At 42.4% G+C, this 72,089-nt stretch overlaps 3 protein-coding genes across 7 annotated transcripts; 2 read left to right on the forward strand and 1 right to left on the reverse strand.

Annotated features, from left to right (window-relative positions):
* The first annotated feature begins 2,751 nt into the window (after positions 1–2,751).
* On the forward strand, positions 2,752–7,057 carry LOC133884783 (DEAD-box ATP-dependent RNA helicase 17). 2 transcript variants are annotated; one of them, XM_062324333.1, is made up of 11 exons: positions 2,752–2,964; positions 3,045–3,200; positions 3,671–3,743; positions 3,834–3,943; positions 4,280–4,423; positions 4,515–4,623; positions 4,718–5,076; positions 5,169–5,242; positions 5,381–5,685; positions 6,031–6,277; positions 6,446–7,057. In XM_062324333.1, exons 2-11 carry the CDS (start codon positions 3,089–3,091, stop codon positions 6,692–6,694), a joined length of 1,782 nt encoding a protein of 593 aa, XP_062180317.1. In that variant the 5' UTR covers positions 2,752–2,964; positions 3,045–3,088; the 3' UTR covers positions 6,695–7,057. The 2 variants fall into 2 exon arrangements, with proteins under 2 accessions (XP_062180317.1, XP_062180320.1); XM_062324336.1 differs by having other exon boundaries at positions 2,752–2,923.
* Positions 7,058–13,502: 6,445 nt separating this feature from the next.
* LOC133885119 (protein trichome berefringence-like 7) lies at positions 13,503–19,228 on the forward strand. Of its 3 annotated transcripts, none has more exons than XR_009903193.1 (5): positions 13,503–14,740; positions 15,534–15,692; positions 16,570–16,847; positions 17,463–17,596; positions 18,901–19,228. XR_009903193.1 is itself a non-coding variant. In XM_062324770.1 (4 exons), exons 1-4 carry the CDS (start codon positions 13,896–13,898, stop codon positions 17,468–17,470), a joined length of 1,290 nt encoding a protein of 429 aa, XP_062180754.1. In that variant the 5' UTR covers positions 13,503–13,895; the 3' UTR covers positions 17,471–17,816. The 3 variants fall into 3 exon arrangements, 1 of the variants encoding a protein (XP_062180754.1); XR_009903192.1 differs by having other exon boundaries at positions 18,909–19,228; XM_062324770.1 differs by lacking the exon at positions 18,901–19,228 and having other exon boundaries at positions 17,463–17,816.
* Positions 19,229–19,431: 203 nt separating this feature from the next.
* LOC133885118 (putative UDP-glucuronate:xylan alpha-glucuronosyltransferase 3) lies at positions 19,432–24,504 on the reverse strand. Of its 2 annotated transcripts, XM_062324768.1 has the most exons (5): positions 24,314–24,495; positions 23,576–23,724; positions 21,739–21,936; positions 20,998–21,635; positions 19,433–20,720 (listed from the first exon to the last, which is right to left on the reverse strand). In XM_062324768.1, exons 2-5 carry the CDS (start codon positions 23,614–23,616, stop codon positions 19,690–19,692), a joined length of 1,908 nt encoding a protein of 635 aa, XP_062180752.1. In that variant the 5' UTR covers positions 23,617–23,724; positions 24,314–24,495; the 3' UTR covers positions 19,433–19,689. The 2 variants fall into 2 exon arrangements, with proteins under 2 accessions (XP_062180753.1, XP_062180752.1); XM_062324769.1 differs by lacking the exon at positions 23,576–23,724 and having other exon boundaries at positions 19,432–20,720; positions 24,314–24,504.
* Positions 24,505–72,089: the final 47,585 nt, after the last annotated feature.

Here is a 72,089-nt window from a genome sequence, read left to right on the forward strand (position 1 = left end):
CATGTGTTCATTCATGTGACCTAGGTAATATGTTCTTGTTATATCGATATGACTTAAGGACTTGATCACTTGCATATGCAGTCCTAGTAAGGCTATCCAAAGCCTTCAATATGAGGTTGACAACCTTTGGAGCATCAGGGTGGTCCAGGTCAATCACTTTCAGCAAACCAGAAAGAGATTGCACTATTCTGCCATCTATCATAGGTTTGGCAATATCAGGTGAGCAACCAAGAACAAGTAAGTTGCTCTGACTATTTCTAGACAATATTGAATTTACCAGCTCAGAGAAAGCTAAACTTTTTTATCAGGTATCAATGATCTTTTGGAGGTACTGCTTGCTGAATTAATGAAATAGCAAAAATACCTTTACAATTTCAGAAATAACCCTTCTACGACCTTCAGCAGATCTGCAACATAACGCTACCAAGAACCAAGAGGCTCTTTTAGACAACTTCCCCAACCAATCATCTGATCTATCGGCAGTTTTGCTAGAAGGAATGTTGTCGGAGGGTTAACTCCTGTCGCAGGGATCCTGAGGGACCCCTTTTTAGAGATTCGGCCAGGAGGATGATTCTGAATATATTTGCCGGAGAAATAAATGGATATGAATGCGATGGCTGACGGGGTGGAAGGATCTAGTGCGGAATGAAGTAAATGCACTGGGGTTTAGACAGGTTCGGGCCGCACGGAGGCGTAACACCCTACTCCTGTATGGATGCTATAAATGCCCTGAGAATGTCCCTCAAGGATGTTGCTGGTTACAAAAATGTCTGTCTATCCTAGAGCCTAGGGTTCCTTGTTCTTCGGTCTGTATGTATCTGTTGGCTTTGGGGGCTCTTGGACTTCTCGATCTTCTCTACTTCCTTAACTTCTTCAACCGTGCAGAGCTCGCCGAGCTTTGCAGAGTTCTCAGACTTGTTTCGCTTGTCGAGAGATATTAACTTGTCTTTGTCCGTGCTGCCGGCTGCTTTAAATACCCGCTGGTAGTAGCGTGCCCCGAATGGGAGGGCACGAGTTCCAAGGCACCATAAATGGAAAGGGAGTCATCATAGCCTCTGTGCGAAGTGACGGGGGTTGAAAATGCGCCCCGCGCCCGGTCTTCAGTCATCATGATGGCATTGGCAACGGGCGCCGTGGAGAGGGCCCACTGGGCAGCCGCAGAGCGGCCCGGCGTGCCCGCCCTATCTTGTTCTCCTGCCACAGCAGCGCAGCAGACGGAACGCCTCGGCCCTTGCGACGTTATCCCGAGGTGCGCCGGATGGCACGGAATGGGACCCGTGCATTTAATGTCCCCACGTCCTTCTGCCAGAATATGGCAGGAACTGACACCGAGCGTGGCGGGAGCAGTTGGAGGTGACAGGCCACGCGCGCTCTTAAATGCGGCCTCGAGCCTTTCACCAGCTGACCCCTCATCGCTGGACCCCTGTGAGGGCCACTGACAGAGAGGCTTCCTGGGTCGTCGGGGGACCGAGTGCTCGGGGGTCACTGTTCACCTCCCCGAGCACTCTCTCCCAAGAATGCCCTTCCTTGGTCCTCGGGGACCGCGGCTCGCAACCCAGAGCACTCTCTCCCGGAACTTCCTTCAGTGGGCCCTCGGGGTACTCGGGTGCCCGGGGGGCTACCGCTCGCAGCCCCGGGCACACCCCTCCCGGTACTTGGTTCTTCTGGTCGTCGGGGGACTTGGGTGCTTGGGGGTCACCGTTTACCTCCCCGAGCACTTTCTTCCCGTCACTTAGTCTTCGCAGATCGTCAAGGAACCAGGGTACTCGGGGACCACTGACTGTGGCCCCGAGCGCCCTCTCCCGGGACTTAGTCTTTTTTACCCTGCGGAGGTGACCCCGTGGGATGGCGTCACGTGACGGATTGCTGGCATGGCCTCGGGATTCGAGAACCTCTGGTTCCTGATTCACCGATAAACATATGCTAAAATGTTCAAAACAATAACTGTCTGAAAATTACCTGACTGTGAAATCATATGAACCCTTCAACTTCAAGAGGCCACAAATTCACCTGCAAGTGGAGATAAATGCGTTGAAATCATTCGAGAACTCAAGAGCAGCTAAATGATCTTTCTTTTTTCTTTATTGCAGAATTACCTGGCGTCGCTGTGCATTGGAGAGCTCTGTTTCTTGACCCTCCCCAATTATGGAGCACACATTTGACCGCAAGGTGAAGGGGTGGTGAAGGGCCGGAGGAGGAAGCAAAAAGGCAAGAAGGGAGCCTGCTACGTCTGCCTGTCGAGGTACGCTGGCCGGAACGGAAAAATGCTCAGCTCTGCGTCATGCTGCCGGATTTGCCGCGCCCCACAGCCTGGCCGCTAGCCGAAGCTGCCGCCCCACCAGCGAGCCCGCGAAGGAGGCGCGCACACCGCTGCCGAGCGCGGGATCGCCGATTTCGCCGATTGGGAGTGATTGGGGATAGCTACAACTTGCGAGCCGGTCGGTGTTTTTTTGGCTTCGCTAGTTTTTGAGAAGCAGTTTGAGTGTCTGTTGGAGCGTATTTTAGAGGAGGTTCCTAACATATAACTATTGGGATCGTTTTTGTCACCTGTTGGAGTTGCCCTTAAGCTCGAACTCGGGCAGGCTCGGTCGCAGACTTTGCCAGCCGAGCTAACATCTGTCTCAACTTTTCTTACTTCATCTGTCTTTAATGGAGATGTTAATCATGACCAAACCAAAACTTTTGGGCCGGACTCCTCCTTCCGAAATTGCCTCTGGAGAAGCCCAAAACTGGTCGAGACAAGCCCTAGCCTGGCTCAGTCTCCCTCGATAAACACCGAGCGCACCGCGGCGCCGCACCTCAGCCTAGCTCCGTAACCGCCGCGAACTGGAAGAAGAGCGGCAGCCGCCAGACTCTGGTGGTTCCACTGAAGAACGGCAGGCAGCCAGTCACACTTCCCCCGCCGACGCGTCGATTGGATTGGGTTAGTGATCCATCCAAATTTGGGGTTGTTTTTTTTCGTTGGTAAGTAACCCTAACTTGCTTGGATGCAATTTGTTCTGGGAGATGGACCTCTTACCTGCTTTGTGAGCTATCGAATCCAGATTTTCCAAAAAGGAAGAAGGATTGGGTGTTCAGCTGAACACCCATGCCCACCGCTAAGTCCGCCTCTGCGCAGGAGGAGGGGAGAGAGGGGTTGTTCGCGTCATGCTCCTTCTCCGACCTCGGCCTCCACCCTACCCTCTGCGCCCACCTCCAAGGTCGCACTCTCTCTTTCCTTCGTGCTCTCCCTCTCATCCTGTGTACGTTGTGATTTGGCAGCTCGGTTGTTCTTGCTCCAGAAAAGAAAAAGGAGAATTCGGTGATATATAAGGAGCTTTACTCCCTCGCAGTACAATAATTTCCCTTTTTTGGTCGAATTTGGCTTCGTTGTAACATCTTATTCGGTGAATACCTGGTCAAATTTGGCACACCAAATCACATCTTCCTGGTTGCTTAGGTTTTATATTGGGTTTGGGGTAAGAAGCCTAGCTTCGTGATTGCTGATCGAATTTAGGATTGTTTTTAGATGCTGTTGAACACATTTTGCATGGATATTGGTTGTTCCATGGCTATCCAGTCAATCTCGCATAACGAGTAGCACCGCATAGGCAGGTTGTGAGCAAAATTTGCAAAACGAACTGTATCTACTGCTCGCTAAACAAATATTTGTTTCATTTCTTTGGTATAGATAAGATGGGTTTCCAAGCACCAACCCGAATTCAAGCTCAGGCAATTCCGGTTGCCATGTCAGGACAGCACATGTATGCTCCTTTCGATTCTAACTTGTAACAACTCCTCAGTTGAAGTAATGCCTTTTTTCAAGCAACTTTGTCTTGCATTGCCAATTGCAGGCTAGTTAAGGCAGCAACTGGAACTGGGAAAACACTCGCATACCTTGCACCCATTGTTCAACATCTCCAGATGAGAGAGCCTCGTGTCGAGAGAACTCATGGAACTTTTGGTGATTACTTGTTATCCCTTTTTTTTGTGTTTCACATGCTGCATTTCATGAATAAATCCTATTTGGCCCCTAGAATATGGCCATCTTTTTAGCTCAATGTGGTTAGTCACCAATTTTCCATGTGCAGCAAAGCCATTCTCATTGCTTTACTTTTACCTGATGTATAACCATATAACAATCACTGGTTTGTTTATCATTTGACACACACTATCAATTGATAATTAATTATGACTCTTCTAGTAAACCTGTTTCTTGTTGTATAATGGGGGAAAACCCTCAATTGACCTTCTGTTCCCTCCTTGATACTGAATGATGTTATTAATCATATGATTGTAGCGTTGGTACTTGTGCCAACGCGAGAGCTATGCTTGCAGGTTTACGGGATTGCACAGCAGTTGGTTCATCGTTTTCACTGGATTGTCCCTGGGTATGTCATGGGTGGTGAGAACAGAGCAAAAGAGAAAGCAAGACTGCGGAAAGGTATATCTTGATCTGTAACAGAGTTGTTGCATTTTGTCATAAATGTGCCTCTATGCAATATTATACTTTGACTCTGGACATCTGTTTCTAGGAATATCTATTCTCATTGCTACTCCTGGGCGCCTTCTGGACCATTTACAGCATACTTCGTCATTTGTTTATTCAAATTTGCGCTGGATAGTTTTTGATGAAGCTGACAGGTCTGGTAGCCACACATTCATCATTTGGTTTCCAAATAAGATTTCTTATCCAATGGACACAACTTTTACCATGTTAGTGATTGTATTTATGCAGCATTCTTGAACTTGGTTTCGGAAAAGCAGTTGAGGATATACTGGAGCACTTGGGTTCAAGGAATGGCGCTCCCGATCAAAGTAAAAATAAAGCAGAACATATGCAAAGGCAGAACCTTCTCTTATCTGCTACTCTTAATGAAAAGGTGAACCGGTTAGCCAAAATTAGTTTGAAGAACCCAGTGATGATTGGCCTTGATGAGAAGCCTTCGGGGAAATCCAGTACGCTGGGGAACAGTCATACTTCTCTATTATCTGATGATGAAGAGGACGAAATACTGGAAAAGCAAAATGATTTAGTGGAACAAGCGGTTGATGATTTCAATCTTCCTGCACAATTGATCCAAAGATATGTTAAAGGTAGCAGCAAGTTGCTTGCTTTAAACTTTTTTAAGTTCATGCTTGTCATTTGTTGTGTTTAGGTGGTATAGTAAAGCTTTGCTTTTATTTAGTTTCATGTGGTTCAAGGCTTGCAGTTCTTCTTACGATTCTCAAATCTCTATTTGAAAGACAAGTCTCCCAGAAGGTGAGTTGCATATGTCAGGAAGCTGTATAAGTTTCACTGTACTATAATTTTTTTGACTTCAAGTTGTGCTTGCCACCAATAGGTCCTCGAAGTCATGAGACTTCAAGCTATTCTGAGTTAGCTTGCAACTTTTTGCAGGTTGTTGTTTTCTTGTCAACCTGTGTCTCGGTTGATTTCCACCATACAGTACTCAGCCAGCTTGAGTGGAGTCCTGGCCTGCAACTTGATACGGAGAAAAAGCAAAAGTTTCTTAGCTGTAAAGTGTTCCGTTTGCATGGTAACATGGACCAGGATGATCGCAAGAAGTCATTTTTGGGATTTGGTTCTGAAAAATCTGCAATTCTTGTATCTACCGATATTGCTGCTAGGGGCTTGGACTTTCCAAAAGTGAAGTGCATCATACAGTATGATTCTCCGGGGGAAGCTTCTGAATATGTTCACAGGTACCTGAAGCATCTCCCTGTCTGATGCACATGTAGGTTTTTGGTCTATTATCTCCTTTGTAATTGTTGTGTATTGGATCCGCTGAACAAAATATGTGCTTGCATCTGTTTGCTTATCACATAGTTCCATATTATGTTTCTTGGCAGTCTTGTTCACTGCATTGCTGTTATAGAACATATTTCTAGCTTACATGTGGTAATCCATCACTGTTTAATTCTTCGTTTTGAGTGCTATTAATCTCTTATGAAGATGCTAAGCATCCGATTTATAAGCAACAAAGACAATTTGCATTCTATTTTGCCATTGCTAGTTATGTTTTAGTAACACTATTCATTTCGCTGTAGGGTTGGAAGAACAGCAAGGATTGGTGAAAAGGGGGAGGCCCTCCTGTTTCTACAACCTGTTGAAATCGACTACTTGAAAGATCTAGAGCTACATGGTGCATCACTGACAGAATATCTCTTTCAAAAGGTTTTGGATAGTTTTCCTGTAAATGGACAGAAGCCTCACAAAAGAAAGCAAATATCTTTAGATATGCATCCTTGGATAATGTCTCTGCAGAGATCGCTAGAAAGTTTCGTCGCAGCGGAGGTAATGCATATTTACCACTTGCCCTCTAGTAACTGTTTTATGAACATCATATTTCACCGTTCAATAATGAGAAAACTAGTACACATAAATACTTTCCCTGATTGTTTGTTGTGAATATCATAAACTAAGCTTTAAGCAATGGATATCAATCATGACATGTTTATACAGGCTGAAACAAAGAAGCTTGCCAGGGATGCCTTCTGTTCCTGGGTTCGTGCCTACACTGCCCACCGAGGTGAACTCAAGAAGATTTTTATGGTGAAGAAGCTCCACCTGGGACATGTAGCAAGGAGCTTCGGTTTGAAGGAGCAGCCCTCGTTGGTTGGGAGGTCACACCAGGTGCAACTCAAGAAGAGGAAGAAAGAGCAGAAGCGTGAACGACCCGCCAAGAGGAGAAAGCTACCCTCTAAGAAGTGAATTTCCATAGCCGAAACAGTGTCGCTTGACTTGGATGGTGGATCACGATCCACTCCAGTTTTGGAACTAACTGCGGTGACCTGATGGTGAATGCTCAACAGGGACCTTGTGAGACTTGCACACTATGGCTAGGACTGGAGGGGGCCTAGACGAAAGCTAATTTACTGCGAGGTTACATGTTTGGATATTTGTTTGGAGTGTAGCAACTAGCAACAAATGCACAATATTTCTTCAGACGAGACTACGCATTACTGTAGTTGCCACCAGTGTTTTTCTTAATCATAATCCCAGGCCTGCCTTTCTCCCCATGCAAGCAATCTGTAAACGACCGATGTTTTAAAATGGTATGTTGAATTGATACAACTGGCCAACTGGGTACGCCTATTGTTTTGTTCATTTGATTCAAGATCCCACTAGCTGATTGTATGCGTCCAATGGATATACAAAACTAGTCAGGCTGTCAGCTTCACATTGCCATTGAGTCATTCATGACGCAACAAGCGCCCAATAGACAATCCCTGCAGTGCCAGTGTGTCACTGTCAGAGCAAACTAGTAGACACGAATCATTTGCAATGTTTGACTTTCACTACCTACTCTCTGTATTATATGCCTTTCATCTGTAGGTCTGTCCGTACTGGTACTTGATCACCTGCAGAATCTTCAGCAGAGAGAAGCAAAGGGGAAAAGTTAGTAGCAATGCTGTAATAAGGGACTAGGTCGCCTGGCTGTTCAAACAGCAATTCAGGCACGAACGGATCAAACACCAATCAGTTGATTTTCAGCAAAAATCCAAAAGTAAATAACATACGACACTGTATTTGCTAAAATAGACAATATATCGACGTATTTATAAATTTAGTATATGTATTCAGCACTTTAAATTTCAAAAACCGATTTTTGACACCTGAGACACATAAAAAGCACGAGTCTGACAGTATTCGGCACCTGAGATATCGAATATGACATTATGCACCATATTCGACACCTCAGTGCCAAAAACGACATGCCGAATACGATGAACAGTGCTGTACCGAATACAGCTGCCACCCAGTGCTATGCCGTCGTGATGAAAGAAGCTAGCAAGTTGTGTGTATGTGTGCGTTTAAGTTTTTTTATTTAACTCATGATTTTATTTAGGAGTATAAAAATAATCTAATTTTTTTAAATATTTTTATGAGCAAACTAGAGCTCACTAGCAACCTATTTTAATTGGTTTGATAAAAAAACCTAAGCCAATATTTAATTAAAATTCTCCAAATAAGCCTACTTTTATAAATTCTAGAAATTTTAATGCCTCAAATAAATTCCAAACAATCTAGAAAAAATCACTAATATTCTTCTCATATGATTTACTAATTTATAAAAACGTTTCCAATCCTACGTTATTTGCTGAAAAAGTGAGTTCCTTTATAATACTCTATTTATATACATTTTATCATTTCATATGATATTCTCTTTTTAATTCAATTTGAATAAAAAAGTATACATTCATATTGATACATAGAAAAAAAATATCAAAAATTCACTAATATTCTTCTCATGTAATACATGATAGGTTGATTACTACTACTAAGATGATAAAGTTAGACACTTAAAAAGCATAGAACCCAATAATTGCGAATATATATTTACATTCATCTTTTTAAAGCATGTAGTGATACAATAAATTTTAATATTTATCAATTAAATATGACAAATGATATATCCGAAATTTAAACAACCAGATAAATAGCATGTAGATAGGGATGTCATCTCTCAAAGCAGAAAGAGAATAAGGAAAAAAAATAAAGCACATGTGAGGAACCGTCCAAATAGTATTCTAATTAATCATCAGGAGGATCATTATTCATAATCACAACCTCGACGATTAACCAGAATACCATTCCGGTAGTCCCGGCACGTGTTTTGTGCCCAGGATCGGAACACATGCCTTCCAACTCAAATATCACAACACAGTTTAATAGAGAGCAAGTAATTAAACTGGATTACAATTATTAAACATGCAACTGCTTCCACAATTTACAACAAAAGAAGAACAGCAACAACTAAGCAGCGGAAGAAAAACCTATACAACAAAAGAGTATGGAGTCGTATGCCCTTAGGCTCCATACCAAAAGCGTCGGAGTTCGGAGTAGAATGTGCTACTCCTGCCCGCCACCCGGATCGGCAGGCAAAAAGTAGCCGAAAACTGCCTCTTCCTCGCCGACCTGTGAACCTGAAAACAACTTAAGGGCAGCACCCCTTAGTACGAAGGTACTAGCAAGTCTTACACAATATGAGTATATATATTCTCGACTCCAAGGATCATGCATTTAAAGCTGTAGCAAGGATTAAGACATGTTTAAGTTCATTAAGCGGTAAGCAACCTAGACTCTAGGTGTAAGCAACTGACTTAACCAACCACCGACTCAAACTCTGCCAACCAACTGACCACAACAGATATGTAAACAAGTGTATAAAAGTAAACCATTACCACCAAACCACCGACCACATACCGACCAAACCACCCCAATCCAACCATGCCACAACCCATATCGAAACTCTACGACCAAAATATGGTCGCTCGGTGGAGATAAGCGATAGCGATGCTCATGACCGAGAGCGCGGCAGTTCGAACTGATTATACACCCTGCAGGGGGATACTCCTGGACCCACACGACACAGGGACCATACGGCTTGTGCCACCCGCTAAGATGCGCACAAGGGGGTACCCGTGACAACCTTTCCCAACCAGGCCCAACCATGTGGATCAACCATAGCTCGGCGAGGCGGTATTAGAACTACTCCTCGAGCAAACTAATACCGCTAAAAGCCCGGACTCAAACCGGACTCACACCGTCTATGACGAGGCCCACATGACCACGTCTGCGAAGGTAATCGGCTCGCCTACCATTATATCAGCATGTGGTGAGTAAGGTAAGTGCTAAAGCCGACTACACCGATGATCGGTGCTTAACCGGTGCAAGCGGTCTACGGTGTCCGGGTTCCCTTCCCAAACTGCCTGAGGACAGCTCGTGAGCAGATGACACCCCTAACACCGCCCACACCTCGTCTCAACTCACCACTCACCAAACCGACTCATCCTCAACACAACCATAAGTGTGAACAAGTAATAAGCCCTAGGCTCGCGACAACGGTGGACGCCGTCGTCGACTTCTACCGGAAAGCCTAAGTACCACTAAGCATAGCGAACTATAAGTAGGCCTCGATGACTCCACTAGGCTCCTAGGAACAACACGTCACGTGACCAAAATGGGAGAATGCATAGGCATAGGTTCTACCCAACTCGGTACCCGACACATGCAATGTATACACAAGCGTAGATAACATATTAGATTTCAATTTGACACGGTGCAATATGATAGATGCTTGCCTTGCTGCCCTAGCTGCTGCTCACAGTTACCCGAGTCAAGATCACCACTGCGGGAACCTCCGGGGACAGCCTCGTTCGCCTCGTTCGCCGGTTCGAAGTTCCCTAAAAGAATCACGCGTGCAATGTAATGAATATGAATGACATGCAATGAAAGATGCTTTACTGCAAGACAGCAGTGGAGATGCAATGCACTTATGCCATGAGTTAAAAGCCTTAGGGATTTCCTTATCTGAATTATTGTTTAACATTTGACAACTTCCTAGATTGATTAAGCTTACTCTAAGGTTAAATCCAAAAGAAAGTTAACTATACTTAACAAGAGGGCAACTCTTTTGAGTAAACAAGGAACCCACTAACAGGATTTACACAACTCAATTTATGGACTAACCAATTATGAAATGTTTAAAGATTGAAACCATTTTAACAACTTATTAATCCTCAGTAAGCATTTCATAAACCCTAATATTATTAATAAACATGGCATAATTTAACAAGATTAACAGAATTTGGTTTGCCAATTTTGGACTCATCAAAAATTGTTTATGAATTATTGAAGATTAAACACACTCATTAATTGAATAAAAGTAATTATACCTTTCACAATACCTAGTATTTTTCATGTGTAGAGTATGACAATACAAGGCCAACAAAATTAGATTCATCAATTTTGGAAATACCAAACTTTAAGTATGAATTATCAAAGCCTAGACATAAACCATTAACTCAATAATTCACAGCACACATTTCATGGCCACTAGCATTTTTAATGGACAGATCATGATACAACAAAACCAACAAAATTGGTTTTAGGAATTTTGGAGCTCTACACAATTTCCTATGCATTTTTCAAGTTTTCAGCCGATTTAACATTGAACAAATATTCTAATTCGCATTTTCGATTTTCTCTAATATTCAAATGGGCCCACGCCTTTTTCTACCGACACCGGCCTAGCCCAAGCCACTGACCGGCGGGGCCGGCACATCTTGACCCGAGTCAAAACTGACTCGCGCCAGAACAGAGCGCAACACGGCTGGCCGGGGCTCGGCTTGAGCCCGCCGGCGGCGAGCGGCGCAGTCCAAGCGGCTGGCAACGGCAGCTACGGCTCCAGCATGTGCGCGGGGATCCATTTGAGGCACACCTCGTCACTGTCGACGGCCGGAGAATGGCTAGCGGCGGCGGACGGCGGAAACTATACGACGGCGGCTCGGTCTTGACTCGCCAACGACGAACGGCGGCGTAACACGCCTGGCCGAATGCACCAACACGTTCCACGCGAGCATGTGGACCTAACGGCGTGCTCGCCGGCCGACGAGCTCGACAGCGGCACGGCTGGCGGCACGCGCGGGGAGGCGGCGGCGGCTCGGCCATCGTGGACACACGCGCCGGTGACAGGACGGAGGAAAAACGCCGTGCGCAAAAGGTGTACAGGAGCATGGGGAAGCTCACCGTGCAGCAGGTTGGGCCGGAGAAGCGAGGGCACGGCGGGTCGACGAAGGGCGGCGGAGTTCGGCTGCCGCCGTTGGGGAAGAAGGCGTGGATGGCTCCAATCCTTGCGGGAAACAGCCGGGGAAGGAGGGGACACGGCGGAGGAGCTCGGGGCGCTCTTCCCTGCGGCTCTACTGGGCTCGGGCTCGAGGGAGCTTGCCGGTGGCGCGTCGGCTTGGCCAGCGGCGCGGCGCAATGCAGCTCGGCGCTGTGGTGCTCTGGGCGACAGGAAGAGCAAGCGAGGGAGAGAGAGATATAAGGCAGAGGCGAAGGAGGAGATAAGGCCTGGGCCGATCTTTTGGCCGGCAACGTGGAGCTGGCCACCGAAGTCAAGATTTGCGGCGCCGCCTTGCTCTGTGAGAGCGGGAGAAGGGGAAGCAGAGGCTGCCTGAGCGAAGGGGATGACAGGTGGGGCCGATGAACAGTGACCGCCAGACAAAAATATCTTCACTACTTTGGTTATCAAGGTGGAGGCCTTACTGTGGTCTAAAAATTGTGGGACAAATTTTGTTGGCTTCTATAAATCATGAACAATCCATTTTACCTTGTTTGACCCAAAAAGCTTGCACCAAATTCAAATGAAAATTCTCCAAAGAGGCAAGCTTTTCTAACTTGTGTTAATTTTTATGCCTTTAAAATAATTCCCAAAAATTTGGGAAAATTCATTTATATTCTCCTCCAGGCACCTACTAATTTCTAAAATTATTTCCAACCCTATGTTGTATAGAAATATGGTGAGTTGCTTAACAACGCATCAACTAATATTGATTTTTACAATTTATTTAATTAAAAATTGCATGCCTAAAATTGCTCAAAATCAAACAAATGATGCTAATGAAGTCCATTAGCACTTAATTATATGTTTTGGAAATTCTGGGCCATGACAGCACAGAGAACAGCAAGAAGAGGTTCATATTAATATGAGAGGTTGCTCGTCATTTTCAACTTGGTGCCGGCAACATATTAAATGGAGCATGTTTGAATTAATCTGAGAACCAAGGTTTTGTGCAGGTTTGAATTATTTTATTCAAATTGAATTAAAAAGAGAATATCACATGGAATAATAAAAATACATATAAATGAGCATTACAAAGGCTTAATATTAATATGAGAACCAATGTTTTGTGCATGTTAATGTTTTATTCAAATTGAATTAAAAACAGAATATCACATGAAATAATAAAAATGTATATAAATGGAGCATTACAAAGAAACTTATTTTTTCACCAAATAATCTAGGGTTGGAAACATTTTTATAAATTAGTATATCACATGAGAAGAATATTAGTGATTTTTTTATAGATTGTTGGGAATATGTTTGAGGTATTAAAAATTGCTAGAATTTATAAAAATAGATTTGTTTGGAGAATTTTAATTAAATATTGGCTCAGGCTTTTTATCAAACAAATTAAAATAGGTTGCTAGTGAGATCTAGTTTACTCATGAAAATATTTAAAAATTTTGAACTATTTTTATACTCCTAAATAAAATTATGAGTTAAATAAAAAATTAAAAGTACACGTACACACACAACTTGCTAGCTTCTTTCTTCGCGATGGCAAAACACTGGTGGCAACTGTATTCAGTATCTGAGATGCCGAATACGATATTGTTCACCGTATTAGATATCTCAGGTACTAAATACAAATTTTTTTAAGCATCTAAGGTGTCGAATATGATGCACATGCCATATTCGACACTTCAAATACTGAATACTGTGAGGTTCACACTTTTTTGTGCGTTAGGGTTTCAAAATTTGTGATGTCGAATACACATGTTAAATTTATAAATACAGTAACATATTATCTATTTTAATAAATACAATATCATATGATCTATTTTTTATATTTGCCGGCGATTTCCAGAATCCTTTGCGGCTTGCGCATCTGCTGCCGGTTCCTCTCAAGTAACGCACAGGGGGCGACTTGTTGCGTGGCTCATTGATCCCTTTCCCACCGGGTACTTGCCCGCTCCAACGTGGCCCCCACCACAAACCCACAGCCATGTGGGCCGTACCAACTCCAGACCCCACGTGTCAGTGACCGCAAATCCCTCCGTTCTCCGAACCGAGGCAGGCGACCCAGCTGTTGCCACAACTGCCTCCTCCTCGCCGCCTCGCGCCTCCCCTGGTTTCCCGCCGTCACGCGAGCTCACAGCTCAGGGGCCAGCTCGGCAGCACCACGCCGACGCCACGCGGCGAGCTTGGAGTTTCTCCAGGGCTTCTAAGGCAGGGTACTCCGAGCGGAGCCAATCGGAGGGGAGGCGCCTGCCGCTGCATACTACTGATTTGGTGGGCGGGGAGTCGAGGGATGGGAGATCTGGCTTCGGCGGCGGTGGCGAGATGGTGAGCGCGGGCACCAGACGGAGCGGCCCGGCGCGAGTCGCAGCAAGGGGCGGCGCGGGGCCCGGGAGCCCTCGCGTCTCTGCTGCCGCGGCTGCTTTGGCTGCGTTGCGGCGCAGGTGGTGGGCGCCCTCGGGCGCGTCGCTGGAGCGCGCCGCGCGCGCGTTCCTGCTGGCCTCCGCGGCGCTGGTCCTCAGCTGCGCGCTCTACCTCTACGTGTTCCGGTACGTCGGCCGGGGGCGCGGGGTGGCCGCGGGCTTCGCCGAAGACGGCCTCGACAGCGAGCCGTGCGACGTGTTCGACGGCGCCTGGGTGCCCGATGCGGCCCACCACACGCTCTACAACAGCTCCGAGTGCCCGTTCGCGGAGCGGGGGTTCGACTGCCTGACCAACGGGCGGCAGGACACGGGTTACCTCAGGTGGCGGTGGAAGCCGCGGCGCTGCGACGTGCCGCGGTTCGCCGCGCGGGCGGCGCTGGAGCGCCTGCGCGGGAAGCGGGTGGTGTTCGTGGGGGACTCCATGAGCCGCACGCAGTGGGAGTCCTTCATCTGCATGCTCATGACCGGGGTGGACGACCCCAGGACCGTCTACGAGGTGAACGGGAATGAGATCACCAAGATCATACGGCACCTGGCGGTTAGGTTTGCGTCGCACGGCCTCACCGTGGAGTTCTTCCGGTCGGTGTTCCTTGTGCAGCAGCACCCTGCGCCGCGGCACGCCCCGAAGAGGGTCAAGTCGACCTTGAGGCTGGACAGGATGGATGATTTCAGCCGGAAATGGGCGAATGCGGATGTGCTGATTTTCAACACCGGGCATTGGTGGACTCCGACAAAATTATTTGATACGTAAGGTTTCTTGCATTATTTTGCTGTTTTTTTAGTAATAGACATAATGAAATTTGAATTTCGGTGCTGTAAGTTCCAACATTTGCATGACCACTCACATTTTCTTAGAATTGCAAACATGTCTACTATATTCATAGTTGGTTAAATCGGTAGTGTTGGATACTTTGTTTTCATAAAAAAAAACAGTAGGAGAACAAGTAATATTGTATTCACCTTGATGCTTTGGCCGCTGAGTATTTCTAATATTCAGCCTTGGAATTCATTAAAGGGTAACTAGATGCCTTCTAGTTTCTAATTATATCCTTTGTGGATCAGAAATCTATGATCGGCATGGATACTAATAATAGCACAAAAGGATGTGGGTGCCTAAGTGCCTTGTTATATGCTATTTCAACATTTTACTTAGGATCCAACAAACTTCTGAGTATTGCCTTATACTTGCTTACTGATGTTGAACATAGGCTTCATTGAACCTTCTGTTAAGCAAGTCTTACATGATCTCATTCTTGAATTGGCAAAGTGAACAAAATATTTCTACTTGCTGGATGATGTGCGCCTTCCATTCAATGCCTTTTCTGTTTGTTTTCAAGTTACTGATTTGTTAGCCAGTATCCGAAAACAGTATGTACATACATTTTTTTCCTTGTTTCTAATCATATCCTTTGAGCAAGATCATGACAAATTTACTCAACTTACTATTCATAAAATGCTACGCATTCATAATTATTTTACTGATTTGACTGTACACAACTTGAAAAGTTTCATAATGTTTCTGACTTGGTCTTCCCAACAGGGGTTGCTATTTTCAGTCTGGACATGCTCTTAAATTGGGTACAACCATCGATGCTGCTTTCAGGATGGCATTGGAGACCTGGGCTTCATGGGTGGAAAAAAGAGTTGATTTAAACCAAACACATGTCTTCTTTCGCACATATGAGCCATCCCATTGGAGGTACTTTTTGTAACAGACTTAAGACTCTCAAAGATCTTGTCTCTTGGGGTACAACCTATTGTTTTTTTACTTCTTTATGAGTATAATTTGATGTGGATGCTTTGATGCTGTGTGTTATGCATGCAGAGTAATCATTAACAAATACATGATAAGTTTGCCTGTGGAAAAATTTCTAACCATTGCAAAAGAACAATATATATTATTATGGTTGTCACTTAAAGTGAAATGTAACATGTAAATTTTAGATAATTAATTTTTTTTACCTGCAGTCATGTACCTTGCTGTCTAAATAAGACATCTGTGTAAATTAAGTCCTACTAGATATTATGCTGCTATGTCTTTATTTGAATCGTAGATAAGTAGAAAAATGCACCGATTTAATTATAGTGATATCCTTTTGTAAGATTTGGTCGAGATACCTGTCCATTTGACCACATGTATATATCATCTGTCATCCATCCAATGCCAAATTCATCATCTGCTGTACAACATGAACACAGATACGGTTCTTCTATCTCCTCTCCACCAAGCCATATAGAATGTATATACCTTGTTTGATCTACATTCTGGTTCATGATTTCATTCTTGCAATTTATTACCATTCTTCTTTTTTATTTTATTGGGCACATGGGGTGGGGGTGTAGCAAAGTTAACTGAGAACGCTGAGTTGTAAACTATTTCCCTTTAGTAAAGTGCTAAATCCATCTTACTCTTTCGAGGGTCAAATTGTGACTGTACTACATTGTGTAGATCCAGAAGCCTTATCTCACTACACTGCCTTATCTTACTCTTATCGTTCCCCACTTTGGGTTCTTTCCTCGCTGTCAGAAATTTTGCACTATTAATCCTTTTTTTTTTCCCATTTGCTCTGCTGCAGCGACCCAAGCCAAAAGACATGTGAAGTAACAGAACAGCCTTCATCTGAGGCCAAAGGAAATGATAAGAGTGAATTTGGAGTTATACTTGCTGATGTTGTGGCAAAAATGAGCTCTCCTGTTACTGTACTAAATGTAACTTTAATGGGAGCGTTCAGAAGTGATGCTCATGTTGGCAATTGGAGTTATCCTCCAACTATACTTGATTGCAGCCACTGGTGTCTCCCTGGAGTCCCCGATGCTTGGAATGAACTAGTATTTTCGTACCTTTTAACAAATGGTGAGTTCTTAGTCATGCTAATGTGTATCTTCATTTCTATGAATACTGTGAGCAAAATGATGTATAGCAATCAGACAATTTATCACTTCACAAATTACTTTCTTGCACCGTATGGTGTCAACTTTTTTCTTTATTCCACTGCTTCTATGGTGATATAAAACTTCCAAGGCTTCCATATATAATGCATAAACACTTACTAATCTACACAACCATGGTGCCCATGGAATGCTACACATAGCATGAATAGTGAGACTTTTCCGTTACAAATAGTGAGATTAACTGATTCACAGCTATTTCAATCATGCTCCAAGAGATGGTTCAGGCTATGATAGTTGACCATTGACAACCTATAGTTCAGGAACTCAACTAGAAAGATCAAGTAGCTAGTTATAATCTTACAAAAATTGTTACTCCAGGTGTATATATCTTTTTCACCAATTGTTTATATGTGACTGAGCAGTGAGATAGGATAGTTTTTACTCCTCTGTTAGTATGTGATGTGTCCTGAATTGCTTCCGGTGTTAAAAACAAATTGTTTGATCTTTTAAGTTGGAGTTGTGAACATTGTAGTTGGATGGTGAGTTGACCCGGTTTTTTCATGTCCAAATTTCACAGATTGGTGAAAGATGACGGGGTGACTGTTGACTGTTGTGACAGAAACATGATTCACCACACTTGTGTATCTTGATATTTAATCTTTTCAGCAATTGAGGATTAACATACGTCCTGGGAACAGCTGCATCTGTCAGGTGGTTCGTCGGACTCCCTACATTCTTTTTTTCCGTGTCTTGTACAAGGTGAAGCATGCTCTTGAGGTGTAGATTTTGTATTGTTTCTTTTTGTGATCGTGGATGAGAGCACCGCCGTTTTCTCCATCTGTCTGCACTACCAATTCATTTCATATGTTGTCAAAAGTCGAATTGTGTACATATGCTGCTGCTGCTTACAAATGCAAGTCTTTACTAATAGTATTGATGCTGCTGATACTTACAAATGCATTGTTCTATACTGTTCGGAAGGTGTACAGACACATGTTTCATGTACTCTCTCCAGTCACAAATAAATGTTGTTTTGGGTTGCGTGCAATCAACCATTCCAAAATTTGACCACAAATTTATTTTTATGTATCGAGTTTAAATATTTTAAAATGATATGAGTAAAATTACCTCGAAAAGTATTTTCATTGTGATCTACATTTGCTATGTTTTATAAATATATTATAGCAAAAAGTAGTAGTTAAAGCTGTGTTTTGAGGATCATATTGATGTTTAAAATAACACTTATTTATGATTGAAGGGAGTACATAGTACTAACATTATTGTTAAGGGCGTAGCTCCTGTTGGACGGTCGATTGAGGGGCTACACAAGATCGTTGCTATTTGATTCAAATGAAAAACTCAAACCACAACTAATGTGCTTGTTTCACATTAAAAAAAAATCATCCTCAATCGTGAAAGCTTCCCACCACGACACATCTTTGTTTTGCGCAACATTGCTTCATGCTTTAGGGGACACCTTCCATCGGAGGGTCCATAACAAACATTTCAATGGTTTTCCCACCACGACACATCTTTGTTTTGCGCAACATTGCTTCATGCTTTAGGGGACACCTCCCATTGGATGGACCACAATAAATATTTCAATGTATGCAAACTATAAGGTTCTTCCACTTTTTCGATAGGAATATTAAGTTTCTGGTTTACAGAATTAACTTCCTTCTGGATATCTTTCTTTAATTCTTCGATTTGCTCATTTCTCTTAAAAAATTGGAAATCAATATGGATTATGACGTGGATTGTATCGATTTTTTTCTATTTCTATATGTGTATTACTACGGAACAAATATGGAAAACTAATTAACAAACATAAATGTTTATTGCGACAAATATTTATTCTAGAAAAAAACATTTGTTGCAACAAGTAATATGACACCGGGCAACAAATATAATGACCATATGGAACAAATGTTTAGAATATATGCAACAACATATAAACAAGTTCTTTAAGTTGAAACTTTTTTCATAGTAGTTGACCCGCTTTTTTCACGTTCAAGTTGCACAGGTTGGTGAAACATGGTGGCGTAAATGTTGTGGCAGCATACTCGATTTACCGTTACCTGTGTATTGTGATATTTGATTTTATCAGCTATAGAGGATTAAGATCTATAGAGGGATTAAGATACGTCCTGGAAGCACTACATTTGCTAGGTGGCTCTCTGGACTTCCGCATTCTTTCCTTGACACATACAAGGTGAAGCATGCATCCTGGTGTGTAAATTTTGTATCATTTCTTTTGGTTGCTGAGGATTAGAAATCAATGACATTTCGCCAGCCTGTATGTACTAACAGGTCATTTATGTTGTCAAAATCAAATAAGTGTTTCAACCTGTATGTACAAACACTCACTTGGTACGTTCTACGTTGTCAAAAAATGCCCCCTTTCAATAAGTGGCAGATTCTGCATGTCTAGCACTACCCATTGTTCTGTACTGTCTGTAAGGTGTACTGCTACACCCCTGCAAATCTGCAGGTGTAGAGACATATGTTCCAAGTACTACCGACAAATTATTTACTGCACCGTGTACATCTTAGAGGTCGTGTTCTGGTCAAAGCTTTGATCTTTCCTTTCATTATCTCTCACACGCACAAAGAATTTCAGCAAGGAAATTTACATGTACCAATAACTTATTAGCTCAGCCAACCCAAAAGAATTGTTAGCCACCGAGGCAGGCAGGCAGCGACATAGAGCGGCGGCCATGACAGCAACAGGCGGCCATGACCTATACAAGCTATTTGCTATGCATGTATGGTGCTATATTGGAAGTTTTGTGTATATCTACAGATCATGAGCTCGCCAAGCTCGCCGTCGTCGGCGTCATGGTCACCGTCACAGGGCTGCTCTTCGTTCTGTTATTGTTCTCGCCCCAGTGCCACAGCATGCTCTCCCAGAAGCAGAACTTCTCAAAGCAAGTCTTCAGCCTGGTGTCAGTTATGTTCTGTCGCCAATGGCCGTCTTCGAAGTTTGCCTTCTTGGCCTGCCTCCGGTCCCATTCCAGCCCAGCCTTCTGCCGTGACCTCAGGAGGCAGTAGGACTGAAGCTTCTGAGTCATCTTGTCGTGCACCTTCCACCACCGGGCGTGAGCGACATCGCTTGCGAATTCACGCATCACGGGGTTGTTCCAATTGCAGTCATAGTCCCTGAAGCACAGCCATGGCTTCAGGCCTAGGTAGTGGAGAACGTAGAGGATCGGCGGGTCTGCGCCGAACAGCTGAGTCTTCTTTGCCTTCATCGCCTCACTGTCGCCCTCCCAGAAGTGCTTCAAGAAGTTCATGTGCTTCGGAATGCGATGCCACCATGTGAATATCTCATTCAGGTACCCTTGGTCACCACCGTTGTACGATGTTATCTCGTTGATGTGATCCATCAGCAGCTGGAATGTGCAGTTGGAAGGCTCTATGACCATGACACCAGAGTTGAAGAGCGTCGCGTTGTTGCCAGTTGCAGTGATCTCTGGCATCGCGAACAGAAAGTCGACGTTCCTCAGGATGAGGAGGTCGGCATCTATGAAGATGATCTTGTCGTAGTCGGTCAGCTGCCACAACCTGAACTTGCTGTAGTTCCACTCGTTGTAAGCATCACGCTCAGCTTTTGGATTCCTGATTCTTTGGATTATTCTGACCTTCCATCCTGCAGCTTCCAAGCCTTTCCGGTGGTCGTCGCTTATGGTATCGTCAACAAGGATAACCAGGTCCCTGGTTGATCCTGCTTGGCGAATGCTTTGAGCTGCTGAGATAGCACCGCAGACATATTCACTTGCTGAATGCAGTATTGTAGCATATGCTTCTCTTCGTCGATCTACTGAGAAAAGTCTCGCTGTAGCAATAAGAACAGATGTTATGTGCCGGAAGTTTCTAATTATGCTCAGAAAAATGACTAAAAACTGGCAACAAACTCCATGCATGTTACCATGGAATATACTTTAAACAGAAAAGAAATATTAGGTGCAAATTGTGTGCAAAATAGCTGTCCTGAGACTAGCATTTTTAGTGAGGTAAGGGAAGCATTTCTAGGTTTCTACTTTCTAGCTCAGGCTCACCAGTTGATTTAGAGAAAAATGATTGTGCTGACGCTTTACTAAATAGTAACTTACATTTTGCTTTGAGTGGAACAGCAAGCTCGCAGGATCCAACTGGAAGCCTGAGCTTTTCCCGTAATGCTTTCACGTCAGGACTATATAACCAAGCATTTCCTTCATGTCTCACAAGGTTCTTGCAAGGGAAGAGATTCGGAATCGGGAAGCAGTCAGTTACAAAGAGCACATGGACCTTTTGGTTGCGCTTCGAAGAAGTTACAGCCAAGTTAGCTGCTGATAGCTGCAAATGAAGCCGTGCAACATCTCTTGACCAACTTCCGACCCGGGTACAGGGAAGCTTCACAGCAATAACATCAAAGTGCACACCTCTTCGAACATTAGGCTCTGGAAATGATGGGCAAGAGGGTATCTCGGTTTCTTCCTCCTCATCGATCCATTCAGGATACAGTGTCTGCCAAGTAATGCTTTCCTTGGCATGCTCAAGTCTTATAATGGAAACATGGCTGTCTGGGAGTAACTGTGTCCAGGAGCCATGCTCGGTGCTGTTAAAATTCAGGAGTCCAACTTTCAGGTTTTGATTACCATTGTTTAGATTTCCCAATGCTCTATATACATCCTCCCACTGAACACTGACAGAAGATACATATCGTGGATCAGAACTTGTTTTGTCCCACATCCAGCCGACATCTACGTACCTGCAAAGCATGTGAACCCGTGTGAGATAATAGTCATAGCTGTATAGGCATTGCCATATTTTTACCGCATCACAAATATTTCGATGAGACAAGTTGAACTCACAGGGAGGCTGACTGTAATTGATGCTCGTATAGGGTTGGAGTTAAGAGGGTAACAACTGTTGCAGAAATGATAGCTATGATCAAGATCCGCAAAGATTTGAACTTGCAACCACAGTTCTTTTCAAGGACAAGAACTTCAAAATTTTCAACATCTTTGAAACTTTTGCTTTTGGAGGTCCTTCTCTTAGTTGTGTCCTCGCTGCAGAAGTTAGAAACAAACTTAGTCATGAAAAACAGTAGCCCCTTCATCAGGCAAGATCAGCCATCAAAGAACTATGCTTGACAAGTGGAATTCAGAAAGGAATTCAAAAGAGATGTCTGTCTTAGCTTGGGATGCCAATGAAAATAAATTACTAGATGCTGATTCCACAAGGAGAGAGGTTCTGAAGTTCCTTCTTGAACACAAAGGAAAAGGAATATGTCATTTTCGTCCTTTGCACTTTGATTTGCATCTCAATCATGGATGGGTAACAGCATGATCATCGTTGTATGGGACAATTAGAGAGACCTCTTGTAGGGAAGCACATATGCTTTCACTAAAAAGTTCGGCAGCAAAAATGTAAGTTTTAGTAATCAAAATCTCGCATAAAATTCTCCCTACAAACAACTGCAAGAATACTGAGTACAACAGAAAAGCTGCACATTCAGGTCCTACTGCTCATGATTAGTACAGACGATAAGAAGATAGACTAGGTAATATTTTCGTGTACAGGCAGTGCTATGATATCAACCCTTAAGTTTGCCTTGACTCTAAATAAGTGGAATGCTGACAGGCACAACCACTTGATGGGTAAAAAATACATATTAAGGACAAATGAAAGCACCCAAAGTGCACCCTTTTAAAAAGAGAAATTGCACTATATCCGATAGTTAGATGTTAAAGTGAGCCACACTAAATCATGTTTGCCAATCAAAAGAGAAGGTCTAAAGAAACTAAAAGTGCTAAGCACTGAGGAAAATTCAGAGATCATCACATATTAATAAATCGCAAAGGTGGCTTTATACCTAACTCACATGCCTTCGATCTATTCTTCAAATCCGAAGCATGATTAGCTGTTTGATACCGATGCTATCGCAAGCGTTAGAATCGGGCATCCACAAGCACTGGCTAAAGCCTGGGGAGAAAAATTCAGACTAACTGCTGGCACTACTATGCAGATAACTTGATGATCCAAGGATGCTGAAATCATCCGTCGGCAGCACACGCCAAGACCAACGTCCTCTACACGTCACGCTTGCCCACTGCCAAAATCCAACTCTGGTGCCACAAGTCATCCGTGTGGCCGAAAGAAAATTGAAATAAAAGACACAGGACAGCAGTCGCCGACCAGGTTAAAGCTAACAACGAAACCGAGAACAGGATGCACCGAAGCTTGCTGACGAAGGTGAGCAGTCCACGGGGTTCAATAGTCAACAGTGCAGGGAGGGCTGGAGAAGACCATCAAGCGACCTAAGCAGATTGTTAATGATCGCATGATGCTAAGCTAGCGAGTTTGCCACCTCAGAAAATCACTGAAGAAATTCAGTAATTCAGAAAACTACTGAATTCCTTGTCCTTAATGTGAGATTGCAACAAGGCGTAACCACCAACCACTGCAGTGCCAGCGATTAAGAGGAAAGGAGAGAAAGAGCAACGCGTCATCGTCATCATCATCGTCGTTGTCTTCCCCCGGCTGGTCGGACGGATCGATCTAATGCGGCGGCGGCATGCAGCGCGGGTGCGAGCGCAAGAAGAGCACGACGTGGAAGAAGAAGAAGAAGAAGAAAAAGAAAAGGAGCCAGCTTTGATTACGAGTTGGGAATGGGATTGAGAGAGGAGAGGGAGGGGGAGATCTTACGCGGCTCCGGCGGGACGGTAGCGCGGCTCCAATGGACCCATCGGCGCTTGTGCCCCACTATCTCTCTTCTCCTCACTTTCTCTCCCTTCTCTCTCCTGGGAATGCAATCACGCTATCGCCGCCGCCGCCGCCGTTGCGCCGCTTCCCACCTGAAATCGCAACACGAAGCGCAGGGCAATGTCATGTAAAACATGCAGGCCACCGGAACCAAGAAACCGCCCTAGCGACGAGAAGAAAATATCATATCAAAGAAAAGAAAGGAACGGGAGAGAGAGATGCGAGCATTAATTCCTAAAAAAAAAAGACGGAAAGAAGCGAGCATTAACGGGCACCATGAACACGGAGCTGGGGAGAAAACAGGGAAGGATGACCTGTGCCAGTGTTTACAGAGGAGTAAAAGGAAAAAAGAAAAAAAAAAGAGGAACGCAGAGTTAGAGACCCAATGCAAACATGACTCTGACACAAGCCCAGCGTAGAAAACAAAAAAAGAACAATAAACAAACCAATATACTGTGAATCAGCACGGAAAAAAAATATGTAATTTTTTTGAGTAACAAGCCACAAGAAAAAGGGGTAGGAACGACGAATCACGCGAATGCTGGCACGACCAATGGAGCAGAGGCCTCCCATGAACCAAGAACTCATCAACACCAGCCTCTAAATTTACAAGACACCTCAAAACCAAATCGAAATCAAAAGGCCAAGAACAGCAAGAAAAGGGAGAGAGCAGTGGTGTACCTCGAAGGAAGACGATACAGCCTGAATCAGCGAAAGGAAGGAGGAAAGCAAGCTATGGCTGGGCGGTTGCCTCCCTGGATCTCTCTCTCTCTCTCTCTCTCTCTCAATACGGGAGCTCAGGAGGGGAGAAGCTTTATATATGTAGAGAGATGAATGCACAGTGGCAGCCGCGCGAGGCGCGGCGATCGGGCGATGGCGATGGATGGATTTACCGGCCCTCTTCAAAATTCAAATTATTAGGTGGGCGTACTGGTGTACGACGGGTCAAGGCCAAATCTTTAGGGGCCGGGGCTGTGGTCATGCGCTAGCTGGGAGATGAGAGGAAAATAACGCGTTCGCTGTTGGTGAGAATTTTACCTTGTAAGAATAAATGCTTCACAAGGGAAAATAACGAAAAAAGGTTGCCCGGGTGGAATAAATTGGTACCTCGAAGATATCAGTGGAGATTTTATTCCAATAGGGTGATTCAGCTCATGTAGAGTAGAGTGTGCACAAGCAATATGTATTGACTATGGATAGAATGATGCAGTGATACGGACGAGCTTCTTAATAGATTATAGATACAAATTGCAACTGTAATATGGTTTATTTACTAAATTTATAGTATCTTGAGGTAACTATTCTACTAGGTATGATCTGACACGAGATTCTTCCTCGAGGGAACAAAAAATGGCATTTTTTGCACGTGAAATTATTTAGCCGTAATATTGCCAGTATTACCGTGAGCACTTGCTGCCTCTTCGGCAAAAGGTTTGAAAAAAAAAGTGAAATGCTACGCTAGACACGCTATCAACTCCTTCGAAGATGAGTGGTGATCGGCAGCAAGTTAGGAGAGACGGTTCACCAGCCGGTTATGGATGGAGAGGGGCGGGGTTGAGAGGACAAGCCAATGATTTGCGGAGCGAGTGAGGGCGCTGCCTGTGACCAAAAGAAGGAAGCGAGTGGAAGCTGCGGGGTAGGAATAGGGATTTCAACAGCGACCTGATTTTTGATTTTTTATAATGAATTTTTCTATTAGGAAACTGGATAAGGAGATTTTATTTTTCATGAAGATACAAATAATAGAAATTATATTCATGTATATTCTAGCAGGAACGAGTATGGAGAAGCATTCTCCGTGGGATCCATTTTGGCTGACGAGTTTCTCGTTTGGTTACCATTCCCCACGCGCGGAGAAGTGAACGCGAAATTTTTCTTCGTGTGGGAATGGGGATGAAGAACTATTTCTCATGAGTAATTCCCCGTTGACATCCTTAATAGGAAGATTGACTCTATCTTATAACAATAGTAACAGACAATACAATTGATAATAACTCTCTTTTCTCTCTCTTTCTTTTTCATCTCTATTTTTTTTCCTTGTTTCTCATCCTCTTTTACCTCTAATCTTCTATAGAGTTCCTCTTTTACCTCTAATCTTCTATAGAGTTCCAAGTAGTAGGAGAGCTCCAACCCTAATAGATCTGTCCCTAGGTGTCAACATCTTACGCAGAATGCGTCGGCAATAGCACCTAATACTCTTCCAGAAAAATAAGAAAGTTTAAATCCAATATAATAACCGAAGTTGAACTGAACCTCGGATAAATAGTCCTTAGCTCCGTCGATCCTAACTGTAACGTTTCCTTCCAAACTAACGTAAAAGTTGAACCCTAAATCCAAAAATCTCATGGATTCGATAACACAAGCGAAGGTGGACGAAAAGCTGTACAAACTTAGGAATATCTACCGATATAACATTTCAGCACAAGTAAAAGAGAGTAGGTAGTAATATCTACCTAATGACTATTCTTTTGGTAATAGATAGAGTGGTGCAATCATGCTAACAGTTTTTTTTAGAAAAAAAGAGTGCATATATACCGCACGTGGATATCTATGTTATGGATAATGAATAGTAAATATTATAGTCAAGATGATTTCTGATAATAATTTTGGTATACCGAACGATGAGTGTGTTAATAAGTGTTTTCTATATGTATATATCAAACTAAATTCAAGAACATCAGGGTTTATCTAAGTTTAGGCTTCACGTCATATAATAGCCGTACGTCATGTGTATTGTCTTATAAATTTGGTGAATTTAGTATAGAAAGTTCTCCATTTATATATCAGAGTCAAATATATACAAATAAACATACAATACCAAACGCTGTGGCAAACCTACTTCTTCCGAAGTAGCCAACTACCCCTAGCCCATCATGATGCCGGATAGGCATACCTGCTCTGCTCTGATTGTCCTGTACCATCACCAAACACTGTCACACTCACCTGTCACACTATCCCGCGGTATTAAATGATACGAGACGGGTCACTATAACTCCACACCGCTCCATGACCATGCCTCGTTAAAAACAAGTGTTTGTGAAAAGAAAAAATAATCGAGTAGATATTATTAAATAAGACTTGACTGGTAAAGTAAATATCTACTTCACGATCAGCAATGACTGGTTATAGGCCACGCTTCGTGACCAGCTCTCTGATCGCGCGAGTTTCGCCATAATCGCAAGATACCGCAGTGGTCTTAAGTAGCATAAATCATCTACTTTTTTTATTTCGCTCCTCATAACTATTTTTTACATTGAAATCCTGTAATAAATTTGTACGAGTGCGCATTGGATTCAATGCAAGTTCTTTGGACGAAAATGCTCGTGGCAATTCTTCCGTTCCCTTTCGAGATTCCTGTGCGACCCACGCGTCCCAGACCCGACCGACGGAGCGCGTCCCATAATTGCGAAATCACTGCGGCGATGATGGGTCATCAGACAACTCATCGATAGATCGTGCGCTCCTTCCTTCTTCCGGAAATGAGAAATCAGAGAGCGGTGGAGTGGGAAAGAGGAGGCTGATCAGCGATTCTGGCGAGCAGGAGTTATGAGGTGGCGTGGGGCTTGTTCGTCTCCCTTTCCCCGCTCTCGTTGCTCTGCCGCCACACTGTCGGCCGGGAGGGGTTTTTGGTGGAAGCAAAAATTCCATTAGCTCTTGTCTATATATATATATATATATAAGATTTCTATCATGATGATTTATTTATATTAAAATTCCTATAGGTAAGAGCTAATGGAAGGGGTTTATTTATATTGAGATTTCTATTAAAAAGATAGATAAAACCTTATAAAATAAATAAGATAATAAATAAATAAATTATATCAAATAAAAGGAATAGACGAACAACAAGATAACTTATATATATATCCAGTTTCGGTGAACGGCGAAGCCTACTGATGGGTGATATTCAGTTCAATTCAGTGGTTTGATAGGTGAAAGTTTGGTGTCAGCCAAACATGGTCAAATGGGTCGTTCGTGCCGGCCCGGCACGGGCCCGACTCGGCACGGCCCGGCTATGGCACGGCCCATCTACAGTAACGGGCCGTGCCGTGCCGGCCCACGTGCCTTCCCCTCGGCCCACGTCACGGCCCGTCGGTGACCGTGACGTGCCGGGCCGATCCGGGCATAATTTCGGCCCGACGGCCCGGTCGGCCCGACGGCCCGGTCGGCCCGACGGACCAAAATAGATTAAAAAATATGAAAAAAATACATAAAAAATATATAGAAAATAGATAAAAATATAAGAAATAGATAAAAAATATTTAAAAATAGCTAAAAAATTAAAAATATAAATAGAAAAATAGAAAATAGTACCGGGCCGGACCGTGCCGGCCCGGGCTGGGCCGTGCCCGTGCCGGCCCGACTTGACCGGGCCGTGCCGCGCGCTCGGCCCAGGCATGGCCCGTGGCGTCGTGCCGTGCCGGCCCGGCCCGTCGGTAATCGGGCCGTGCCGTGCCTGGGCCGTGCCTACAGTGCCGTGCCTCGGGTCGGCCCAGTAGGCACGGCCCATTTGGACGTCTTTAGTGTCAGCCCTGTGTTTGGTGTCAGAGTTTTACATGATTTTTTTATCTGGGTCCTGGCCTCATTGTATTTGGTGCAATAGTTGCTTGTGTTCTTGAAATAGTATCCAGACACTCACATGTCCAGATGTGTCCCTAATGGTTTGTGAACATCAGTATAGTAAGCTACTATCTCCTCGCAAATTTAGGAATGAGGGCAGCTGGCTGGCGCCATTAGCTGAGTCTAATGCTCCAACTCCCATGGAAGAAATGGTATCGGGGCAAGTAACAGATAAATAATACATCTTGGCATTTAGCCAGATGCATGCAGTCCGACGTTGCTACAATTCAGGTTCTCACAACAAACTTTTAGTCCCAGCCAAGTTTTTCAACCGAAAAAATTGTTTGGTACTTGTTCTTTTTAGAAATAGTAGTTGTTTTTTTCTCTATCTTTAAAGTTGAATTTTGACTAAGTTTTTCTCACAAATATATCATTTATAGCTACAAAACATATATCATATAAAATTATTTTGAATTGTAAATCTGATTATATAATTTATATACACTAGATATTTTTATAATTTAATTAAATATTAATCAAAGTATACAAAGTTTAATTTTGAAAAAAAATATGTTTACTATTTCTAAACAGAGAGAGTATATCAAAAGGACTACTGAAGAATTACTTATCCCCTACTAGGCTAAGTAAAACTACTTATTCTTGTTGATTTCATCTGTTTTGTTACCATCACACATGACGACTCGCTAATTACTTGCCTGCTTTCAGCAGGGCAAGTAAGATTGGATTAAGCAGTCGCTCATGTTCATGGGCTCCCGGCTAGTGCCACGCGCACACGAGCACAAGGACACGCCACTCTTTCGCTCTTCTCGCTCCGGTTTTCTGCTTCCGAATGGTCTCTGAATCTCTGATGCAGGCCAACATATAATTAGACACACCACTTTATTTAGCCTTTTAGAAATTCGAGTTGTGTATCATTTTGCAAAATTAGAACCAAGCATTCGCTTACAACATGAGTAGTTTTTCAGCGCGAGTGTACTACATCACGGCCATCCGAGTAAGGTGAATCTATGATCGGACGGCCGAGGTGCTTTGGGCGGCAAGCAGGCCCATGCTGCTTGACTGGCAAGTCTGGTGTGCAGTGATGCCAATCCATCGATCGATGCTGTGGAAGACGTTGGTTCTTTGTGCGAGAAGTAGCAAGCAGGTCAGTGTTACTCTAGCGCGATGGTAAAGAAACTTACCAGATTCGTCACAAGTCTGAGGTGAAGCCTGAAGCCTCGAGTACTCCGAGCATTCAAGGTGCTTCTACCATCTTGCACCACCGACCGATGGTAGATGATGAATAGTAAACTGGTAATTGTTTTTTTCTTTTCAAATGAACTGGTAATTGCCGAATCATGTATTCATGTCAGGTATGAGACATCCTTGATGGAATATACCATGCAACTGTATTTTGTACTGTAAGAGAATGAAGTAAGATACTACGTAACAAAATGTAAAGTGAAGACCAAATGACAAATAGGACATAGGTCAGATTTTTTTCAGCACTATGCCATTTCCTATATAGTTTCATTGCCATCGAGACCAAATGACAAACGGTAATTTTAGTGGTGCCGGCTTTATAGATAAATTTTCATATCATCTAAAGATAGACATCGACTCGTAGAAACTGAGTCGACAATAGCAGAAAGGAGAAAGCACGCGATAGGAACACAAAAGCAACTTCCCTGTGCAAAATCTTGAACAGTAGTAGGGCGCATTATCAGCCATGTTGTTTCATAAAGGGCAGTATATTTCTCTTCCCCAAATACATCCTCTCAAGATTTGGCACATCACCATGGAAGGTGGATAGTTCCATTCATGCCATGAATGTACACTAACTACTCAGCCTCGTCTCCTGTTCCGAAATGTTAATCTGATAGAGGCTTGGGAATTGAGGTGGAATACTTTTCCGCCTCTCTTTTTTTTTTAAAAAAAGTTGTTATTTTAGTTTCTTGCATGCTTCTTGCAATTTATTCGACGAACAATTTTGAAAGAAGATTTGTTTTCTTCAAACAAAGTGCTACAGATAAAAATACTAAATTTAATAACTTACAAAGTGGTAGCTAATTTGATTTTTAAAAACATATATATATGCTGGTATGATCATTCACTTTCTCATAATAAGTTTTAACGGTAGAAACAATGAAATATGCTGATAGGATGTGACTAATATCCTAACGACTGAATCTCTATTTGTCCAGAAGCAATTGCGGCACCAACTGACGAGTAGACGGCCAGCACAGTGACCTCTGCCTATCGTTGCACTAAAAGTAGGATACAAGAATTCAGTGCTGTTTTCCAAATGGCCAGTAGCACTTGCATCACTGACCAAAAGAGATCAACATCCTACTAATTACTCTGCACTACTGGAGTACGTATTGGTGGTGGTTGGAGGATGAATACAAGGGACTGGAAAGGGCCATGGTATGGAAGCATGATGAGATCAAGCAGTGCTAGCTTGTTGCCATTTTAAAAAGCAGAGCAAACACAACTCCAATGCAAGATAGCTTAGAAATATTGCATGTCAAGCTACTAACTCCAAAGCCAAGCCCAAAGTTTCAGTTACGTTGTAGATAACATATATAATCACATGAGCATGAACTTTCAACGATGAAAAAAATGGTTCCAACTACATCTCTGCAACAACAATTTCCAACGATGAAAAATGGTTCCAACTCCATTTCAGTTGGAGATACATATACTCGTGTGTGCATGCATGGCAATCCTATCTTAGTATAGCTGGCCAGGCGTCTTTTGCAACCGCAACCTGCTGTTTGGCCATTGATTTCTTCTAGATAGATATATGTATATGTATGTGCCTGCCCGTGCCCACAACTGTGCACCAACTGCCGTGTGATTACTGATTCGTACTTTGTTTTGTCCTTTGCTAGTTTGCTGCTCGCCTGCCCGACGGCAAAATCTAAAAATAAGCAATAAATATTACTATATTTATCAAAATTGATAATATATCGACGTATTTATAAATTTAGTACTTGTATTCGGCATCTTAAATATTGAAAAATCAATTTTTGTACCTGAGATATCGAAAACTCTTTGAGGTACCGAATACGATACGGTTCACCATATTCGGCATCTTATGTGAACAGTGTTATATAAGGCACCTTATGTAGGTACCGAATATAGGTCGGTTTTGCTCACGTCGCGTCGTGTCGCTGCTTTTGATGTGCTCGGTCATGCCGTGTCGCGTCATTCCGTTTTTGTCGGGTTTTTTAACCCACGTGCTGTTGTCCCTGTGTTAATTAGTTAGCTCCTATGCTACCGTGTTTTGTTATAAGATGAGAGTGGGCTGGTAAAGGAGCTGCAGCGTAAGTAGAGAGGAGACGAGCAGCATGAGCAAGGGAGGAGAGTAGAGGAGAAGCAGTAACGTAGCGCGTAGAGAGGAGAAGCAGCGCGAGGAGAGGAGAGGAGAATCAGTCCGAGACGAGGAGGAGCAGTAGCGCGAGTTATAGTAAGTACTTAAATTATGTATTTAATTAATATTTGCAGCAATAATAGTAATTAAAGTAAGTAGATTGTTTAATCTGTTCAATTATATTTGTTTAATTATTTGCTTAGTTTGATTATATGAATTTGATTATTTGCTTAGTCAATGTAATAGTAATTAGCGTGAATTTGTATAATAGTAATTAATGTGAATTTGTATAATAGTAATTAATGTGAATTTGTATAATAGTAATTATTTTTTTAGTCAGAGTAAGTAGATTGTATAATAATAATTAGCGTGAATTTGTATAATAGTAATTATTTTCTTAGTCAGAGTAAGTAGATTGTATAATAATAATTAGCGTGAATTTGATTAATCAGTATAATTAGATTATTTAATTAGTTTAATAATATGATGGTCTAGTGTTGGCACTTTATACTAGTGGTGATATAGGGTGGTGGCTTAGTGCATGCATGCTCTCTATAGGTGTAAGTAGGGTGTTGGTGCAATGGGAGGAAAGAGAGAAAAAAAAGAAAAAAATAAAAGGTAAATGATAAAAAATATTTTTTTAGAAAGATTAAAAAAACTTGGGTTGGACAAAAAGATTTGATTAAAATCACACTGTACAAAAAATTATCAAATCAATTTTTTTAATTAATAGTGGTGTGCACCTATTTAATTAGTATTTTAATTCAATCTATTAAAATAGTGGTGCGTACAAAAACTTCGGCCCTTAGCTAAAAAAGAAGCAACTATAAAGTCAAATAGAGCAATATTTTTAATGTCTTCATATAACTTCCATGTTAGTTTAATCAATATTTTAATTCAATATTAATTATTTTATTTGAATTCAATATTGATGATTTAAATAGCATTGTTAATTACTTAAATATTTAGCATTGTTAAGTATAATACTATTTAATTTGCATTGTTAATTTATTTATTATTTATCGAGAGGTATAATTAGTTATGTATCGTACATACATCTAAGTAGTTATTTTATTAGATATACTTTTGTTTAGCAGATAAGGTATGACTTTACATATTTATTATAGTGAACGTCCCGCAGTTTTGCACGAGAGACTCGTAATAATTCAGAACTGTCAGCGCATATAGGGTTCGGTTAAGATATGTAATGACCTGGATGGTCTGAAATCACATGTTATGAGCCTTTTATGTGTGAACCGGCAATCCTATACTACTGTCCTGGAGGGTGTGCGGCCACAGCTTATTCCAAACAGCTCAGTCGTTGTCCATACGTTGCTCGAGATGAGAAGGAACAACGCATGAGCTTTGTACTCACACAAAGGCATTGGAGGAGAACTTTGATATGGAGGTGTATATAAACATAGTATCACGACTAGTGCAAGGTGATGCAGTGACTACTATGGAAGGATCAGGTCAACAGGTGATGTATGAAGAGGATGGAGGGCATATCGGGGAGGGCAGTTCCGGTAGAGAGTGAGCTATAGTGGACCTTTCTGAGGTAGATGTAAGATGCATGGATGATGAAGCTGGTGGTAGCGGGTATGAAGAAGCTGCTGATAACGATGACTCGATGCCTGCGATCTAGTACTTTCGTGGTGCTGGGCTGCTGGATTGTGCCGTCATTGAGTATAACACCTTATCTAACTGGGGATATCAAAATAGTAACATCCAGATTGGGCAACAGTTTTGTAACAAGGGGAGGTCATCCACTTTATTAGAAACTATGCTGTAATGACAAGAAGGGATCACAAGTGCGCCCAGTCTAACCCTACGGAGTATGAGGTCAGGTGTATCAAACACTCGAATTGTCCTTATTTCATACGAGCACATATGCCGAAATATGGGAACTATTTTGTGACCGATAGACACACCTCACATACATGCAGTGAAGAGGCTACTAGGAATGTGAGCCACGCCGTTGATACGAGGTTCATAGCCCAACTCCTCATCACTCTTGTTGGCACAAATATTTGTTTGTCGCCAAAATTCATTATGGAGGAGGTGCAAACTACAACAGGTATGCTGATCATTTTTACCACACCGCATGGTGAGCGAAGGTGAAGTGCGCATGCAATAAGCTAAAACTGCACAATATCCCGTGCTCACATGTCTTAGCCGTTTGCAGGGACATAAGCTGCAATGACATATCATAATACATAGCATCGTACTTCACGATCGATGCATTGAGGAGCACATGACTTCTAAAGATGCAGACCTTCAACATTGGAAGCAGCTACAAAGTGATCGAGGGACCGAAGTAGGTACCTTATCCCTGAGCACGACGCGATTCTGTAAGGCCTAGAGCCACGAGGCTGTAAGGTGACATGTATGAAGCATATGCTGTTGACGGTCTACGCAAGTGCAAACTTTGCAAACAACCTGGCCATGGTAGGAGGACATGACCGACCCGGAAGTAAACTATCAGACCACTATCGAACAATAGTGTATTAGAGTTGTTGTATTTTAGTTTGTTGTTTGAAGTTATTCACAGTCATGGTTTGTATTCTAAATTGTTATTCACTTATTAGTCATACTACTTATTTTGTAATTTATTGTTTGGTACTGGCATCACATACAATGTTTTTTATTGAACCATAAAGCTTGTTATTCACCTATTTATTGAACCAAGAAGCTTGTAATATATTGTAATTTGTTATTCACATACTTATTGAACCATGAAGCTTGTAATATATTCTAATTTGCTATTCACCTACTTATTGAATCATGTAGCTTAAAATCATTATCATGACTCATGGTGGTCTTCTCGAGCTTCTTTAGCAGCGGTACGACGAGAACCATAAGGGACATATGATTTTCACAGGACAATAGGTACCACGATTATATATGCTTTTTAATTGCCATGATAATTTGCTACTAACTCAGTACATGTATTGGATACCTTTTGCAGTTGCTTCTATTACGAGCCCAGAGTGTCCACACGATTAAGGAGTTAGACCCTCAATCCACGAGCCATTCGCACGGGCAGGACTACTACCTTTCGCTCTCATGATGGCCAGAGCTCCCATGGTGGGTGGTGGTAGGACACCACTCCCGCCAATTGAAGAGTCACTGCTCATAGGTCTCGTCGACCGGTGGCCTCCGGAGACGCACATGTTTCACTTTCCTTTTGATGAGATAACCGTAACATTGAGGGACGTGGTCATGCTGACTAGGCTGCCGATCAGGGACACCCTGTTAGTAGTTTCGTGACCAGCAAAGGAGTAGTAGAAGGGTTATGTTGAGGGAAGGTAACTATTTGTTATGTAATGCACTTCAAATATTATAGTGCTATTCAAGCTTCATTGACCCTCTGCATCTTATAGGTTTGGTGTACAATATGACAAGAAGGATGTTAGCCTCTCCATATTCTGGATTCATGGGCTGCCATAGTTCGATCCATGCCCATTGGATGCGGACAAGGCTATAGTTATACAGTACTATGAGGTGTGCTTGTACGTCCTGCTAGGAGGCATCATATTCTGCAATATGACATGCGATTATGTCATCCCACATATTGTATGGTTAGCGAGTCAGCTCGCATCACATCCTTATGAGCCGACATCTTACAGTTAGGGATCTGCTATGCTGGCTGACACCTACAGAAGATTTTGTGATCCAACCCAATGATCAAAGAAGAAGAGATCAGTTACAGGTTGTCTACACCTCTTACTGCTATGGAGCTCGGAGTACCTCCCAGTTTGTCAGCCTTGGATGCTCAAGAGCTACTATCCAGTCCCTATATTCCATGGCATTGCAGATGACATGAGGCCTACGATAGGGTATCAATGGATGCATGACAAGCTGAGATAGAGTCAGCAGCAAGATCATGATAGCTACTCCCAGGTAATCAGTGATTTGGACATCCTTAGCCCCGATCTCGTGGAGTGGGATCCATGGCGTATGGCATGAGTGGACGAAATTGTGACTGGAGGGCTCATCGTATCATATTGTTGGCATGGCTCAGACTTATAGATGACCAAATGTTTTTTTTGTTCTACATGAACAATGTGGAAGTATATTCTCCTAAGCGTGTATAGAGGTAGTTCGGGTACCGACAAGTGGTGCCAGTACCTCCCCTACGAGATGCCGGTCAGACGCATGAGTAAGTGTGTTATTGTAGGTAGCATTAATACCTTTGGTGATCCATATTAATAAATTATAACTATTTGTATCACGTACAGGAGGAGCGCGCAAGGGGGCGGAGGCATGCGGGACTAGGCATTTATGAATGTCAAGCACATACAGAGGTGGACGGAGTCAGCCACGGTAGATGTTGTCATTCCTGGTGGACAATACGATGACGCCACGTACTGGGATTACCTTTTGTGGTACCATCTGTGCACGCGTGCCACCTTACTCAGCGGACTTATAAAGCCAGGCCCCAGACCCTTCCTTGAGAATCATGTCTGTCTTCTTCATATTGTGGTAAGTGTTGCGATACTTATAACGAATTTATTGGTTAAACCTCTGTATTACTGACATGGCCCTCATCTTATATAGATCGAAGAGGCGCACAAGATACATACACAGTCGGAGCAAGCTCGTAGGGAGAAAGCAGGTCATCGACGCGAAGGGATAAGAACCCTCTCCAGGACTACATGAGGACGAGAGGGTCCCGCTTCCTATCTACTATATGTGGTCTAGGTGGTTATGCCCCACGTTGGAGGGGGTTTGACCTACAAGCCATGGACCCGTCCCGTACCACCCACAGCAGGCGCTCGTTTAGTGCCCAGGATGAACTCGTTCGGGCATAGTCGCGAGAGGCACCTTCTGCTTCGGAGCATCATGAGGAGTGCACACAAGCTCCTACGCCCGAGCAGTGTACATCGGGTTCATAGGGACCATAGTGGACACAACCTCCTTAGTCTACGCTGACACCTCCAGCTACAGCATCAACTCATCACGAGGACGTCGTTGACTACACACAATAGATTCCTAACTGGAGCGACATGCATGATTTTGACTGGGCTGCTGTAATGCAGCCCGCTAGCTTCACCGAGCTCCTCAGCGCATAGTTCCCCTAATATCCCGTTGCATCTTGGGGTTCACAGTGGTACCAGTAGGGTGCGCCTTCGGTACACCGGACTCCGTCGGAGCACGTTCTAGGGGCGTCCACACTATCGCATCAGGATCCTTCTTCATGGTACATGTAGGGCAGAGTTAACGTGGCGGGATACACATTCGGTGGGGGTCCCACAGGGCAGGACGATGATGATGACGAGCAAGGAAACACGAGGCAGGGGCCAGCATAGGCCGCTGGGGTGAGGGCCACACACCCACCAGACGCGTACACTCCTGGGGATTGCGTGCATCATCGTCGAGTCGCTAGTGTAGTTGTTCGGCGCACTTATACTTGTTAATGACACATGTATTATTGACTTTATTGGCGTAGTCATTCATATTATGTATTATTAACTGTATTGTTAATTTAATTATTTTTAATTTATGTAATGTTTGTCAAATAATTCTAGCACATAATTTATGTAATGTTTGTCAAACAATTCTGATATATAATACTTATTTAATATTTCATAAATAATTAGGGATTCATGCTTTGGTGCAAAACGATAACGGTGTAGTGATTGATCAATAGGGATCTTCGAGTACAGACTTTTCATGGACACCTACAACGATCCATATAATACTTAATGCCTCATTGCAGGTTGTGCATGAAGGGAAATATGATTCCTTCAAAGAGAGCAACTTAATCCAAGCCATGGCTAAATTGCATGCAAGACCCTTCTGTTCTGCGTGAACTGCTCCACTCCAACTTATAACCATCGAGGACCTTAGGGCCCTCTTGCACGAGCAGCGTCAAACGTATTTCAGGATGTGCGAACTGGCCAGCCATCCTTCTGTTCTAGTTTTTTCTAGGAGGCAAAGAACGATAATGATGTTGCCCGACTAGAATGCATTCAACATTCAGGTTCGTAATTTCCTATGTGCTCACCTTACTTATCTTTTTTCCATTGATTCGAATGCTCTTCTTTTGCGTTAGGTGTTCCCGAAAGACACACAATTGATCAACAAAGACATCACAAACTTCTTGGTGATGTATATGCTCTTTGATGGTGGTGCCATGCCTGGTTTGCGTAGAAGACGATAACGATCAGCGAACCTAAAGAGTACAAGGGCACCCTCTACTACTCATCCAGAAAATAACGAGGACGATGAGGATGATGATTTCATGCCCCAATGCCTCGATGTCCCAGCAGCAATATAGGAGAAAGTTCAATGATCACTGCAAGAGGACATTCACACACCACATCGAGATGGCATACAACTAATAAAAAAATAGGACGTGCTACTACCGTGATAGCTCAAGAAGACGACAACGGCGATTTCATGCCACAATAACCCCTCCATCTGAGTCCTCCATCTCCGGAGGACATTGATGATCCTAAAAATGATAATGGATTTGATTGTACCCATCCTAACAACTTCTCATTACCACCTCGGAGATGACAATCATCTTACCTTGATAGTATTGACTAGCACATTTGCCATTCTTCCTCTATTTTACGTCGCCACTTACCTGCGTAATCTTGAGATGATCTAGGTATTCAACATCTATGCACTATGTACTATGCAAATGGAAGGCATGACTATTTATTTTGTTTACAAACTATTTGTGAACTATTTGTCTAATCAATGTGATGGTAAGTTTATTATATTAACGTATTATCTAAGCACAATTCTTTCCAACATATGAAAGGTATTTGTGAACTCAGGCTTTAGACACGTCAATGTATCACCAGCACCTCGGGGACTAACATTAATTGCAACTCTAAAATCAACAATGTGATTATATGAACCGTTCAACCTCGGGCTATGCTTGCTTTAGGATGAATGCTTAAAGCAGATAAAACTATTCATAGTAGATACTTTAAAAATTTATCATCTATAACATTATTATAGTATCATCTAATACTATTATAACATCTTCTATTTTTTCTATTTTCATAACTCTCGGAGTATTAAGTAAGGGGACATTCTGGCTAATGGCCCCCATGGGGAATGTGTCGACCGACGGGGGAATTTTCGTGAACTTTGGCCCATCAAGCGACCATCCCTTGTCTCGCACGACCAGCGCAAGGCTTGCATGGCCAGCCTTCTTGTGATATAATATGGTCCTGCGGCCAGTCTCCTCACATGACGCTCATACCTAACTTGTCTAATCATATTTATTGGTGTCTACTCAAGTGTTTTCCTTCCTGAAGCATTTCCTCCAGTGATAAAGTCGTGGCCGGTGCAGATAGGCAACGCCCTAGCATTAATTGTTACGAAGTGGGGTATTGCGGACCAACTTGCGCCACATGACAGATGAGATAGGATATGTAGAATTACCGAGCAAATGGATAATTTTCAAGATAGACACACAGAGCGCAGGGACGGGACTGCTTGACAGATAAACTTGCGGTGCACGGCGATGGGACAGACTGGGCGACTGGGGGAGGCAAGTGCGGCGACGTTCCATGGGTGGGACGGATAGGCAGAGATCTTAGGGCAATTTGGGTCACCCGGTTCTTCATGATACTGATTTAAGAGTAGAATATCTAGCCAGATATGGGTCTACTAAACAAGGCCCACTTGTAAGTTCTCTTTTTTTTCTAGTATATAAAGAGAGGAGGACCTGATTTATAAGGGGAAGAAGGAGGAGTCAAGAAAACTCATCTGTAACTAGTTCACAAACACTGATAACAAAATACACATGACGTATGACTGTTATCCTTCAGGAGGTTTGAACCTAGATAACCCCCATGTTCTTTAGTTCATCACAAACACACGCACACCGCAAGCATCATTCACACGCCCATCGACCAGTACACCTTAAAATCATTGTAAGGAATTAACCCTTGACAGTTGGCGCGCTAGGTAGGGAGGTGTGTTTCTGCATTTTGGTAGGTGTTGAAGATTAGATTGAGCTACCCATGGCAAGATTCATGGTAACTATTGAGTCCCAATCCGAGGACCCCGGTCACCGTGAGGTGTTCGTCATAGGATATGACCTAGATGAACCTAGTGTGCTCTAAGAATAGGACACTGAATCAAAGTCCAAGGGCTCCGAGGCTCAACAAGGGGCAGTGGAAGCTCCCATGGTCCGGGTGCCGGTGATGATCCCTAGGCCATGTGCCCAGATGGGAACCAGATCGACGCCGGATACGGGGATATTCTGGAACAGCCCCAACCACCATAGCATCGCCTGGAGGAGCTGCCGCAGAGGACCCGGTCTTTGACGGCATCATCACCGAGGCTGTCACACCACACGAATGCCGGGGCTCCCACCTCGTGATATGTCGTCACTTTGTGCTTGGCAGCTCGACTATGAGACCATGACGTCTGCACAGAATTAGTAGTACCAGAGGGTTTGCCAGTTGCACCATGGTTGTGTGACCTCGCCCTCCTGGTTGAGACTGCCCAATGCCAAACTACGACAGCAAACACCACGTTCATCGCTAGGACTGGTGAAGGTCGCGATTGCCAAGAATCGCGGTATCCTTCATGGCAGGAAAGACACCGTCCTCCCTCCGTAATGGGGAGTGCTTGGAGACCCCTGCCGCGTCGAGATAGCCTTCTCTGACCTGCATGACTCTCTACACCAAAGCGATCTCCGCGGCGTGATCAAGAGCCAGGTGGCAACATGATAGCAGGAGGACCACACTCGGCGGGAGCAGGAAAAGGGCATGCAACCCTACCACTCTTCTCCCTCGCGCAAGGAGGATTCAAATTCCTCCATCCCATCCCCATGACCATGTGACCATCGTCTCTCTCCACGAGCATGCGATGTCACCCATCAGCGTGTGACTCCCCATTATGGAACAGGGTGCAACGCTCTATCAGCCTGGCTGCGGGAGGTGCGCTAGCTAGACAAGTTTCGGTCGGTCCTAGCTGAAAAGTATGATAGCTTGACCAACCCTGAGGAGTTCCTATAGATGTACACACCACCATGGTGCAGGCCACGGAAGGCCACAAAAAAGTCATAGCCAACTACTTCCTAACCGCCTTGACTGGTTCATTCCGATCCTGGCTTATGAACCTCCCTAGCGAGTCAGTTTGGTCCTGGGAGGATCTATGCGACTAGTTTGTCGCTAACTTCTAGAGAACCTATGCCTGACTCGGGGTCGAGGACAACCTGTACCAAGTCAGGCAGCAATAAGGTGAGTCGTTATGAGACTTCACCCAATGCTTCACCAAGCTTAGAAACACTATTCCAAGGATCACATGTGAATCTGTGGTCATAGCATTCAAGAGAGGTGTCATAGACCAAAAGATGGTCGAGAAGCTAGCCATCAAGGAAATCCAAAGCACTACTGAGCTCTTCGAGCATGCAGACAAGTGCGCCCAGGCTACCTGGGCTCGAGAGCATTAGATTGACGCCAAGTCACGGCCAACCTCGGACCAATCCGCGTCATCCAAAGGGGTCGACCGGAAGGAGAAAAAGAACAACAGATACAAGAAGGGATCATCTGACGTCATGGCGGTCGAGCAAACCGGTCGATCACGTCGGCGCTTAAAAAAAAGGGTAGGGGCAGAAGGGTCATGGCTACTACCCGATCCACCGCACAAATGCCCACGACCTGACCGAGTGTAAGGTTGTGCGGGGCATCATAGACAATGAGCTTAAAGAGTGTAAATCCAGGCATAATGATGATGGTAAGGATGGGGCTGACCCTGACTAGTCGGCACTGGGGTACTAGCAGGCCGATCACAGGGTCCACCACATCTTCGGGGGAGCCACGACATACTTCTCGAATAGGGAATACAAGTCTGTTGTCTGAGAAGTGTGGGTGATTACGCCAGGCCTAAGACTACGTCTGAAGTAGTCGGAAGTACCCCTTACCTTCAATCAGGCCGACCACCCCACGAGTGTCAAGCGACTTATTCGCTACCTTATTGTGTTCGAACCAACCGTTCAGAACATCCGACTAGGTCACGTGTTGATCGATGGAGGGAGCTCCATCAACCTCCTCTTCACCAACACACTGGTGCTCGACAAATCCCAAAGAGCATGTTGAAATCGTCTCCCCCTTTCTTTGGGATTACCCTAGGCTCTTCAACCAAGCCCTTAGGGCGGGTCAAGCTGTCCGTCACTTTCGGCTCGCCAAGTAACTTCAGGACCGAAAAGGTCTTGTTTGATATGGCAGACTTTGGGACCACTTATAACACGATCTTAGGGCAACCAGCGATGACCAAGTTCATGGTTGTCGCCCACTTCGCATATCAGACGATTAAGATCCTTGGTCCGATCGGGGCCATCACCATCTTTGGTAGCACAAAGACGGCCCTGCATTGCGACAAGAGGAGCCTTGACATGGTAGAGCTAACTCTGGGGTCACAGTCGGAGAATGCTACGCCTAGTCATCGCCTGGTGAAGGTTCATGTCTTTGCCAACCAGTGCGAGTGGATCAAGGCAGTATGCCTTGATGACTCTGACCTGACTAGGACGGTCCAGATAGGGTTCGCTCTGGACCCCAAATAGGAACTAACACTCATCACTTTCCTTCGGGCGAACACGTACGTCTTTTCATGGAGTTCATCTGGTATGCCTAGAGTCCCCAGGGACATGATCGAGCACAGGTTGTCCATGTGACCTAATGCGCGACTGGTCAAACAATGAGCTTGTCAGTTCACAGTCGACAAAAAGGAAGCACTTTGTAAGGAGATTGACAAGCTCCTAGAAACAGGCTTCATCCGAGAAATATAGTACCCAGAGTGGCTAGCTAATCTAGTCATTGTCCAAAAACACAATGGTAAGTGGAGGATGTGTGTTAACTTCACTGACCTCAATATGGCGTGCCTGAAAGATCTCTTCCCTCTACCCCGAATCGACCAGTGTGTTGACTCAACCACTGGCAGCGATCTTCTTAGCTTCTTAGATGCCCGTTCAGGGTACCACCGGATTAGCATGTATAGGAAAGATGAGGAAATGATTCCTTTTTGACAACCTTCAGGGTCTTCCGTTATGTAATAATGACTTTTGGTTTGAAAAGCGTTAGTGCCACTTACCAGCGTTTTTTCAGCTAATTCTTTGACCACAACTCGGTAGAAACATCAAGGCATATGTTGATGATGTGGTCATCAAGAGTAGAACCAAGGACGAGCTGGTCGAGGATCTCTAGGAAATGTTTGACCACCTTCAGAAGTACCACATGAAACTAAACCATGAGAAATGCACATTTGGAGTCCCATCTGAGAAGTTGCTCAGGTTCCTCATTTCTAGTTGAGGGATAGGCAAACCCTAACAAAATTAGAGTGATCGATGGGATGAAATCCCTGACCAGGCTAAAGGAAGTCCAAAAACTAACATGATGGGTAGCAGCTTTGAAGAGGTTCATCTCAAGGCTGGGAGAGAAGGGACTTCCGCTCTTCAAGCTCCTAAAGAAGAGAGACCACTTCTGATGGACCCCAGAAGTGGAAGCGGCCCTCCAAGATCTAAAAAGGTACCTCTCCTCCCTTCCAGTATTGATCGTACCTCGAGCAAATGATGAGCTCTTGCTCTTTGTTGCAGCTACCCCACAGGTCGCGAGCATGGCACTGATCGTCGAGCGAGAAAGTCTTCAGCAACTAGTATACTACGTCAGTGAGGTCCTACATGACACAAAGGCTCGGTACCCACATGCTCAAAAGCTACTATATGTCATTCTAATGGCCTCTCGCAAGCTCAGATACTATTTTCAGGCTTACAAAATCAAGGTAATCTCCTCGCTCTTGATTAGAGAAATTCTCCACAATAAGAATGCGACAAGAAGAACAACAAAGTGGCCAGTAAAGCTTGGAGAGTTCAATCTTCAGCTAATCCCCCGAACGGCTATTAAGTCCAAGACGCTGCTCAATTTTATGGCTGAGTGGTCGTCCTTTGAGCCTGAGTAGGTACAACGACCAGAGCTAGACAAACACTGGACCATGCACTTTGATGGATCATTTATGCTGAAGGGAGCAGGGGTTGGAGTGGTCCTGACCTTACCAACCGGCGACCTCCTCAGTTACATAGTTCAATTATATTTTCCAGCCACTAACAATATTGTAGAATACAAGGGTCTCTTGTCTGGAATGCGAGCAGCCTCAACACTTGAGATTAAATGCCTATAAACGATAGGGGACTCACTATTGGTTGTTGACCAGGTGCAAAAGGAGTTTCAGTGCTCTGATCTGATAATGGCGGCATACCTCGCCAAAGTGGGAAGACTGGAACGATGTTTTTTCGGTTTTGAAGTCAAGCATACCCCTCGCAAGGACAACTTCCTAGCCGATGAGCTGGCCTGTCAAGCTTCTTCTCGCGAACCTGTCTCAATTAGAATCTTTGAAGAAAGATTCACACGACCATCCACCTCGGTCTTGTGCCAAGCTGAAGGGGATGCTCCGCTTGAAAATGGAGCACCAGAGGCAACACCTTTGGAGGCAACATCTCTTTCGCTATCGTCGACCTTGGGTGGCCATCATATGGTCGCTCTGCTCGATACGGATATGATCTAGATGGATTAGATCTCGGACTAGCTTCAGAATCGAGCAATCCCTGATGATGATAAATCAACAAAAAAGGTCTCACGGTAAGCTCGCAGATACTCCCTGGTAGAGGGATGCCTTTACCATTGGGAGCAACGACCTTTTACTAAGTGCATCACTCAGGAAGAGGGGAGCACAGTGCTCTCTGATATCCACAGAGGCATATGTGGAAGCCACGCTTCGTACCGCGCTCTGGTCGAAAAAGTGTTCCGGCAAGGATTTTATTGGTCCACTGCCCTCCAGGATGCTCGTGAGCTGGTGAAACGGTGCGAGTCATGTCAATACAATGGCTAACATACCAACCTACCAGTCCAAGCACTGCAAACTATACCACTCGGCCTTTCGCTGTCTGAGGGCTTGATATCGTGGGACCATTCCCTAAAGCCTCGGGCGGTTTTGAATTCTTGTTCTTGGAAATCAACAAATTCACCAAGTGGATAGAGGCCGAGCTCGTTAGGAAGATCGCTGGCACATCAATGATTAAGTTCAGAATAAGGCCAGTCAGAATAAACTCTCCCCCAAGTGGGAAGGGCCCTACAGAGTGGTCGATATCACCCAATTTGGTGTGGTCAATCTAGCTACGAGGACAATCGTGAATTACACTGCTCCAAGAACATCGCCGTGCTGCGCAAGTTCTATGTATAGAGTTACTCGGAGACGGACCTGTTTCTCTATTTTGTAGAACCTTCCGGATGAGCGTGGAATATAACTTGTAAGTTTTTTTTCCCAAAAAACCAGACTCTCTATTTTCCATGATTTCATGACCACCAGTGAACCCCACCAGATTGGCTCTCCAACCACTGCACGCGACACGCTCAACGACCACTGTGGGACATGGTGACTAGGAAGTTAAAATGACTAGATAGCTGAAGGCTCATGAACGGTGTGCGATCATTGCTCGCACAATGTAAAAGGTACAAATTGCTCGGGACATTGACCACAAGGCCACAAGTCCCCACTCGGGCCAGACACTGGTTGCCGCTGAAGGACTTGTCGTGCTAAGGGCCGTCCCACTCTTCGAAAGCCTAACTATCGAACAGGGCGGACCAGTTGGAGCCTACTTGTCACGACAGCATAGGTAAAACTCTCTGAACACTCCAAACAACGGTTAAGACCGGATAGTCCAAAACCTGCAGGGCTCCCGAGTGGTCTTCCAGCCATCGGCGAGGCCATCAGAAAGGGTCGGAACATTTTCATTCATGGAAAAGATTGGTTACATGTGGGTTGATTACATTCGACCAGGCTAACTATATTGTTACATGCTTCTTCTTTCCCTCTCGACTCGGGTGGCTAGAGTTAGGTTAACGAAAAGGTTCCGACTAACTCTAGCATATCGTGAAGATCCACCACCTCCAAGAATTCCAAAGTATGCAGACCCCTACTTACCCTTGAATGAGTTAAGGAACCTCTTATACTCTTTCTTATGGTGGCAGCTGGTCGCCCTGGGAATCGGACGACGGCCTGCATAGGGGCTAGGGAGGGTGGCCGACACAAAGACCCTGCCGGAACTACTGACCGGCATCATCAAACCTGACCAACCCTCCTTCTGCACCTCCTTCGCCTTCTCCTCTCCGTCGGTCTCCTCCTCCAGAAGGTTTGAGTCGATCTCTCCCTCATCGTCGAAGATGTCGATAATCTCTACTAGGGCAACCGCACGGGCTAGAGATCAAGAGAGAGCGATAGGAGGAGACCCTCTCTATAATGAGGGACGCACGATGGTGGCCTCCTCCAACCCCGCAAGAAGGACTTTGAGATTGTCTGCCCCCGGGAGCACCACAGCGAGCGGAGTCGATGTTAGAGGCGACTTGGCCCTTGCCAAATCCTCCAAGATCATCGACCTTCCTAGCAAGAAATGGGAGGAGGACGCCATGATCTACAAGAAGAGTTGCCTTATCGCCTTGCAAAAACTTTGATGGGTGGCTTGCTGGGTGAACTCCTACTTTTATAGTCCAGCCAGCCATTGATTCATGCCTGGTGTGAAGGGTGGAACTACCATGGAGAATGTTCCCGATCCTATCATTTACTACCCTAGTGACTTACGACTGCTTCATGGTTAAAAACCGTGCATGCGTGGCTGCGTCTGGACACCAACACCTTAGCTTCTTATAGCTATCTCGTCTTAAAAACACCTCACTCTCGGAAGTACTGAGGAACCTCAACCAGCGCAGCATCTGAACCGCTCAAAATCCATGGGGGCGTGCATGGGGAACCAAAAGTCCCTTGAGCCTAGCAGCAATTAATGTTTCTCTCTCTCTCTCTCTCTCTCTCTCTCTCTTAGGACGCTTAACCTCCCCACGTGACGTGAAATTTAGAGTCAAAATCTGAAAGCTAAACAGCGTCGACGATCACTCTTTGGATGGACTATGTACCCACAGAGCCCAAGTGGTGCGACCAGACCTGACTACGACCACGGGAAAGCTTAGGGGCTACTGTCGGAGTATTGAGTAAGGGGACATTTTGGCTAACGGGCCCCACGGGTACTGTGGCGACCAGCGGAGGATTTTTTCTGAATCCTAGCCCATTGAGCGACCAACCCTTGGCTCGCAAGACTAGCACAAGGCTTAATGACCAGCCTCCTTGTGATATAATATGGTCCTGTGACCAGCCCTTGCTGGTCGTGTGATACCCATACCTAACTTGTCTAATCATATTTATTGGTGTCTACTCAAGTATTTTCCTTCTCGCAAAGCACATCCTCCAGTGAATAAAGTCGTGGCCAGTGCAGATGGGCAACGCCCTGTCCTATAGCATTAATTGCTACAGAGTGAGGTGTTACGGACCGACTTGCACCACATGACAGATGGGACAGGATATGCAGAACACCGGACAAGTGAATGATTTTGCAGGTAGACTCACAGAGCGCAGGGGCGTGATGGCTTGGTAGATGAACTTGCGGCGCACAATGACGGGACAGGCCAGACGACCGAGGGAGGCAAGTGCGGCGGTGTTCCATAGATGAGACAGACAAGCAGAGCTCTCGGTTCTTCATGATAATAATCTAAGAGTAGAATATCTAGCTAGATATGGATCTACTAAACAAAGCCCACTTGTATTTTTTTTCTTTCTAGTATAGAAAGATATAAGGATCCGATTTATAAGGGGAAAAAGGAGGAGTCCCAAAACTCATTTGTAACCAGTTTACAAACACTGATAATAAAATATACACGACGTATGATTGTTATACTTCGGGAGACTTAAACATGGATAACCCCTGCGTTCTTTAGGTCATCGCAAACACACATACACCGCAAGCATCGTTCACACGTACATCGACCGATACATCTTGAAATTATTGTCAGGAATTAACACATGGTAAGAACAGTGATATGGATAGGAGAGAACCTCAAATTTAGAGTACTATTTTCTCTCTCCGAAATATTGTTGCTACTGTAGATCATGTACTGTAGCACTTGATACCGTTCATGAAACAACAGTAAAAGGAAGGAATGATTTAGTGCGACGCTTTAGTAACGGAGTCCGTTCATGAGAGTGGCTTTAGTGCGACGCTTCACAGGTTTGCCTCTCGGTTGGTGCAAAATAGGCAAACAGAGCCTCGTGAGTCACACTAATAAAATAATAATTTATATATAGAATGTTTTTTAAACCGCCTATAAAAAAAAGTTTTAGTTATTAGAACTGTTTGTAAGTTTTCTGAAGCTAAAAAAATATATTTATTACTCACACCAGTCCTCTATATTATTATGTAGGTGTGATCGTAAGTCACACTATTTTTCATACGAAATGCCACGAGTACATTTTTTAAGTCGAACTCACGACATCTAACCTCATGCGAACCTTCTTATCGTCTCACATATTGTTCATTGCTAATCATTATATGAACATAATCTATATAAGATATACGATCAAAACAAGTGTGACGCTATTAATACAGACGATTCTAAATTTAAAACTGTATGTACTATTGATAGTAATATTATAGATGAGTCTAAATTAGAATCGTCTGTATTATTAATACAGATGATTATAGTTTGTAGCCGTCTGTACTGTAGCATCACGTTTTATTACAGCTGCTCGTTGTCATTTTCTCAGATAGTTCTAATTTTGAAGCCGTCTGTGATACCCTTTGTACGGACGACTTCATAGATTTATCTGTAAGGGGTGTCCCATTAAATGGATTCTATAGCAGTGTTAGTTCCCACGTTGAAGTAATAATGATTTTTTTTAAGAAACTCTATTATAACATGTAGACATACGCATATGCACATGTACACATCATCATACGTATGCAATCTCATAGTTTTTATTGAAGATCGAAGATGCGGAGCTTAGAGAGAAATAATGATAATCTTACTTTGGAAATAAAGGAAGTGGCAGTGATAATGTACTGTTTGAGTGTCTTTATGATTTTCAAATATCACCGGGATGAAAAATATCATTCGGTGTTAATAATATGTTGATCCCTGGCCTACAAAGTCGTCCTCACATTTGTAACATTTTCTAATTTACGTATTGATAGTGAGCTAATTTCTTCGATGAAAATCTTGTGGTTTGTTTCTGAAAAAAATGTCATTTGGTTTGTTTGTATTGATTGAAACTACGAGAAGATGCTCCTCACAAAAGGGAGGAACTAAAGCCTAGTACTACAAACAAGACAACACATAAACGATGCAAATGCAATTCCCACCGACAATGTAAAGGTTTAGGATGCCTGATTCACGTCTCATTTCACCAAGAATCCTTTTTCAATGTAAAGATTCACGTCTCATTTCCAGACTGCTTTATTTCTTTTTGTTTGCAGAAGTTGTATCAGTCTTGGATGAAAGTGTAAAGCATAATTCGCCACGGTGTTTGAAAGAAGAGAACACATAAACTATACGAAGACAATTGCCCAGCAACAACGACCCCACATATTTACGATGCCTAACTTGTGTCTCATTTCTCCTATACCTTTATTGGATGTAAAGGTGCAAAATATAAACATCGTTCATTTTTATGAGTAAATACTTCTGATATATGTGTATAAGTAAGCTGATCCTACAGTTATGTCTAAAAATTAAGTAACCCTTCCGAGCCACAAAATATATATGAAATGGATGGCAGTATTTAAAAATAAGTTCCTTGTCATGTGGAAAACTCATTTGCAACACCATCGTGGGTGGTGATGTTTCATTTTTGAAAGTAAGTTGATAATGGGTTTAATGTTAAAATAAGTCAAAGTTTGTTTAATAAACACTCATAAATACCTTGATATAGTTGACATCAACAACTATACATATACACATTTAATTAAGAGTGAATTGCATAAACATACATCTTTTGCGTCATTTGTAACACAAAATTATAATTATTGTGTCTAGTAACATAAAACTACAACTATTGTGCACATTTTAACACAAAACCCGCATGGCCCATATGTCAATAAGACAATCAAACCCGGATGACCCACATATCAGTGAGACGATCAAACCTGGGTGGTCTCACAGGCATGCGGGCCACGCGGGTTTTGTGCAACAAATGTGCACAATAGTTATAGTTCTATATTACCAGATATAATAGTTATAGTTTTGTGTTATAAATGACATAATAGTTGTATGTTTGTACAATTCACTCTTTAATTAATTGTGCATATACTGATGTTTAGTTCTAAACAGTGGCCACATTTCAGTATGAAAGGAACGTGTAAGGAGGAAAAGAGTAAAAGTACAGAATAAATAAATAATATTTGGTCCAACAAAAAGGACAGTCTTAAAATGCACTCTATACCTGTGAAAAAATGACATAAGTGTTTTTTTACGGAAGGTACTTTTTCACAAGATTACCCGTTTATAACATTTTGGAATATGTGGCAATCATAGGTCCAATAAATCTATGATGCCTCTAAAAAGTCGACTATATAGATCCTTACAGTCTGGGCTTTCCAAAAGTCGTAGCAATATTGGACTCTTTTCGGTGCTAAGGATAAGCTAAACCATGTCCAACTAACATTTTTTCTTGCAACTATCGTTATAGGCGTTGGCCTATTTTTCTGAACTAAATTATGAAAAATGACAAGCGTATTAACATTTTATTAAAAGAATTACACACCAAATTCTCATCTATCAGAAGCTATTCGTTGGGATTTAAGGAGAATCAGGACTTAGTAATCATTTACTCAAACAACAGTCTACAATATAATAGATATATTTATACACTACCATAGAAACATTAAAAGTAGACTGAGTATCACATACGGTTTCTTATGACCGTCAGTGATAAAATACCTATAGACGGTTGCTAAAAAATACGTGTCTGTAATATCCCTGCCATCTAGGTGTAAAAGTACACTACTGAAAAATGGAAAAATGAGACACACATAAGTGACGGGTGATTACATGACCCGTCACTTATGTCGCATCAGATCGGAACTAGGTATTTACTCATCACAGATAACAGATAATAGGTGACGGGTCGTAATATTACCCGTCACCTATAATATGAGTGATCAGTAGTAACTAAACCAGTCACTTATAACTTGGTCATAAGTGAAGGGTCTTCCTGTAACAGCCATAAGTGACAGGTCACTTATGACTTGGCAAAGGTGTCGGATCTTTTTGGGCCAGTTATAAAAGACGGGTCGCAATATTACCCGTCACTTATAAGAATTAATAAGTGACGGTTAGTATTATCACCCGTCACTTATTACTTAGATCTGTTTTAACAGCTGGCCAGCCACTGTGCGGGCAAACAGTTACTCAACAGTTCCGCTCGCACAGTGCTGACGGGTTAAGAGGTTACCCATCACTTATGTTAAGACATAAGTGACGGGCGAAGATGCTACCCGTCACTTATGTCTGTCACCCTAGCACATGGAAGACGCTCATATGTGACGGGTAACGGTATGACCCATCACTGATGACATCATTGACTAGTCATCAGTGACACGTTTGGAGTGACGGGTGCGAGACCCATCACCTATGAGGGTTATTACTTGTCACCCATGAGCTTTTCTCACGTAGTGGTACATGTAATATTGTTGGATGGTTGCTAAGACAAAATCCTCAAGTTGAATGTTAACTTTTGGAAATTGCAAATGGTCGACCGAAGTTGAATGTACTAGAGAATCGTCCTTGTGATGAGTTTCTTAATGACATATCTGGATTCATGCGTGTTGCCGAGACAGATATTTTGAACAAGAATGTGAAATTTATTGTCCATGCATTGACCGCATAAATGAGAGAAATTTTTCAAGTGCATAGAATATACATGCACACTTGATTATGCGTGAATTCACACCGAACTATACATATTGGACCAAGCATAAAGAAGAAGACGCTAATAACTCTGATGGCGATATGCATGAAGAAGAATATCCTGAATGTGATGGACACCAAAGATATTGTTGATGAATTTATGGATTGCGATGATGATATTCTTGAAAATTTAGAGTAGATGGTCCGTAATGCCGAGGGGAATGATGAATACAATGACAGAGAGCTTGCTAGATTTCAAGAATTTGTGCGGCTGTCGAAGGAACCTTTATATCTGAGCTGTGAGGAGCAATACACGTTGTTGCATGTGGTACTCCTAACTTTGAAATTGAAGGCAAACAATGAGTGGTCTGATAAGAGTTTCACGGCCTTAATATGGCTGTTAACAGCATTGCTTTCCAATAGAAATCTGCTACCGACATCTACATATGAAGCTAAGAAGATAATTTGTTCGTTGGGATTGGAGGTGGAAAGAATCAATGCTTAGAAGCAAGATTGTATTATTTATCGTGGAGAGTATGCATACTTGCATAAGTGTCTTGTACGTGGAATCCCTTGATACAAGCATCATAACGACGGGGATGCCCATAGGAACGAAGGACCTCCTGCGAAGATGATGTGATATCTTCCTGTAATTTCTCGGTTGAAGTGTTTCTTTGCTAACAAAAAGGAGGTCAAATTGTTTCATTGGCACAAAGAGGGTCGTAAGAATGATATTCAAATCTACGACACCCTGGTGATTGTATGCAGTGGTGGAACATCAATATGAAATTCGGGGAGTTTACCACAGAACTGAGGAATATTAGGTTTGCTTTAAGCACTAATGGAATGAATCCTTTTGGTAACATGAGCAGCAGACATAGCACTTGACCAATAGTTCTATGTATATACAATCTTCCTCCTTAGCCCTATCAGAAGAGAAAGTACTTTATGATGTCAATTTTAATCCAAGGGCCGAGACAACTTGGCAACGCCATCGATGTGTACCTAAGACCGTTGGTGGATGACATCAAAATACTCTAGGCCGAAGGTGTCGAGGTATGGGATTAGTACAAGTGAGAGTACTTAGTCTACATACCATGTTGTTTTGCAATCAATGATTTGACAGCCCTTGGTAATTTGTCGGCCCAAACTATAAAAGGAGGCAAAGCCTACCCCTAATGCTTAGATGCTACCGAGAGTATGTGGCACAACAACTCAAGAAAAATAGTGTATATGTGTCATCGATAGTTTCTGCCCAAGTCACATCCATATAGGAATATGAAGAAAGAATTTGATGGTATGAGAGAGAATGCGATAGCTCCTAGGTATTTCAGTGGGCAAGAGATCCATGATCAGCTGAAGAACTTCAATGTTGTTCTTGGAAAGAGAAAGTAATTTAATAGTGATGAAAATGTCATATGGAAAAAGAAATCGATATTTTTGGAGCTACCTTACCGGCCGTACTTAGAAGTTTGGTACTGTCTCGATGCCATGCACATAAAAAAGAATGTATGTGAGAGTCCCATTGGTACCTTATGCAATATTCGTGAGAAAACAGAGGATGGTCTGAAGACACAAAATGACGTGGTCGATTTGAACATACGGCCGGAGCTTCATCCCCAGAAATATGATAAAGGTAAAGTGCATGTCCCCCCAGCTGTGGGATATTGGCACATTTCAAAGGAAGAGAAACAAGAATTTTTTGAGTTCTTGCATGGTATGAAAATTCCTTCTGGATACTTCGTCAATATAAAAAAACTTGTTTCTATGGAAGATTTGAAACTTATTGGCATGAAGTTCCATGATTGCCACATGATATTGAAACAAATGTTTCTTATTGCAATTAGGAATATTTTGCCAGTCAGAGTCAAAGAGTCTATCATGGGCATGTGTTTTTTCTTTAATGCAATTGTCTAGAAGGTCATCAATCCAACAACACTAGATGCCCAAGAAAGAAACACGGTGAATACTTTATGTCATCTTGAGATGTATTTCCCGCCTTCATTATTTGATATTATAGTCCATGTCATTGTGCACCTTGTAAAGAAGATAAAATTTCTTGGTCGAGTATTTCTCCATCAGATGTATCCTGAGAGATACATGGGCATTCTGAAATCATATGTAAGGAATTGATCTCAACCAGAAGGCTGCATAATTGAAGGCTATACATTCGAGGAGGTTGTCAAGTGGTGTGTCAACTTCATTAATTCATCGGGTGCTATCGGTGTGCCTATATCTCAGCACGAGATTGACCGGAAGGTAAAGGGACCATCAAAAAAAGGCAATAACTCCTAACCAGAAGTATTATGCTCAGGCTCACTTTCTTGTTTTGCAACAAATGGATTAAGTGTAAAATTATATCAAGGAGCACAAGGTAGTGCTCATTCGAGAAAATCTGGAAAAGACCAATGTTTGGATAATTAGAGAGTATAACAAAAGATTCAACACTTGGTTATGAGATCAAATCCAATCGAGTTCATGCACAAATCAGGTACTTAAGAAATTGGCAAAAGGGTCATCTTTAAAATTGTGACATGGCAAGGATATGGCACTAATGGGTACATATTTTACACGGACATGCAGAATGACAATTATACAAATCAGAACAGTGGTGTGCACATAAATGCTTATGATAACAATATGCACAAGAGCGCTTACTATTGAAAAATAGAGAAAATATGAGAGCTTGACTATATAGGTATCAAGATACCCCTATTTTGATGCTGTTGGATTCGAGGCTCAAAGGGCATGAAGGTGGACAAGTACGGGATCACTACCGCTGACTTGCGACGTGTCAGATATAAGGAGGAATCATTCATTCTTGCTAAGCATGTTACCCAAGTGTTTTATGTATATGATACATCACAAAAGAACATGCATGTAGTTCTGAACAGAAAAAGGCAGATTGTCGGAGTGAAAATGTCATTGACGAGGAGAAGTACAATCACTTTGATGAAGCTACCCATTCTGCTGTTATTACACAATTTTTGTAAATTGCACACCATATTGATGAAGTGATGTGAATATATGTTAATGCTAAAGTACTGTCTATGATGAAATTAATTTATATCGTGTATGTATTGAAATTCCATTGTTGAAATGCCAGTGTTCAAATTTATATCATTTTTGTGTTCAAATTTATATCCTCTCTGACAACATATGATAGTAAGAAGACACAGACGGACATTAAGCAAAGGTTATCATAGGTGGATATAAAGAAAAAACTGTCTATGAGTATTGGCTCTCCATGGCAGTTTGTGTCTTTAGTCACATACGAACGATAAGAGATAACCATTTGTGACTATTAGTGCAACCCTACAGGGCACGAGATAGGGTATAGATGGACATTAAGAAACACTGTCTGTGACTATTAGTGCAGCCCCACAGGGCATGGGACAGGGCACATACGGACATTAAGAAACACCATTTGTGATGTGGTAAGACATATACAGATATTAAAAAACTGTATGGGATGTGTATTTTAACCGAGCAGTGTATTCTATTGTTCATTCACTCAAATAGATCTCATGCGTGCTTTGCATTCTCCTCCTCGTCTTCTCCACTGCGGCGGCGCTCGGGCACTCCTCCTCTTCCTCTCCATTGTGGCGGTGTACGGGTAGTCCTCCTCCTCCTCCTCCTCTCCACTGCGGCGGTGCTCAGGCCCTCCTCCTCCTTCTCATCACCACTGTGGTGACACTCGGGCACTCCTCCTCCTCCTCATCCTCTCCACTGCCACGGAGCTTGGGTCTTCGTCCTCCACTATGTTGGCAGCATGTCCCTCCTCCTCCCCTTCGGTGGTTCTCCGGTCCTCCTTCGACATTCATCAGATATTGCTCAGGCCCTCCTCCTCCTCCTTTTCCTCATCTGTGACGCTAAGGTTTGCTAGTTTTCTTGCAGTGTGCCTTTCCTTTGTTCTTTTCTTTCTCTTAAGTTGAAAATATTACCATGTACCCTTTGGACATCATTAGTTTTTATGGTTACTTACATCTAGACAATCAGATTAATCCTCTCTGACATTAAAAACTGACCTAAAATCATTATTTTTCATAGAAGTCATAAATTAAACATCTAGAATATGACATGTCTATTATATATACAATGAAAATGAGAATCTATGGTTAAAAGTTCTATAAGGAAATGAATAGCACCATCTATGACAATTGAGAACTATGCTCAATCTAGAACTTGTGTTTGATGTTATCACACTGATCGGTGAACTTGTTGATATGTTTCTTGTGTTATCCCATCATATTCTGTTGATTGCCATATTTAAAATGCTCATGTTCATTTGTCTGATATTCTATTATTGTTGTGAAGTTCAGCTGGGTTTGTGCTTTTTTTTTGCATTTCTTTCTCTAGGTTTAGTTATGTATGTCTAACTCTAGCATGAACTTTAGCATAAACTCTAACAGTGACTTCACGTACAACTAGTTCAGGCTCAAGCAAGCTATTTGCATGTTTGCTAAATCTTTAATTTTTTTGTAGTCCACATTATCTTATCATAATGGAAGGCTAAAAAGAGAAAAATGTTTATGTTCATGCATATGAACCTTTCAGAATTATATCACAAATGTTTGCATTCAAACCATCATGTATGCTATTTTGCATGCTTTTGTAATAGCACAGTCCTAATTTTATTATAATGTTTCCAAATTTTGCCAAATCAGTGTTGTGCTTTCCTTCATATTATTTCTTTCCTTTTTTCCATTGTATTTGTTTCTTCTCTATTAATGTATTAATGTAAATGTCTTTTGCTAATACAGTTCAATTAGATGGTATAAAATGCTCAATCTTCGTTGCATCCTCTCACGAACATCCCCTCTTAGATGACGGACATCACGAAGATACAACCACCTCAGGGGTTGAGTTCAGAGTGCTAGGATGAACACCAAGTGGACTACAGACAAAATTGCCGTCATGAAGATCAATGTCACGGGGCTACCTACAGCCCCCTTATGGCGAAAAACCATTTTTGATGTGTTTTTGACCTAATTGCTAGTTAGAGGGTTCCCTTGGTCCTTATGAAGTGGAAGCTCCTTGGTCACTTAGAGGCTGAGGCACTGTTCGAGTGCCTTGAGAATTATTTGGAGTTACCGTAGATTATGAGGGACTTTGTGACGAGAAAAGCTTTATGGGTGATCAACAAGGCTTGGATGACATTCAAGAGCTAACTTGTTAGGGAATATATTGATCGTAATCGGGAGCCATTTGAGGATTACAAGTTCATAACACAGGTGTATTGTGATGCCTTTGTGGAATTGAAGAGTTCAGAGGAGTTCAAAGCAGAAAGCAGCAAACACAAAGATATTCGAGCTAACAACAAGCACAACCACAGATTGGGCACATGTGGGTACGAGGGAAAAACCAATCAATGGCAAAAGATGGATGAGAAAGCTGAGAAGGAAGGTTGATCAGAGAAAATTGCTAACATTCCTGAGGGTCGTGCTAGAAATTGGTTGAAAGGTAGGGGAACCGTGGCACCTAGTGGTGAGATCAGCTTCAAGAGCAGCAAGACCCAAGAGGTCTCTAAAAAAATCAGAGAGAAGCAGGTAGAAACTAGCCAAGAGTCCTTCACTAGTGTTAGGGAGAAGGACATCATCTCCGCTGCCCTCAAAAACCCTAGGCATCCATGTCGGGTTCAAGGACTTTCTAGTTATGAGGGTTGAAAGTATGGATGACCTGAATATTGTGACATGTATAGGAAGAGGAAGATGAATGAGCCCGTAAACATTGAGAAGCTATCTTAGAGGATTCGGACCAAGGTCACTAAGGATATCTTGGCCCGTGTGAGCACCTTGCTGCAGGCACATGGACTTCAGATTATACCAGTCAGTGGAAGCCCTATTGTTCTAGAAAAGAGTAGCTTTGTGTTCATTGAGGTGGAGCAGAGCTACCACTCATCCATAGGTGACCTCGACGGGCCCACATCATGTGCCCTCGTCATTAGGCCTGGCGGTTACACCATTTAGGTCGCAAGGGGTTAGGTGCAAATACTACAGAAGATGATGCATTGTGTTGATGTGCAACAGGGCAATGCAGTAGTTCAGATGGACATGGTCCATCCCAACTTCATGGCATACAAGTTGGAGATCCCTCCTAATGATAAGATCTCAACTCTAGAGGAGGCTCTCCTGCAGATGATTGAATGAAAGAAGAGTGAGATACAGTTGAACCCTTCGGCGCTCAGTATTCTTTCTCTACCGCAAACTGGTCCCACACAGCCACCTCCAGCCCTTGCAGCATTTTCAGCACTGGTAGCTTTTTGTGAACCTAAGGAGCCTAAAGCCAAGAGCATTTAGAACGAGACTGAGAAATAGCAAGTGCAACAATAGGATGTCGTGCAACCTGTTATGCAGCAAGCGGTGGCCTAGGAAAAACCACAAGATGTCCAGCAGAAAGAGGTGACCTAGGAAGAGCCTCGTGTGCTAGTCATTGATCGTGGTACGAACCCAAAATTCAAGTATGGAGAACCAATCCTTTATGTTAATGAACTCGCAGAGGAAGATCCTGCACGTATGGCTTTCCATAAACATTATATGGATCAATGCAAGACGAGAAGGGTAGAATTCTTCGTTTATCGACTTCAATGATTTCTATGACCTCTTTACCCTTCACTGGACATATCCCTCTTGAGGGTCTTCTCATTGTAAGGAGTTTTAAACATACATTTTAATCACTCATATCACTATATATATGATATATAACTCATTTTTTATGTATATATAGACGCATGATACAAGAAAATAGGGTAAAGAAGCAACTTGTTGCATATCTTAACCCTAGCTTTCTCTCCCTACAAAGCATTAGGTCTAATGAAGCAAGGGTCGCTAAACACCTTATACATCAATTCTCGTCTTTCAAGGGCAAGAAATACTTTATGTTTCCCTATAACCCAGGTAATCATTGGGTTTTAATGATTATAATTTCTAAATTCAACAAGGTATGGTACATGGATTCCATAAAGAAGCGGCCATGTAACTATGCTACACTGTAAAATCTTATCGATACGTGAGTTCTCTCAGACTATACTCAATTCATTTGATGTTCTTTTCCTATTGTAGCACTTAAATTTATATTGTTCTAGCATGCATGTAGAGCTTAGGATGCATATATACTACATGAAAAAAGACCATTAGTGACGGGTGATAACCATCATTAGTGATGGGTCCCGTACCCGTCACTCTTACTGTGTCACTAATGATAAGTCATTAGTGACGGAGTCACTAATGTGGTCATTAGTGACAAGTCGTAATCTTGATCCGTCACTAATGATTAATGAACATTTTTCGTGTTCTTTAGACACAAAAAAGTCAAAGAAATATTTTTTCACCCGAGCGATTCCAACGTAGGTCCATCGCATATGCCTCACAAGCCACGCTATTTTTCACATTGTTTTCAAGTTTGTGTTCCATGGGAATCTAACCCACGACTGCCCCCTCACACACGTAGCCATCTTACCACCTCTGCTATCACGTAGTTGTGATAAAAACTGGATATTTTATCATTTTAACATTCTTTGCTGGAGATTTCTAGTGACGCGTTATAACTGTGACCCGTTACTAATGACTGAACATTAGTGATGTGTCGTAATCTTGATCCATCACTAATAACTGATTTTGCCAAATTTCATCGAGCGTTATAATTTACATATAAAATTTTCTTCATCTAAATATGTATTAATGTTCGTATGTGATGAATTTCTGAATATCTCATACAAACGATTGCAATTTCATAGGTGACCCAGGGTGCCTTCAGTAAAACAGGCATAACTTTTACATACAGACTCCAATTTCGATGTTTTTTACTCTACGGACATCTAGAGAAAACATTACATCCGTTTCTACCCGATGTTGTCGAGTTTGAAAAAAAATTTGAGGCCAAATTAGGCTTGGAAGATTGAGTTCTCGCCTCGTGAAGTTTCTGCATCGTTTTCAGAATACGTGTTTGTGTCCATAGCTACCACTTCTTATATCAAACTTGAACATAAATGTACAATAGTATTTATTCTAGTGTTGCTAAAGTGAGAAAAAATAATTAAAAAATAAAATATATTTGTGAATAACTCAAGATCAGATTTGCATTGCTGAGCATTTATATGGAGAGCTAAAATAGCATGTTTTATTTCAGCAAGGAATACTTGTTGAGTAGATGAAGACTAGCATGCTAAATAGTCGTATGATTCTATTTCCATGATTTTTTTTATCGATGGCAAATACCACAAGCATAACCCTTGTCATAAGTTCTGCACTGATGAATACCATCGTTAGTGATGGCTCATAACTTGACCCGTCACTAATGACTAGCCTAGGATGACTCGTCACTGATGAGTGGGGTCATCAGTGACGGCTCACAATTTGACCCATCACTAATGATTGGCATAGAATGACTCGTCACTGATGAGTTGGTCTTTAGTGATGGGTCACAACTTGACCCGTTACTAATGACTGACCTAGGACGGCCCGTCACTGATGACTTGGTCATCAGTGACGGGTCAAATTGTGACCTGTCACTAATGGCCACTCATTAGTCACGGGTCTATATCCGGTCCCGATCAGAAGGCAAATTAGCGACACGCCCTTACTGAACCTATCACTAATAGGACATTAGTGACACTGTTGAGCAGCTGTCACTAATGTGGTATCTTCTTTATTGGCTTCTTATGCAGTGACATTCACCTCCAATAAGGTCCACAGCTGAAAGGATCAACTAAAATGAGCCATTCCTTCAAATATCCAATATAGTAAAATATTTTAAATACATTCTTATTGTTACTATGTGTCCAAACCACTTTACATAAATATATTTATATGATTTTTAGTGCTACTAGCAATCACCGGACACCATATGCAACGCATCACTGATATGAGCAACCATGAAGATCTAAAGGCCGTATGTCATCACTTTTAAGTCAATCTTCATTTACACATGCTCATTACTTATATTTTTCCTACTCACAGACTTTCAAAGTGTCAACTACAAAACTTGTTGAAACCCGAGTATGACTCACCCTTTTCTTAATTTCTCAAATAATAAACCCGAAAGGGAAGTTTCATTTAGATTAGTGATGCATGGCTGCATTTGAACTATAAGATGTGTATGGACAATGTTGTATCTGATGTGTATCCTACATTGTGCAACTAATTTGTTAATGAGTTAAGTATATATATGAAAGAGTGTTATACATTATGTAGCTTTAATAATGAGTTTTCTTTAATTTTATGCTCTGTGATTTGTCATATATATATATATATATATATAATATATATATAAAACATGGAAGGTAGTTTGTGTTATATAACACAAACAGTTTTTTACGAACTTCGTCTCCAGCTATAATCCAGATACAGATTGTTTTAAGAATCCCCCGTATGAAACAATGTGAGACGGGGAAGACGAGTTCTAGAATCTCCGCTCTGTATTGGCTGGCTCCCAACACGATAGTACTCTATCGTATCATGGCATAATCTGGCAGCCACCAAACCACAATTAAAGCCACCTCGATGGGGGCATGGATTGATGCCTTCTAATTTCTTCCTGTCCAACACATGGCTTACGTGATTCGTCTCCAAAACTCGTCTTCTTTACAAAGCGGAGCGGTTCAGCTTTTGGACCGGGCATCATCACCATGCATGCATGCATGCACCAGCTGCTTTAATATCCGATACGCCAAACCACCGAAGGCGTTGCTCTGACATGCATCAATGCAATTGAAGCAGTGTGCTCCTACATGCTACTAGCATTGCACCGACAGTGCGTTCAACGACTCGACCCATACCGTATCATCAGTGTATGTATCACGGCCGTATCGGTTAGGCTTTTGCTCTCGTTCGATCATTGAGCTTAAACCCAATTAATTGTGGGGTATACTAGTTTGGTGCTGCGTAGCTTTTGTGAACGCATGCAATTAGCTAGTGGGGTGTAACATTAAGAGCTGACACTAAAATAACGTAGTGTGCAGTGCAATTTTTTCGATAAAATAAGCTTTATTAATTGTTATCATCGTAACCATGAGGTATAACTTTATAAGAAATCGTTTCTGGCTTTCTCATAAGAATATACATAGCAGTGCTACTAACAGACGAACAACGATGAAATGGCCATATAGCTGAGCTTTACAATACGTTCGCGTTATACAGTTTTCAGGCGAGCCCGCAGCTGACACGGTCTCGCATTGGCACTCGAATTTTGAGCATTTCTTCATGGCTGTAGGTGGCCGTGCGCGCGGTATGAGCACGGCATATGCCTGCCTGGCTGGGTGGCTGCCCATATATCGAACGAGCTGCCGGGCGGTGGCGGTGGCCGGCGGGTTGGTATATAGGTGGGTGCACGATAGGGAGATCCAGGCTGGGGCTCACGGTTCGTACGCCCAGGCTCCGATGCGGCTGCACGAAACTCGTGCGCGCGAGCATGAGAGTATGGTAGGTAGCATAGTGGAAGAGCCTCGGCTCCATCGGTTCTTTGTCGAGCGGCGTGCCGATGCTCGCGCGATCGACGAACGCCGGCCCTGGCCCCGCGGCGCACAGCTAGCTACGTATCGAGCGCGCTTCCATCTACGGTATGTACCACTAGTACTATATAATCCATTTAGTATAGAATGGACGGTTCTATACAGAGAGATCTACAGAATATTTTTTACAAACGAATTTATAGAGTCACCGGTACAAATGGTACCACATACGGCTTCAAACTAAGCTAGAACCGTCTGAGAAAATACCAATAAGCAGTTGCAACAAAACAGGACGCTACAGTCAGATGGTTACCGGTGCAAAGGGTACCGCATATGGCTGTAAACTAAGTTAGAACCGTTTGAGAAAATAGTAACGAGTAGTTGCAACAAAGCGGAACGCTACAGTATAGATGGTTGTAAACTAAAACTATCTATACTATTAGTACATATGATTGTAATTTATAGCCATCTGTACTGCTCTTTTTTGTCCACATAATTCTATTTTAGAACCGTATGTACTATTGACAGTAATAGTACAGATGGTTTCAAATTAAAACTGTCTGTATAAAAGGAACAGTATAGATGGTTATAAGTTTAGAATCGTGTGCATTAATAGTGTCTCACTCGTTTTGAGCGTATATCGTATATAGATTATTTTTATACAATGGTCAGTAATGAAACACATGTGAGACAGTAAGGAATGTTAACGCGAGGTTAGAGATTGCGGGTTTGACTCTAGAAAATGTACTCATGTTATTTCGTGTAAAAAATCGTGTGACTAGCAACCGTACCTACATAATAATATAGGGGGCTAGTGTGGGTAGGAAAAATATATTTTTAATTTTTTTAGCTCAATAAAACTTAGTACAAATGGTTCCAATAACGATCCATCTGTATAACTAATTTATATAGATGATTTTTGAACCGTTTGTACAAATCTGATTTGTACAGACTCTTTTTCACGAACTGTTAAAAAAATGTCCCGCACAGAATTTTCGAACCGTCTCTACAAATTATTTTTCTACTAGTGCCCAGCCTCCGAGGTGTGTTCTTTGCCTAACCTCGGTCCTCCCTATGGGACCCATAACAATGCTGCGAGGTATAGAATGGATCAGATCATAGATGCTTATCTCAAGCTCCAATTCGTTACATAACATAATTCCAAACTTAGTTTTTATCCATGGAGGGGTGCCAGAAATCAACCCGAACATAAAGTAGAAGTTGTTTGTTCATAGCTTTCTTTTTCACTGCACTTAACTGTAACCAAGATACGTCATAATAAGCGAACCACTGTGTCTTGTCTGCAATGAAGCTATCTATCTTCTCGTGTCTCCTCTAAATCAAAAGTGTCACTTACTCACGTAGACAATGCACCGCAGTCATGCAGAGGCCAAGCGTTGGGCTCTGAGCTACATTCTTTGCCTGACCTCGGTCCTCCCTATCGGCCCTATAGCAATGATGCTAGGCATAGAATGGGCCAGATTATAGATGCTTATCTTGAGCTCCAATACGTTACATAGCAAAATCCCAGACTTAGCTTCTATCCACGGTGGGGTTCCTGAAATTGACCTATACAAAAAGTAGAAGTTGTTTGTTCATGGCATTCTCTTTCACTGCCCTTAACTATAACCAAGGCACACCACAATGAGCGAACCACTATGTCTTGTCTATAACAAAGCTATTTTTCTTCTCGCATCTCCTCTCCATCAGAAGTGACATTTACTCGCATAAAAAATACATCGCAGTCATACATACTGCAAGCCCTGGGCTCCAAGTTGTGTTCTTTGCCGGACCTCAGTCCTCCCTATGGGCCCCACAGCGATGCTGTTAGGCATAGAATGGATCAGATCATAGATGCTTATCTCGAGCTCCAGTCCATTACATAGCAAAATCCCAGACTTAGCCTCTATCCACGGTGAGGTGCCTGAATTTGACCTGTACAAAAAATAGAAGTTGTTTGTTCATGACTTTCTCTTTCACTGCCCTAAACTATAACCGAGGCACATCACAATGAGCAAACCATTATAGATGTCTTATCTATAACTAAGCTATTTTTCTTCTCATGTCTCCTCTCCATCAGAAAGGACATTTACTCGCATAGAAAATGTATCATAGTCATGCAAAGAGCAAGCCCTAGGCTCCGAGCTGCGTTCTTTGCTTGACCTCGGTCTTTCCTATGGTCCTCATAGCAATGCTGCTAGACATAGCATGGACCAGATGATAGATGTTTATCTCGAGCTCTAGTCTGTTACATAGCAAAATCCTAGATTTAGCTTCTATCCACGGTGGGGTGATGAAATTAACCTGTACAAAAAGTAAATATTGTTTGTTCATGGCTTTCTCTTTCACTGCCCTAAACTATAACCAAGCATATCATGATAAGTAAACCACTGTATCTTATCCGTAACAAAGTTATCCTTCTTCTCAGATCTCCTCTGTATCAGAAATGATATTTATCCACGTAGAAAATACATAGTACGTAGTCATGCAGAGAGAAAACCCTGCTTTCTGTCGGAGTACTCGATGACAACGCCACAGCGTGACACGCACTACTAGCTTGCATTGGCAGCGCCGTAAACTAGACGTAATGCTGAGCGCTTAAGGGAACGGTTTAGGGCATGTTTGTTTCAGTTAGAGATTTTAAAAAGCAGTTTATAGAAGTTGGATTGTGAAAAGCTAGATTATAAAAAGCTGGATTGTGAAAAGCTTTTAGATTGTAGATTTAAAAAATTTTGATGAACAGTTTAGTAAAATAAACTTTCACAATCTATCAAAAACTGAAAAAACCAGCTTCTCAGATTCCCACAATCCAACCAGCAGATTTTAAAAAATTATAATCAAAAGTTATCTACAATCCAAAGCTGAAATAAACAGACCCTTAGTTTCAGCTGGAAGCGTTGGTTATTCCTCGGCAAATCCGGTCTGGTGCATGAAAGTTTGCCTGTACGCATGTACTATTTTCGTTCTTAAATAAATATCGTTTTAAGAATTTAATTTTGTTATTAAATATATATCATTTTAGGTTTTTAAGTGATATTTTTCTAGAGTGCTAATATTAAAATTATTGGAAAGTGAAGTTTGAAGTTCATGAGTATGATGGATTGGTGGTTTACGTGTTATTAATTAAATGTTGGAGAAATTGAGAGGGGTAAACATGTCGTGTATGAAAAAATTTATTGTAACATTTTCTGTATGCTGAAAACTAAAAGAGAATTAGGTAGTAAGAGGTATGACCCAATTTAGCTACTCGCATAGCTTACGAGACACCCACGAACGTACCCAGACAGATTGATGAAGTAAAAGCTTCGTGCATGCAGTATGCGCGTGTTCAGGGAAAATCGCAATGAAGTTTGTACGACTAGTTCGAGTGACGCTTCCTGCGAATCATCACTAGCCAGTTCGTAAACATGAAGACGGTGAAACGCCTAGGAACACTGGATCGATGCGTGGTCTACATGCGTACGTCTACCCAACGTGCACGCAAAAATCAAATGCGAAAATTCTAAAAGAGTGGAAAAAATGGAGTGTTACATGGGTGCCTAACGCACTATCCGCGTTACATGCCATAATGCTGCGTCCCAATATTTTCTTTTTTTTGGTAAGGCCCTAATGAAATGGGTGCGCGCGCGCACGTAGGGTGAATTACATTATTCGGTTCTGCACGTTTGATCTATAGAACTATATACTTTAGGCAATGAATTGTGTAACCTTGTCATTACTGTACGTTTACAGTCCCAACGAGAGAGAAAAAAACAATCCAGTTGCAGTTCCCATAAGCTACATTTCCTAGTGTATTACACGCTCACACACCCATGCATGCATGTAGCATCTGCATCTATATGGGTGTGGTACCGCTACTGCCAGTCTAACTTATTCGTATATATCAGCAGCAGCTAGCCCGTGGAACACAGCCTGATTGTCTCTTTGCACTAGCTTATAAAATAACAATCTAGGTCACAGTATAGCAGGAGAGTATTCTTTTTAGAAAGATCTGGGTCTTAGCTAGTAAGATAGGTCAGGCAACACGTTTGGTGCACCACACACATCCGGCGCATCCGTATGCATCCATCCAATGCAACTACCCCTTTTAAAGTAGTCTTCGGTGAATTATTGACATAGAGTCTTCGGTGAATTATTGATATAGACGATTAGAGAAGTTAAATATACCTTATACAGATTTTGTGTGAAATAGATGACATATTGCTTGTTTACCTAACGTTCCTAAAAAAATATATAATAGAAGCATAAACTTTAGAGAGATAAAACGAGAATTTGTTTTTAAGACAACATGACTCTATGGATGAAATATGAATCATAGATTCTATTCAATACCTTTTTATGTGTCTTTGTGTACAAAAGCTTGAAACTTGGATGAAAAACAAAGCAAAAAGGAAGTCAACAAAAGAAGCAACTCTCCAAGATAGTCTAGAGACAAGGGGATTCAAAACCCTCTCAAATACATAAGTATATGAACGTTTATGCCTCTAGCAACAAAAAAAAAAACACTTCACAAATGTGAAAAAAACTGCAGCTCAAATGGAGAAATGAAAATCACATTCGAAAAAATAAAAACCAAAAGAAAGAGACTAGAAGGAGGAGAATTCAAGCATATATAAAAACATAAACTTCATTACTTAAAGATGTCAGCTTTATTTTAAACGGATTACAAGTTGTTTCTCTCACAAAAACTCTAATCTATTACAAAGACTAAGCATATCCTCTCCTCTCCTCCAAAACTTATCACTTAGCTCTCAAATGGCAGCTCAAGTGGCTGGTTCAAACTCTCTCATAGCCCTACCCTTCTATTTATAAGTCTACAAAATTTGACCACTAAGTTTCCTAGCTTGTTACCAAAATGCTCCTCTCTTGTAGTATACTCTTACCCACCACCGATGGTATTTTGGTCCATTTCTTACTCCGTCCATTGAACAGCTACGATGCCTTCACGACTTATCTTCTCCTCGATGCAAGCTTCACGATGATGTCATATACTCCTCTAATGCTCCCATGGTTTTGAGGTCCAACCGTGATGCCTACTGCACGCTTCTCAAAGCGTGATTCGCCACTTGTTAACACGTTAAGCAAGTGCTCTAGTATTGACACGTGTACTCTCACTCACGCCGCTCATTTCTCCTACAGCGAAAGTAAAACCCAATCAAATGACCATTCCTCTGATAGTAGGTGCAATGGTAAAGTCTCTCAGAAGCTCGACTGCCGGTCACTCTGGGCTCTCTCACAGGGGTTCTCACCTTAGGTTGTGGAGCTTTCTTGGGCCGTAATGTGGGTTTCTTCTTGGTGGGTTTCTTCTTGATGAATGGTGGTGTAGCATCAATCTTGGACTTTTCAGCTTTTAAGATAGTAGGTGTGATGAACACAGTCTTACTCTTCCTATTGTAAACCACCCTCTTAAAACTCAACAAAAGAGCCAAACTTGCCTTGTCATCACACATCTTGATGTTGAACAAGATCAAATTCATTTTATCCTTGCCATCTGAGCACTTCTCCACTAGATAAATGAGGCACTCATCCTCTATCAAAAGCTTTTGAACTTGTCCTCTAACTCAGCTGAGCTTGTCCCGAAATACTATGCAGGTGAAACAGTTTGACTGCACATCCTTTGAACACCCAGCACTCTCCATCTAGATTCTAGCTCCTTAAGGCGCTTGTCTTTCAATTCAACATTTTTTGCAAGCAAAGGGTAATTCTTGCAAGCACCTAAGAGAGTAGACCTAAATTACTCCTCAAGGATCTTCTTCTCGGCACTCTCAAGCCAACTAGTGACTTGAGCATACACATTCCGAAGCTCACCAAGTTCAGCCATGACAATCAAACAACTCTCACACTCCTCAACATTAGGCATAGATCAATGCAAGTTCAGTGGACACAGATTCATACTTAGGCCTAATATACTTCAACTCATGCACAGTTTTCTTAAGTAACCTATTCTGGCTAACAAGAGTATCATTCAAGGTATCAATTTGGATGGAAAACTAGTCGTAGGAAGGCAATACCTCAGAAAGATCAAGCTCAGGGCCGTTGTCGTTGTCTTTGTCATCCGCCATGAAGCAGAGGTCGATGAAATCCTCGATCTTCTTCTTGCTCTTCACTTGTGGTTCCTCCTCCTCCGAGCTCTCCTCCTGTTTTGAAGAGGTTTCAATGTCGCTGATAACCACCACGAACGCCCTAGAAGCCACCTTGGCCGCCTTCTTAGCCATCTTGTCGTGGTTCTTCTTGAAGAAGAGCCTTTTGCTCTTTGCTTCTTGTAGTCGTGGCCGTTGTCATCCTTCTTTTGGAGCTTAGGACATTCCGCCTTAAAGTGAGTGGTTTCATCACACTCAAAACAAACATGAGAACCCACTCTCCTCGGGTCTCTTCTGTTGTTGTAGAAGCGAGTGAACTTCATCACAATGAGCGCAAGATCCTCATCATCCAGTGCGTCTACCTGCTCTTCTATGATAGAAACCAAGGAAGACAAGGCAAATCTACTATGTGAAGTGTTAGCACAAGAAAAACTAGCTTCGGTCTAATTTTCACCACTAGGTCTAGAAACCAACGCCATGTTCTGAGATAGGAGATTTTCGAGACCAATTCGAGCCGCCTTGTTTATCTCGGTGGGCTCGAGCTTACTGAAGAGTTTATCACAAGTTAACGTGTTATAACTTGGTGACTCTTCAATGCTCGAGATATTAACATCTCATGTGCTACAATCAAGAGCATAGAGAAGCTTGATCGCTCTCATGGTCAAAATAGGGCAAAACACTAGTGGATCTAATGTTGCTAATAATTCCATCAAAAAGAGCAAACATATCATCCAAAGACTCTCCAGGGTTCTATTCAAAACCTTTATATGGGTCTTTGTGCACAAAAGCTTGTAACTTGGATGAAAAACAAAGCAAAAAGATAGTCACGGAAATAATCAACTCTCCAAGTTGATGATCTAGATGCAAGGGGATTCAAGACCTGCTCAAATACATGAGCATATGAACGTTTATGCCTCTAGCAACAAGAAGAATTACTTTACAAAGGTGAAAAAACTATAGCTCAAAAGGAAAACGAAAATCACAACAAAAAAGAAAACTTGCAAACTTACAAGAGAACCAATAGAAAGAGACAAGAAGGAGAGAAATTCATGTATATGCAAAAACATAAAGTTCATTAATCAAAGAGATCAGCTCTATTTTAAGCAGATTACAAGTTATTTCTCTCACAAAAGCTATAGCTTATTACAAAGACTAAGTTTATCCTCTTCTCTCCTCCAAAACCTATCCCTGGCACTCAAATGGCTGTCTCAAGTGGCTTGTTCAAATTCTCCCATGGCCATACTCCTCTATTTATAGGTCTAGGAAATTTGACCCCTAAGTTTCATAGTTTGTTACCAAAATATCATTCTCTTGTAGTACGCTCCTACCTACCACCGAGGGTATTTTGGTCTATTTCTTGCTTCGTCCATCGAACGGTTGTGGTGACTTTACGACATATCTTTGCCTCAACTCAAGCATTGCGATGGTGCCATATACTACTCCAATCCCCCATGGTTTTGAGGCTTAACAGTTAAACCCTCTATACACTTCTCAAAGCGTGACTCGTCACTTGCTTACACCTTAAGCAAGCGCTCTGATGTCGACACATATGCTCCGTCTTGCAATCCTTAGTATCAGCAAGTCTCTCCCGCTCCCGATCCCTCGGGCCGCCTTGTCACTTGTATCGGTATCCCTTTCGCTTGACTTTGTCAACACTTCGTCTTCATCTCTTTTCATCCATATTTTGCTTGACCTCCACGTGTACCGTTAGGATTACCTTTGACTCCGCCCAGTCTCCTTGATCCTCCAGCACCAAACACCCGTTTGGCTCTAATCATCCCACCGTCAACCGCCATTGCATTCATCACATGCATACTATGAAACAAGCAAACATATTTCTCCCACTCTATAATCATCTCCATGTTAGCTCAAAATAAAAATCCTCAAATAAAAGCACATTATGCAGAAATCATAAACACCAGATGCTCCAGTGTGTTCACTCTCTAAACACCAGATCATTCGATGAGTGTAGCTCTTTCTTCGCACTGAAAATTTGCTCCCTGCAAGATTAGTCTGGTGATATACTTCAGTGTGCACACTGTCCACCACTGGATAATCCTATGCACAAAAGTCCCACATGCACTAAAAAATTGCTCTCTGCAAGAAAATATCCGGTGTACTCTCCTGTGTTTACACATCTCATCATCAAACTGTCTGGTGAGTACAACTCACCAAAACTCAGTTTAGATCATTCTCTACTGGGAATAGTCCGGTGAACACAAATAGTTAACACCGAACTATCCAATGTCTATTTCAAATTTTACCGTTAAACTGAAAACCTCTGGCGTCAGTATCAGCACCATACCAAATCATCCGGTAAAGTCAATTTCTCAGGCACCGGATAATCCGGTGAGAACAAATTATTTGGACTCAGAGAAAATCATTCCAATTTTATTCTCCTACAACTCGAATTAGTCATGAAAAAAACAAATATCAACAAACACATGCTAATCAAATTCAACTCAACTCAAATATTATTAATGACTAATCATACATATCAATCAAGACTCTTGTCTACTTGTTTTTATTTGGCGACATCAGAATCAACGCTAACCATCTAGGCAATTGAATTCCTGGAGACGGTTGAGTTGATCAATTGAAAACGTGATAAGGTTGGTTGGGCTGGGACCTCGTTTGGTCACCCCAACGACGGCGACACCCGCGACCAAGCTGCATCAGATCACTGCATATCATCCCGGTCTTGATTTTCGTCGATCGAGATATCACAGGGTTAACTTTTATACAGATTGTAATGAAGTTTGAGACATCTCATCTTTGCCAGATTATGAACTTGGTTTTGTCGGTTGTGTGACTTGCTAGGGGCCGGTGGGCCGCGCTTAGTAGAGTGAACAGCTGTGTCCCTGTGGTCTGTACGGAGACAACCTAGCTAACATGCGTGCTTTTCAATGAAATGATCCCGTCTTGGATTTGATCCAATCGGGTCCCTGTATGATTTGTTTCTTTATTCAATTACATGATTTGTTCCATAGTTTAGTTTTTGAGAGGATTCGTTATGTTTTTTCTCCAATTGTATTGGTTCGAATTTGTTGAAATGTCATCAGTATGCATGCCCACATTGATTGTGCGTGGGCCTATCGACGTTTCAGATGCGCGCCGACTGAGACCAGCGAGACCGGCCGGGTCTGAAATGCAGCACCTATCAATATCTATATCCTAACGGTGGAAGGAATGATGCCCTCTTAGGGTCCCTGCTACTGTAGCAGTGCCTCAATGACCTGTACTGTAGCAGTGGCTCCAAATACATATACTTACATATATTTGTATATATACGTACATACACGTATATATATATATGTATATATATATATATTATATATATTCGTATAGGTATACATGTATATATGTACATATGTAATTTTTTTTAAAAAAAATCTAGAAAAATCGAAATGAATATTAATTACATTAATAAATTAGCTGAAAAAATATAAAATGCAAAGAAAAATATCTAAAACGCAAAAAAATATGAAACAAATTTTTTTAGGTTAATATTACTTTCACCTGCATGTTAAAATTATGTGCATACATAAAAGTACTATTGTTTTCTCTATAATTAATTTAATATGTTTAACATTAATAATTTTATAAATAAATATTGAAATGTACAAAATTTGTGAATTTAATTTTTTAGTCTTTTTTTTATCGTGTTCTACACAGCAAAATAAAAATAGACGCGATGTACTAGTATATTCTGCACTTGGTCCATTTTCTACCCTTCAACCTGTCAACGAACACTGATTTTGTAGGATCGAGATGGATAATTAGAGGGGCTAAATAGTTATATAAACAATTTTTAAAAAAAATTGATGAACTTTTCTATTCTCGTACTCAATTGTTGGGGAATACCCTAGTCTAGAGATATTTAGATAATTACTAAAATCTCAGCTATAACGTCATATATGAATGGGTGATATACCCAAAATATCTCTCTAGACACATAATTGCAATATAATATCTTAGGTGCAGGGTGGTAATTTTCTCTGCCCCTCTTTCTCTATAAATAAGTCCTCAAAAGATAGGGGAGGAGAACCCCAATTTTCCTCCTCTCACAAAACAAGCTCTCTCTCTCTTCACGGATTGACACAACTCTCTTTTGGCTTTTTTCTCTCCTCAAGGCTATTAGCAATTCCTAAGCTTGAGCCTCCTCGTTGGAAGAGCCTCTCACCGTACTATGTTCGGGGTGCGCTGTTCGTGCTCCAATAGCGTGCCATCTGTAGGGATC

The sequence above is a fragment of the Phragmites australis genome, chromosome 11 (assembly GCF_958298935.1).
Source record: "Phragmites australis chromosome 11, lpPhrAust1.1, whole genome shotgun sequence".
Classification (NCBI taxonomy): domain Eukaryota; kingdom Viridiplantae; phylum Streptophyta; class Magnoliopsida; order Poales; family Poaceae; genus Phragmites; species Phragmites australis.

Coding starts and splice junctions, on each gene's coding strand:
- LOC133885118 (XM_062324768.1), bottom strand. CDS start 23,616: ATGGGTCCATTGGAGCCGCGCTACCGTCCCGCCGGAGCCGC. Junction 21,937..23,575: donor TACCGTCCCGCCGGAGCCGC/GTAAGATCTCCC, acceptor TAACTTCTGCAG/CGAGGACACAACTAAGAGAA. Junction 20,721..20,997: donor TGTTCCACTCAAAGCAAAAT/GTAAGTTACTAT, acceptor TTATTGCTACAG/CGAGACTTTTCTCAGTAGAT.
- LOC133885119 (XM_062324770.1), top strand. CDS start 13,896: ATGGTGAGCGCGGGCACCAGACGGAGCGGCCCGGCGCGAGTCGCAGCA. Junction 14,741..15,533: donor CCGACAAAATTATTTGATAC/GTAAGGTTTCTT, acceptor TCTTCCCAACAG/GGGTTGCTATTTTCAGTCTG. Junction 15,693..16,569: donor TATGAGCCATCCCATTGGAG/GTACTTTTTGTA, acceptor GCTCTGCTGCAG/CGACCCAAGCCAAAAGACAT.
- LOC133884783 (XM_062324333.1), top strand. CDS start 3,089: ATGCCCACCGCTAAGTCCGCCTCTGCGCAGGAGGAGGGGAGAGAGGGG. Junction 3,744..3,833: donor GCCATGTCAGGACAGCACAT/GTATGCTCCTTT, acceptor TGCCAATTGCAG/GCTAGTTAAGGCAGCAACTG. Junction 6,278..6,445: donor AAAGTTTCGTCGCAGCGGAG/GTAATGCATATT, acceptor ATGTTTATACAG/GCTGAAACAAAGAAGCTTGC.